The sequence below is a fragment of the Megalops cyprinoides genome, chromosome 14 (genome assembly GCF_013368585.1).
Source record: "Megalops cyprinoides isolate fMegCyp1 chromosome 14, fMegCyp1.pri, whole genome shotgun sequence".
NCBI classification, from domain to species: domain Eukaryota; kingdom Metazoa; phylum Chordata; class Actinopteri; order Elopiformes; family Megalopidae; genus Megalops; species Megalops cyprinoides.
The window spans coordinates 30200897-30271845 of record NC_050596.1 but is presented as its reverse complement, the minus strand read 5'-3'; the positions used below and the strand labels follow the sequence as shown (position 1 = coordinate 30271845).

At 44.4% G+C, this 70949-nt stretch overlaps 3 protein-coding genes across 6 annotated transcripts; 2 read left to right on the top strand and 1 right to left on the bottom strand.

The window, feature by feature from the left end:
• Positions 1-11154: 11154 nt before the first annotated feature.
• LOC118788746 (dual specificity protein phosphatase 19-like) lies at positions 11155-13341 on the bottom strand. The gene is made up of 4 exons (XM_036544780.1): positions 12995-13341; positions 12627-12673; positions 12380-12532; positions 11155-11373 (listed from the first exon to the last, which is right to left on the bottom strand). The coding sequence occupies exons 1-4, from the start codon at positions 13215-13217 to the stop codon at positions 11155-11157; spliced, it is 642 nt and encodes a 213-aa protein (XP_036400673.1). The 5' UTR covers positions 13218-13341.
• A 2304-nt stretch (positions 13342-15645) lies between these two features.
• On the top strand, positions 15646-55595 carry LOC118788799 (nck-associated protein 1-like). 4 transcript variants are annotated; one of them, XM_036544895.1, is made up of 32 exons: positions 15646-15948; positions 26211-26228; positions 28911-29021; positions 33205-33291; positions 33603-33659; positions 33783-33925; positions 34194-34284; positions 34388-34525; positions 34882-34930; positions 35578-35734; positions 36321-36377; positions 36487-36583; positions 36788-36894; positions 37132-37264; positions 37717-37798; positions 38476-38534; positions 41161-41306; positions 41846-41978; positions 44256-44375; positions 44774-44913; positions 45602-45733; positions 46668-46886; positions 47486-47616; positions 47771-47868; positions 48976-49069; positions 49421-49503; positions 49743-49823; positions 50099-50192; positions 51490-51606; positions 51784-51893; positions 53262-53351; positions 55204-55595. In XM_036544895.1, the coding sequence occupies exons 1-32, from the start codon at positions 15841-15843 to the stop codon at positions 55318-55320; spliced, it is 3399 nt and encodes a 1132-aa protein (XP_036400788.1). In that variant the 5' UTR covers positions 15646-15840; the 3' UTR covers positions 55321-55595. The 4 variants fall into 4 exon arrangements, with proteins under 4 accessions (XP_036400788.1, XP_036400787.1, XP_036400791.1 ...); XM_036544894.1 differs by having other exon boundaries at positions 33199-33291; XM_036544898.1 differs by lacking the exon at positions 26211-26228.
• Positions 55596-57893: 2298 nt separating this feature from the next.
• LOC118789021 (secreted frizzled-related protein 3-like) lies at positions 57894-63974 on the top strand. The gene is made up of 7 exons (XM_036545298.1): positions 57894-58496; positions 58823-58858; positions 59121-59180; positions 59559-59624; positions 59951-60155; positions 60296-60359; positions 61555-63974. Exons 1-7 carry the CDS (start codon positions 58043-58045, stop codon positions 61627-61629), a joined length of 960 nt encoding a protein of 319 aa, XP_036401191.1. The 5' UTR covers positions 57894-58042; the 3' UTR covers positions 61630-63974.
• The last annotated feature ends 6975 nt before the right edge of the window (positions 63975-70949 follow it).

Below are 70949 nucleotides of genomic sequence, written 5' to 3'. Positions count from 1 at the left end.
TGGTTTCCGAGATTTTCTCTCACAGCTTGGCTGACCTCCCCCACTTTCTGTCAGCCCATTTAAACTCCCCGACTGACCCAGAAAGGTCACCACCTTCAGCCCCTGTTGACAAACCGGCTGAGGTCATCAGGCAGGCGGACACAGAAAGTGTAGAGAACAAACGGCATCACTGGAAAACACTGTCGAATACCACACGTTTACGCTCAACCTGCAGCCTTTAATCTATATCTCATTCTCTTAAATACCCTTTCAATTCTGTACATCTGTACATTCTATTTGTCAGGGAAACATTTTGCCCTTAACTCTTATTGTTCATATATAAATATATAAATATACAGTATGTGGCTACTGCGGTACAAATCGTGTTCAAGTTTATACTGTGAGTGCATGTTTGTAATGTTACTTTGACGGCAAATTCACAGACAAACATCAGCTCTTTCTGTGCATAAACTATTCATGAAACAAATGTGTTTCCCTTCATCTTCTGTTCACTGCTCATGCCTCCCCAGGTGCAGTCAGGTTCCCTTTCAGATTGAATAATATTATCCTCTCCTTCTTAAAGTTCTCTCTCCCCTCACACGTAGGCAATGTTTATAGCTGAGCCGGCATGCAGTGGTGGAGCTTGCGTAATACAGCATTGTGTTGCTATGTCGTGGCAATGTGGAGTAGTGTGTTAGGGACGGGGTGGCCAAACTGAGGCTAACTCTGAAGTGAGTGTGAAGAAAAAAAACCCAATCTATCATGAAGGGTATAAAATGGTATGATTACAAATTTTATTGCTGGGGGCTCCCAAGAGGCTGAGCTATCAAAGGGCTCGTCTCGACTGTAGACAGAGCTACACAGCCTGGGTTCAATTCCAGCCATGTCATCAGCCAATGATGATGGAGACGTCACAGCGACAGAAGAAATTGGCTTTGTTCTGCTGGAAAACAGGAGGGGGTTGGCCAGCCAGGGCTGCCTCTTCACACCACTGACACCACCACTGAAGCTCATTTGGGTGCCTGGGAGTTCTGCAGATGACATCAGAAGTGCCTATCCTCTGAATGGTGCCTGCTCCCCAGTGCACTGTGGGATTTGCAGTGTCACATTAGCTTGCATGTTTATGGGAGGGTTGCAATAGGCCTGCCCTGGGCTCCCATGCAGGTGTGGATCTCATGGTGAGGCATAAAGGAAATCATGGGACATGTGAAAAAATTAAAACGTTATGACAGCATGAACAGAAACGAGGAGCCAGGAGTATTCAGATCGCTCTGGAGCCAAGGGTATCCAGATCATCCCCATAATCTCACCAGAGCCCCAAAAACCAGCAAAACTGAGAGGCAGCTGTTCCATAACTCCCCCCACCCCCCCCCCCCCCTCATTTCAACCCTATATCCCAGGAACTGCATTTAAAAATTATGACGGCCACTATCTTTAACAGAGGTAATATGCCTTTGAATTAAACATTCAAAGACATTAACAGATAATTTCTCAAATACCCAGCACAGAAATAGCCTCCAGATTGCAAAGGTCATTCATTCTTGATGAATTCAATCTTAATCAGGAGCCTGTTTAGTCTTTGACACACTCATGGATCCAGAGTGAATAATTGCCCCCTTCCAAACACGGGTCCAAGAATAAGGCTGCGACTACAGACTCACGTCATTAAGTTCATTATGCAAAGGTCTTCCAGGTTGCAAACAGGGATTTAAGGCATAAGGCGGGTTGCGTTTCTCACTGAATTTAACTTTAAAGATATTTAAATAGTTACATGTTTGATATGTAAATTGAGTTAGTGTGAGCGTAAACGTTGGTCTAAATATGTTAAGCTGAGGATCCTCGACTCAATGTTCATTAACCATCTTTCCAATAATTCAACTGTTCAATGAACTTCATCTGAAACTGGTTACTGTGGTCGTCAGTCATTGTCTGAGCGTGTGCAGGAAGGCCAGCTTTTGCAAAATGAGCCACACCTGTTCATTTGGCTTAAACTTGTGTGGTGGCTCAGAGCTCTGAGCTGACCTGAGTAGTTCAGCTGGCTGTGTTTTGCTGTGGCTCTGTTACTCCGGAGTTTTGTGAAATAAAACACTTGTTCTTTTTCGATCTACGTTTTTCTGCGCTGTGCATCAGCTAGCATGGAAATGCTCATGACATCACACTTTTGTTTCATGCAGTGTGCACACTAGTCTTGAGGCTGTTCCGACTCAACAAATTGTCATAGCAACAGGAGAAGCAAATCTTTGCCATCCGATTGGTCAGAGGGTCTTCACTGTTCGCTCTGGGGACTTGGTTGTATATCAGCTATATATCTTACTCTGTGGTTATTATGGCACTGTATTATCCTGCACATTGATATAACACACTATTTATTCAAAGGTATTACTGATGTTTTTATTATAATACACTAACGCATCGCTGGATAAAAGTGTGCCCCAGGGCTCCCAATTGGCTCAGTCAGTTAGGGGCTTGTTCCCAGGGCTACAAGCCAGGTTCAACAAATGGAGGCCAACAGCAATGGAACATATTGGTTTCACTCTGCTGGGTTAGTGGAGGTTGGTTGTCCAGGATGACCCTTGTCACACCACTCTCAACACCATGTGACCTGTTGGTGTGCCCATGAGATGCTCCTATGCTTCATTTAGAACCAGATTCCTGGTGCACGGTGGGAATTATTTATCGGTGGATTGCAGTCACTAAACCCTGCACCCATTCCACAACATTAGTAAACATAAATCCAAAAGAATGTAAATCTAGATGTAAACATGGACATTGACTGTTCTGTTTCGATGTCAAGCCAATTGCTAACGGCTTACCTCGCCGCATACAACAGTACTAAGTTTGCGCTCTAAATAAGTACAGGGCTCACTACAATAGAAAAGTAATAGTTTCTAAAGCTTCTAAAACAGTGGACCAGGATTCACTGGTTGACAGTGAAAATCACTTTTTTCTTCTCAGAACTAATGTGTAGATGCATTAAAAAAAAAAAAATCAATGAGTGGCTGAATGTAAAGTTGAATGGGAGGATGAATGTGAATTTAAAACGAATAAAAGGGGGCAAAAATTTAATTTAATTTCTGTGTTTACCCCTGTGTTTGAACTCCAACTGTTTGACATTTGTTTGTAATTCTCATTTTAAAAGAAGCTAAACAAAACAAGAAAGAACAAAAAAATCATTGCAAATTATATAAGAAGTTGAAACAGAGCCAGCCACCGCTGAACAGAACGCAGATGTCCTCCGTTAGAATTACTATGAGTGGCATGACTGGTATTCCACGCTCTGCACTCACAAAAGAATGTACCATTTTACACTAATTGTGGTGAGTGAGTGGCTTGTTGGCTTAATATTTGGGAACCTTCCTTCTAAAAGTCAGCAGACAAGAAAGGGTCAAAGGTCAGTGTTTGTGGGGTTTAAAAAAAGGACAGTTCACTTACGGCTAGTGAAACATCCACTGGCACAGGGTACTTCAAGTGCTTTAGAATTATGTAAAAAAAAACTTCAACTTTACATAACTGTTGCATAACAATTTGCAAATCCATCAAACTCGGAACAAACACAAAGTTTTGGAATGCAGTAAAATCTCCAGAGTAGAATGTTGATTGATTTCATTTGGGTTTTCACGTTTGAGCTGTACTCTCTGGGACATTTGCAAATAAACCCACAAGAGGCAAGCTCTTAACGACTGTCTAGTCTAATAGAATATAAGAGCCGATCAAGTGAACCCCTCATATGACAGTATACTGTCTACAGTTGGATTGAGTACTGTAGTTTCCCATCCTAAGAATGGTCCTTGCAGAAGTTTAGCACATAATAGGGTGCGCTCTCCATCCAAACGATGGGTCAAACCTATGACATCTCACTCCTATCAACTTAGATGGATGCACTTCACATATTACATCACATTAATTTCATTACATTACATATTAACAAGTGAAGACTGCGCTGGCAGTGTTGTCAGCCTGATCTGACACTGTTGCCCATTTAACTTGAACGGATACACTTATGTCCTATTGTGCTGGAAGTCGCTCTAGATAAGGGCGTCTGCTAAATGATTGTGATGTAACGTGATGCAGACCTTTGGTAAACTGAAGGCATGTGAGAGCTTTAAACATGTAATGAGCCCGCGAGCGTGGCCCTCCGCCTTAATCCCAGAAGTTGTGACAAATCTCACGTGGAGTCAGTCTTCCACGCCGTCAGATCACGGGACCTCCGCATCTCCCCCACGTGTTGACCGGCACAGGTGCTAATCCTTCCTGAGAAAACAGGAAGTCAATGCCTGAGCGGCAGCCATATTTCATTAGAGAAATAGAGGGCGGATTTAAATTGGGAGATTAAATTAAAGCCCATTCCCTTCCGCCAGGTGCGCACACTGATGACATCATCGTTTTCAGGCTCGGTCCCGGGGGGGGGGGGGTCGGAGTCGGCATCAACTGCGAGTCTGTAAACTGTCATTAGAAAGTGCACCAAACGTGTGGCTTAATCCTGTTTTTACGTCAAAAAAAGAAAGAAAAAACGTCCAAAGGTCGGCGTAATCCATCAGCACGTGGGCCTTTCTGCGTACATTCATGGTACGTTAATGAATGGATGGGTTATGAGGAGCAAGCCCCGGGTGAGAGCATAATCCACTCTGATTAAACAAGCCCAAATGTCAGACCTTTTGTATGGTAACACTCTGGACGAGTCATAGCGGCGCAGGCAGCGAAGGTCTCCACCCGCACCGCAAACAACACCCATCACAGCGCAGCCATCTTCACAAGCGGCTCTCGTGGAGAGCTTCACTCTGAGGTGCTTTCCCTACAAAACCTTATTTCCTTTCTGTTGCAGCCAGAAAAAATGCATTAATATGAATTAGCATTGCATAAGATACTGTACAATATTCATAAGCATATGACAGTTCACCCTCTATATGCGTGTGGGTGCACTCACATAATTAACGCTAGGCTTCCATTTTAGGATATCCTTTGACTACAACCAAAGTCACAGTGTGATACCAAAACAGCATGGGGTTGCCCTTTCAATGTAATCCAAATCACATTTTCAGTAAACATACTAAATGAGATGAATCATCTGACCCACATACTTTACAGCTCAAAAAAAGACATTTTTAAATGGTTAGACAATGTACTTTGGAACGTAGCACTTTACAGTACATTTACCAGAATTGACACACTGGCAGAACACTCTGGTCTGAGCTGAAGCATACATCCGCAGAGGGAATATATCAGTAATTCGACCGTAAAAACTGAGCACTGACTACACCAGAATAATTCCATAGATGAGGGAATGCTTGTGAAGTGTGGTTAATAACCTGGAAACAAACCCACACCTCCCTCGTCCGAACCAGGCGAGACGGATGCACTTTAAACAGTCTGAGGGAGCCCTCTGTTGGTGATGCTAGTGGCTCTACGTGAGTGACTTGGATTCAACAGCTGTTTTTATGCTTTCTAACAGAGACAGAAGCAGTGGACTGTATCTACACTTACTAAAACAGTGTGCTGAAATAATGTTCTCCCAAGGATCATACAGCAGTCTCCCATATCTATAACTGAGAAAACAGCAGTCACGTGTGTATATTGCTCTTATAAAAGAGCCAAAAGCTGTATTTATACTTTCTGGTCTATGTCTATACTACATCACTTTTGTACTTGTCACTTTAGACCCTGATTAAAAAAAAAAAAAAAAAAAAAAACACTAGTTACCACAACATTGTGCAGGACACATGTCTTCAATACATTGTATGGCTGGGAGGACAATTATGTAAGTCAGTCTTTGATGGATCACAGTTCATTGAACCTACCTGCTCAAAATAGTGCTTTTCCCAACAACAAAGGCAAGGGTGACTCATTCATTGCAAAAGCGAAACATTAATTAACATGATCTCATATTCATATCACGAAGAGGAAAAAGAATTCTGGATGAGTACCGGAAAGAGCCCAAAATGTTGAAACATGCTCACCGCCGTCCACCTGTCGGTGACCATCTCATGCCCTTGCGGTCGTGAGATCAGTGATCAAATATTGTAACTGCAACAGATAAGTCAGTAAGTCAGGAGATTGTTCCTTTCTGGGGGTTGTTTCCGAAGTCGAGGCAAAGAAAGTGCATGTTAGAAATGACACTGAAACAGACTTTTAAACCTTTCCAATACAATACACAGTTAACAGACTAGCAATAATTTGTGGTAATTACGTGGTAAAGTACCAGATGAGGCCGGCTACAGATTTTGTGAACTTGTGCACTGTGCACCGCAAAAGAGGATGCCGCTTAGTACTGGAACACAATTATCTCATCTATCATCTGAAAGGGCACTTCTTACCACAACAAGGGAATATCTGGTGCTCCTTATTCATATTTTAATCTGTTACCTCATTCAGACTTTGCTTATTATAATGAGGGTTTATAATTGGTTGCAATTTGCATCTCTGCAATAGAATCCTAAGCCGATCTGTCCTTTAAAATGATCCCTTGTCATTGATGTCGCGCGCACTTGTCAGGAGTGCGGAGGGTACAGCGACAGTGACGTCACACGAGTGCAAATGCCACGCTGCTCCTCTGCCTGGCTGGACGTACAGACTGAGATCTTAAATTCAATAGGCTACTTACCGGGGGTCGTTGGTACTTTTACACCCCCCCCCCCCCCCAAACTGTGAGGTAGACATAAAGTTCGTGTGATACAGGTCGCGATTGCACATGGTATTACAGGGCAGTGTTGCGGGTGGAAGTTGTTAGCCGGCTGGAACAACTCATTACCTCAAGGCGTTAAGGACTTAATGACAGCCTTTTAAGTATAGATTACTACATCTCTTAATGACATCGCTATGGAAACGCATGCACTAAACCATGCCGTCTCAAACAATGCGGCGTAAAATCGATTTCCGCTCACGCTCGTGACTCATTCGTTATTAGTAGGACTTATTTCCTTACCAGACAGCTCATCTAATGCCAGTTATATCGCATCTTTCATTTCATACATTCCATTTCATAATAGCATTCATACAGACGGGTATTTACCGTAGCTATGCCTATGTGCGTCAAATAGCTTGCTTAAGGGTGCATCAGCAGTGGCCCACCTGGGAAACGAACCGGCCACCTTTTTGTCACAAGCCCTGCTCCTTACCTCTACAGTATGGTTCTACATTTTTCTGCTATTTTGAGTGGCTTCTATGGGGTAATAAGTGGCAATGAACATACTGTTATCGTGTAACTGTACTTGCACTTTTAAATTGAACGATGAAGGAGGTCCCCCAGTGAAATTATTATTGAAACTGTCAACGTCATAAAACAACAACAACAACAACGCACCATTTCACAGCGACGAGAAGACCAATACTCTCCCCACACAAAAAAAATCTGCTCTACCGAGGTTTCTCCTCTCATGGGTAACCCTGGAAAAAAATAGTGCACATTGACCCCTGCAGCACTTCTGGTAATTTAATCTCTAACAGCTCTTCACTGTGATTGTGACATAAAGTGGCCGAGTTCGTTCCTCTTAATTACGGCTCATTTGGCTATAAGACAAATCTTTAATTGCTTTCCTCGCTGCCTTCCAAAAACAGAGCAGGCAGGCAACAGAGGACAATGCCACGCAAATGAAGCCTCGGCGTGCGACGCGCGGTCTACTGGCCAGAGAGTGCACATAATGAATTCCACGGTTTTGTTCTGCCCACTTGTCTCACCGTGCCCAGGATACTTGAAATAAAATAACAAGACTTCATCATTAAAATGCATTCTCCACAAAACATGCATATTGTGCCATCATAACAGGGTCTTACCGATGCGATATCCAGTTGCCATGACAAAGAGATCTGAAAAGAGCATTGACCCTGCGACTTCATATATTCAGCTCTATAATACATATATACGTTATTACACTCATGTACGGTATAAACAAAAGCCGTCTTTGTTCCTCAAGAGTACTTTTTACGCTGCAGTAGAGGTGATATATTCTACTCTATAAACTCATGCCAGAATGGATTAAAAGAAGCACAATGACCATGCTATGTTTTGAATAGTTATTAATCAAATTTCAGAAATGCATGGAGCTCGGTTCTCTCATAGGATTATCTTTTGGCCGAAGTTCACACCAGGAGCTGGCATCTTAAAAACCCTAAAGACTGTCGGTAGCCTATATGACTGACAGAAAAACAGAATTGTTAACAAATAGTGTAGACAGCGCTACCATTAGATAACATGGTAGCTCTCCTAGGACCACGTGTACCAATGGACTGCTGGAAAAGTAATGTTGACTGCATTGATGGCAGTCTGTAAAATACATAAATAAAATTTTAATTAATAAGCAGAATAAATAATTCTGCTCATTGGCAATATACTGCAGTGAAGAAATGTTTTGAAGACATCATAACTGCGATCTGTGAGACAAGGGGCGTCTCCCTTGAGGTCTGCAAAAGCGCTTAATTTTGCGTCGCGCCCTGGACGATTGTTTACCTCCCGTCTTCCGTGACACAGTTAACACAGACTGTTGCATCATGAGGAGTCACTACCGACACAAACAAAACCTTGTCGTTGCTTTTAACTAATTAGTAGTTAATAATGGGTACTCGTAATAGGAGTCTCCTGGCTGTTCTGTGCAGCCTAATTCTTCAGGATTTGCACGGAACATGAACACGGAGCCCAGTTACAGGCAAAAACAAGTAATGTATCTCGAGCAGAGATAACGGTCGCATGTAATGAACGCCCTGCTGTCTCACGCGTCTGCTAGAGTGACAACAGAGACAGTTGTGCCCTGGCAAACACACCGTACACCTGCTTCTTTCAGTATTTTTGATGTTGACAGTTCTTTCTCAAGGTCATTTAAATGTAGGATATTCGTGGACGGTAGCGTCTCTATGAGAAAACATTTTCTTAGAAATACTGAATCGTTTACTGGGTATAGACTACGTAGACAGTATTTATTGTCGGCATGAAAACTAATACCTGTCCGGAGTGATACAATGAATGCATTTTTGCAACAACGCAGCGTTGAGAGAGTGCAACAAAACTTTCACCACTTGCCTTCTTCGGAGATGACAGATACCTTTTGAACTTCTCTGCTGACCTCTTGAACGGCATTTTTAATGACTGCATTCTGGCCGATGTGCACGGTTAGGCTCGGTCTGTTGGAGGGTTCTCGTTCTTTGACTGAAACTGTTGCGGTTTTCCGTCTGGCGAGCGTGGATGAGACGGTTCCCATGTAGAAGACGGACTCTCCGAATCCCTGTCAATAACATGTGCAAAAACTGCCGTCGCAAATACTGGTGCAGATGCTGATAAAAACAAGCCAAGTTGAAGCAGCAGCCGCGCTCAGGGTGAAACCGTTCGCCTGTCTCCTGTAAAGTTAATCACATAGTAGCCTATGAAATCAAACCGGCGCGCGAATTCTGTTATGAACCGGTCTCGCGCGCTGAATCCTTCGTCCCCGCATTTTCTGCTCTCGGCTCGCTGTTGATGTCGACCAATAATTTGTAAACTGCAACGTGACTGAATCTCGGTTGGATGGCACCCTGTTCATAAATAATTGTCCCGCTCTTCGTGTGATGTGCGCATGCAATTAGCGTTTTGTTTATCGTTGCAATATCTCATCCTCACAGATGTTGGCAATCCAACAGAAGCTGAATAATTTGTTTTGAATCGATTGGTTTCACATTTAGACGACATTTCATCTCTGGCTCATTTAATCCGAACATCAACTATGTCATACGCTACTGCAAATTATGATGAAAAGGTGTAATGCTAGTAATTATAATTAAAAAAAAACGATGACGGTGATGATAATAATCACCATTTTCATCGTCGTAATTGCAATTTTTATGTAATATGGGAATAATTTTCAAAAGTTCGAAATGCCGTGTCAAATTGCAGTGCACTTTGTACACTACAGATCATTAAAAGGAAGAGATACTAATTTACTTAACTAATTACTTAAAACACTTCCAATTTAATTCCCAGTCCAAATCATTGACCCAAATGCTGATCCCTTTAAGGGCTGTTTGCCAGGAAAAAAATATAACGTAACATAAATGATAATAACGAACCCTTTGTGTAATGTCATTGAGTTTTCAATTAAAATCTAAGGTAGGAAATATACAGTTCAGTTGTTATAATGGCAAACAGGACATTGGCTTTTCCAAGAAGCAGAGCTTTCATTAATATTTTATTCAAACAAATTCAGAAGGCACACACTCATGCATTAATCAAACTCCAAAGAACAACTCCTGACCGGGAGAACGCGAATGAAACAAAATCCACGCGAGGCTACGGGACTTTAGGACACGAGGTGCCACTACTGGCTCCACGGGGAGAGGTGCGTTCATACAAAATAAATAAATGCTGTAAATAAATTATATATTTCACTGAGATACAGTCCTTCAGAACAGGTTTCAAATGAGCTGCCAACAATAGTAAAGAACAAAGAATAAAGTTTAAAATTTAAAAACAACAACAAAAAACTTAGCTACTACAGCTAGCTACAAGAATAAAAATATTAAAAATTCTACGTAAACTATAAAGCTTAAAACAACCATGAGATTACTGCATTCCGGTGTGATTTTTGTTGTTGTTTACATACCTCACATTCTTTAAATTGCACGTACTTTATGTATGATCTACATCAATTGATACAAATTGGTCCATGGCGTATCTAAAACTTGAGAAAAATACAATTATGTCCTTTGTGTCAGGCCACGTGACCACGGAAAGACACCTGTGGAATACGGAAACTTAAGGTACAAAAAATCTGAAAGTTGAGTGCAAAAAAAGCTTATGTATCACATGACACATATCACTTATTTCATGATGTGTGAACTGGGGCAAGTCTTTACACCAAAATACCTCCATTCAGCTTCATAATAATTAATTGCCAGCCATATATGTGTGTGCATTTTTTCAAGTGTTTAAACATAAATAATATGATAATGAAAACTCAGCGAATTATGCCAAAATCACAGTAAGGTAACGATATGAAAATCCGTCTGGAAATTTGCTCTGTGCAACTCTTTTGCTCACTTGCCCCAATTCCCCCTAAATGTTTTAATTTCAAAAGCCCACAGAAATGTTCATCTATAGAATAACACTAGGCTCCTGTGGTCACGCTACAATTCCGATACTCCAGTGTAACCTTCACATATGTAACAGTAAACATAATTGATGGAAAGCACTGGTACATGTGATACGCTTGATGATGCTCAAGTGTGGGTGACACCGTTGATCTGAACGTCCGCCTGCGGCTTGTAATTTTTCAACTGTTCCAGAAAGCCAGGGTTCGGACAAATGGCGGGCCTCGCCAGCTTCACGGCGGCGAAGGCGTCATCGAAAGCCCGCCCATCAGTGGACATCAGGTATCCAATGACTATCGCGGCGGAGCGGGAGACTCCTGAGTTACAGTGGACCAGCACAACTCCTTTCTGAAGGACAGAAGAGACAAACCAAATGTTACTTAAATTCGAACCGACATGATTCCAAATCCTAACTCTTTATTATATATGTGTATATGTATAAAATCGTCGATGACATGCGGTTTCCTTTTTCGACATCACTTGTGTTAAATTTAGCTCTTCTTTGGAAAAAAGATACTTTTTTCCAATATAAGATAAGACCTTCTACAATAACGGTAAATTCAGGAACAAACACTATACAATCAAACACAATGGCAATATATAGGCCTTATCGACAGAACGGTTTCAGGCGTTCGCCAAAGGCATCGTGGGTGAATTAATGAATGGTATCGAAGCTTCACCCCGTATCATGGATTACATAGGAAGAAAAGCGGGAGAAGTCCTCCATTACTCATTTTACAGCAGAGTGGAAACTTATTTCAAATAACTATTGTAACTGAAATCCCCTGTGAATTTGCATCATGCGGCAGTGTCAGGTTGTGGGTGACTAGCTCAGCGGTTTGGTAAAGAGGTTGTATGACAAACAATGGCCAGCCGTGATATGATCTTTCTACAACTTGCTGAATAATGCATCGTGAAAACTCGCCATTCATTATTTACCACGGCTATGCGGATACCCAGAATAAGGGAGGTTCTGCATCAGTTGACCGTCGAGTATCAGATAGGCAAAGGCACTAAAACTGAACACTCAGGAAATTACTTTGACAAGATAAAACATCCTTCCTATAATGGTGTCGAAGGGCGATTGATTTGGGGAGAATCCAGTGGAAAGCAGATGGCTTGTTCCAAGTTTTTTTTTTTTTTTTTTTTGCAGTTGTCCTTTTGCTCAGGTGGTACAACAATGCGTTATCTTTAGATGCCTTAGGTAGCCAAACGCTTGATAAGAAGTGAAAAGCTGCGTGGCCTAATTACACCGAGTGTCTCTCCGGGAGGTCTAACTTTATCTACATTATCGACTTATGTGACCGCCTGGGTGACAATACACAAATATGCGGAACACAAAACCGCAACTTACCTCTGCTTTGGCTTGCTCTATGAACTGGAAACACTCCTGGAAATATGAGGTGATGACCGTGTCCGGAAGATCCAGGATACTCAATGTTTTATAAATAAACAGCTCAGGAAAGGTGTTTTCTACACCGTATGCGACATTCAATATATGTGACACCTAAAAAGGAAAGAAAAGCTTCGTTTACAAAATCTTACAAAACAATCTCATGGTAAAAGAATAATAATGCCTTCAATTAAATCTACTCCGTTACCTTGTATTTCCTCAACGTGCCAAAGTCCTGAGCAGCATCTTGAGAGGCTTAAAGAGGAAACAGGACTTTCTTAATAGTGTGGCGCAGCTAGCTAGCAAAGTGACAGCTAGCCAGCTAAACACATTTTAATCAGATAAATGGTGCAGACTAAATTAAACAGTAAGTGTGCCTACATTTAAGAACGAAGGACAGATTAAAAATATAAAGGCTCAGTGTCTATTTTGGTGCAGCGTCGTTGACAAACTTTTCTTCTAGGTTAGACACCTAGCCAGCGAACTGCGCTCATCACGCTGGAGATGCCCATCTGTCATTTGTCATAATCATGTAGACGCTGGCTCCCAAACTCTAGCTTGACCAGTCAAACTCACCGAGCAGCAGATGCGGCTGGATAAGGCCAACTTGGAGATCCCAGGTGTTGTCCTGCACGTAACCACAGGCAGTCCCGGGCGGAACAGTGTCTTCGACTACGTGCACCGTGGAACCTTTCCATGTTTCTATGATCCTCCTGCCACTTAATGTGGTCACCCGGGTGCACTGCTTTCTCAAGTTAGTCTTGGAAAATGCCTTTATCTCCTGCGCAAGCGAATGCATCACATGTGTCGCAAATGAACAGTCCACGACAGGAAAGGTACTGTAAGATCCTCAGGCGAACGGCTTCCCTGCGCGGGTTGTTACTCTTGTTACCTCCTCGGCGGTGTGGCAGAACACCCGCATTTCTCTTAGCTAGTTACTGCTGTCAGCTGTAGTCTGAAAAGCGAGAACTACAATTCACCTCCGCGAAGTTTTCAGTACGTGACAGAAAAAAAACATTGCCATCTACAGGTTAGGAATGCAACATCAATCCTGAAGGATGTGCTTCTTTTGAGCCTTTTCAAGCTAAGACGTTAACAGACTTCAACGGTGCAACACCGCCACCCGCTACGATGGAGCGTGGTGATTTGAAGATGTATAGCTACAAAATTAAGATAATTTATGACTGCCTTATCTGCAAATCAAAACTGATATGAATGATGAGACACCTAAGCGCCACAGTGAAACAATGAGAAAAATGAATCTAATTCCTTAGGATACCGATGTAGTTTACCAAAATGTTCCTCTGTTCTAAAAGAGCATTATAATTTAGTCATAAGAGACTGTATACTCCTGTCCGTATAATCTGTTCCTGGTCGTAACAAGCTGGTCTATTTCCCAATGCAAAACAGCGAACTGCTACGCGCCATTTGCCAACTGAAGTCATTAGCTCGTTCCAGCATTCTCTGCCACCTCTCCTGGCTGAGGTCATTTTGAAACAAAATACTGTGCAAGGTAGAATCGTTTTTTTACTTTTTGTGTAAATGAGAATCAACAATGTCTTATCTGGATATAAATCATCTCATACCTCATTATAAAAAGTGTGAAGGTGACGACAAGTGGGTTAATGGGCCTACTCAGTGTTTCAAGGACGAGTTTACAATCGTAATTTTGCATTCAGTACTATAACTACAGTCCTACAGGTAATTAACAACTTCATTAGGATGCCTTCTTGATGTCAATAATTGAATTGTTATCAACTTCATCTTAAATAGTTCATATCATGAGTCTGGATCTCAGGCTAATCTCAGCAGCAACTGTAGGTTTATATACAATGAAGATGAGCATACACTACCATTCAAAATTTTGGGGTCACTTAGAAAGCTCCTTGTTTTCCATGAAAACATACATGAAATGAGTCTGAATAGGAAATTCTTGGCAATTTCTTGCATGGAATAGCCTTCATTTCTCAGAACAAGAATAGACTGACGAGTTTCAGAAGAAAGTTCTTTGTTTCTGGCCATTTTGAGCTTGTAATCGAACCCACAATTGCTGATGCTCCAGATACTCAACTAGCCTAAAGAAGGCCAGTTTTATTGCTTCTTTAATCAGCACAACAGTTTTCAGCTGTGCTAACATAATTTCAAAAGGGTTTTCTAATGATCAATTAGCCTTTAAAAATGATAAACTTGCATCAGCAAACACAACACAGCATTGTAACACAGGACTAATGGTTGCTGATAATGGATCTCTAGGGTTCTATATAGATATTCCATTAAAAATCAGTTGTTTCCAGCTACGATAGTCATTTACAACATTAACAATGTTTACACTGTATTTCTGATGAATGTGATGTTATTTTAATGGACAAAAAATTTGCTTTTCTTTCAAAAACAAGGAAATTTCTAAGTGACCCCAAACTTTTGAAGTGTAGTGTACATTTATGTACACCTTGGAAAAATATAACTACCTATATCAATATTGCTCCAAGTCCTTATTTGGCTACTGTAATGAAGCTTTGGCTAGCTAATCATCCTTCCATGTGACTACAGTTACTGTAGCTGGCCTTGAAATTCAACAATGTTATATTTTTAATTTCACTGACAGATTGTCTTTGGTGATGCATTCCTAGTATGTTCTGCATATTTATGTCTGACCGATTATCACTGTATGCACTTTATCCTTTTACTGATGTTTACAACTGTCCCCACTGTAACTTCAAGTTATTACTGAGTATTATCAGAAATGATCGATGTTACAAAGATTTCCTATCGACTCTTTTTTCTGATTACAAAGCTAAACTGCCAGATGCTGCATATTGCCACCCAATCCGATGTCATTACTACAAATATTTCCTAGTAACACTTCAGCTGTCATAAAGTATGATTTTCATAATATATCTAAAATATCAAATCACAGCAGCCGGCTCCTTCACCTTATACCTATTAGCCAGCTACAGGATTCTGACCGGTGCTTAAACAGACTCAATTCAGATGTCGGTCAGATCAGCTTAGCCTTTTTCCAGATGCTAATATTCGGATCTTTATATTCAGTATTTGGTTGTATTATCGTCATATTTACCGTTTGGTTTTCGTGCTCTAAACGTACGCTACGTTACAGCCGAATCCCACAATTTGCCAGCGACAAAACCTCGCACAAATGAGGAAATATCAGTGGAGGATGCGCGTCACGTGACGTGCTTCGGTGTTGCAGGAAACGGCCTCGTTCTGAGAGTGAGGGCAACACCTAGAGAAAACGGGGGGCACGGCGGAGGAAAAGCGTGGGGTTCAGCCTAGCTCTTCACCCGTACTATGGGCAAATCGTAACACTAAAACGCCCAGGTTACGCTATTTAATTAACAAACACTACACAAGGGGTGGTTCTACGGCTTGCGTGGTCTTGTGGAGACACTAAAGCAAGCAGCATGTCGCGGGGAGCGCTGCAGCCGAGCCAGCAGAAGCTGGCGGAGAAATTCACCATCCTAAATGACAGGGGAATCGGGATGCTGACCCGCATCTATAACATCAAAAAGGTAAGGTTATCCGTCCGTCGCAAACCGTGTTGTTCTGCGATACGGACTCTCAGCTGGAAAATGCCTGCCTGGTTCGGCATTTGTCGTGAATTTGGAAGCCATCGCCGACTGCCAGTGGATTTGAAACATGACTCTGCAGAGCACAGGAATGAGCAGGAATTCACCCAAGGCCCCGAATGGCATGTAACGATAGCTAGCTAGCTGCAAATGTTCTCCGTGATCCAGTTGAAATAGATGATCGTTGTTGGCATATTAGTGGCTCAACTCCCACGGTGATCGCAGTATGAGCGAAAACAGTAGCTGTTTTGTTGAGATATGATTATTGCACCAATAGCGTCGTATGGCACTTAGCAAGAATGAAATGATATTCGAACGAATGCATTAGCTAGCTAGTTATCGATCGCGTTAAGGTTGTTTGCTCACTGGTAAGCTAGGTAGTAACATATTTCTTTTATTTTGTTGAAGATAAATGTATTTGAGATGCTTCCCATTTTAATACGAAGAATCATCTAAGCTTGAATGGCTTGCTAACTACATGACATTGTTTTGTATTGTTTTACGCCTGACTGTGGCACAACTAGTTACCTGTAGTCTGTATCTGTAATTGATTTTAGCATGATTCGGCGTGTAACATTGACTAACGCTGATACTGAACTGAGGCTCGTCTGTGAATGGCAATTTTGTATTCTCAAATCACGGTGCCTGTGGAGAGATTTGGAGAGAGATTTCGAAAGCAGTTACAACCGCGAGCCACTTTATCGTTCCGTGGTGTGCTATGTACGATGATGATTTTAGTGTTATATATTGAAGGTTTCAGAAAAAAATAAACATACAGCAGGATTTCTAAAGCTTTTTTTGGGCCTGCTGTTATTTTGATGAGTTGTTGCTGTCCAGGTGCTTGAAGTACTGAAAATATGTCTGGGTTGTAACAGGGTGGGGATTCATTTTTGGAAATTTTGAGAGATCACAGAACACTTGTAACATCTTAAGCAGGCTGAACTGGATTGTTACACCCATAATAATCCATTATAAGAATAATCCAAAAAGAATTATTTGATGTCATGCTCTGTGTTGACATGTTGAGGTTGGGTTGAGACTGATATTAAGTTACCACCACTTTTAGGTTTTGATGCATTGTGGTCATAAAAAATGAAATAATGTACATTCATTAGTGATGCAAAGTAAAAACAACCAAAGCAATCCCACCAACACAATATATGTATGTTGCAACAACTATAATTTTGATAGGTCAGTATAGAACTAAAGTCATAATACATGGCATAATTTAAGGCCCAATTTACCCATCTGTCATCTGGTTGTCTCTTTGTTTTTTTTTTATGTGTGTGTCTTACTGCTGAAATTGTAACATTGTGGATAGTACCGTGTGTCAGGTTCTCTGGAGTTTGATCACATTTAGCTTCAGCATGCACTAGCAGAGCACCTCTGAGCTATGAGCAGATATCTGACATGGCAAAAAAAAAAACTTGCATTGTGTGTCTGGCTTTATAAACTGACCTTACCATAAGGGCGCCCAACAGCCAGTGAAAAGTGGCCATTCGACAGCCTAATGCAGTTACAGTACGGCAGCAGCTGTTTCCTGTCAAAAGAAAGCACTTGTTTTGTTTTGAAACCCAGTTATGCAAAATTACTGCCTGCCTTTTTTATCTTATCTTTTTCTAATCTAGGCATAGTGTGAGGAGTAGTTCAGATTGATGTAATATTAGCAGCAAGAAGCCATTCCCCGTGTTGGATGCCCAGGAGATGTGCAGCTTTACTTGGGTTGACTCTGGAAAGAGCATACATGTTTCTTTAACCAAATCAAGCAGCGTATCTATAGCTATGCTAGGGTGTAGTACATATACACTAGTACAGTACATATAGTAACACAGTAGTCCTTCTCCTGATTTCGAAACTCATGTAGCGTGTCAGGTACAGGTCCTATGATTCTGCTGTAAGAAAGTCACTGTGAGAGACATGGACTCTCTCAGAGTCAGGCTTGTTAGGTGGCTAGCCCCTCTATGACCCTCTGAATCGTTTGCAACTTCATTGACGAACAATCAAGAGACCTCTTCCACATGCAGCTGCAGGTTGGATGAAGTGCTTTTCAAAAACAAACTTCAGAAAATGAGAACCACACATTTCAGTGTTTTATGATTCGTTTCAGCATTTTGCTATCTTGCTAATTCAGAGCTCATAGTTATCATCAGAAAGACTGGTTACCTTTTTTGAAACTGACAGCCGTATAATGGTGTATCATGCTGTTAGTGTGGTTAATGCTTTGATTGCTGTGATTAAATGGTAGCTTGCTTTGATTTTGATGGAACATTGAATATCTGCCTTTAGCTTACTTAATTTAATATCTGGAACAGCTTCCTGTGTCATGTTTAAAGTGAATAGTCACTTTTAGTCATAAATCATGTTTTTGGAGAGCTGTGTCTAGCTCAATGAGAAACACATTATGATGTGTTTCACTGAAGCAATGTTTTCTGTGAGAGTGAGGTTGTCATGGAGAGTAATATAGTTTTCTTTTTCTGGTCAGGTAGGGGAACAGCGAAAAAATTGTCCAGCCATCGTCTCGTAGAGAGGAGTTTTGGCATTTAGCGTTTAACCAGCAGGTACAAGAGGTTGCTTTGGGGGAGGTAACAGGTCTGTGTTGTAGAGGGCTAGTTTAAGGTCATGTTGTGGCAGCCAGGTGGAGGTGCAGTGCATGCTGAGACCTGTGAGTGGTGGTTGGGGGGGGGGGGGGGGGCAGAGGTGTGTGGGGGGTGGGGTGGGGGGATGAGTGACGAAAAGACAGGCGGGAAGGAAGAGGGGAAGGAATCCAGAGAGTGTGTGTGACCGGTCTGTGAGACGGAGCAAGCGGGGAGGTATCTGTGAGTGTGGGAGGATAAGCCAGAGAGGGAGGAGAGAGCAGCAGTGCATGGTGGTGTGGCGAGGCTGCTAGGCTGGGTGCCCTGGGACTCAGCAGAGCCTGCACATGTCAGCAACTTTTCCATCTACGAGTGCTGCAAACTCCTCTGCAGAAGTACATGATTATGCCGCCACACCATGCTTCCTCATCAGAATGCGCAGTTAAAAAGCAGCTTCATTTGTTCGTTCATTTATTTATTTACAGGTCCACAATCTTAAAATGCTTGAGTTTACTGATTAGTAATTGATAATGGAGAGATCGGTAGGACTCAGTGGGAGTTCAAAAGGACTTGTGCCATTTTTCAAGGATACATTACATTACGTTATTATCGTTTAGCAGACGCTCTCATCCAGAGCGACTTACATAGGTAACAAGTTTAGATGTTACCCTTTTATACAGTAGGGTATTTACTGTTGCAAGGGTTCAGCAGCAGTTCCCGAACCAGCACCTTTTGGTTACAAGCCCTGCTCCTTACTCCACTACCCCACAGTGCTGCATTCCTTACTATTATGCTACACTACCGCCCACCAGGACAGTGCCCGTTAGTTTGCGGGTTGAAGTTTAGGATAGGCGTGATTGGCATGTTGCATGTTCAGACCAGATCTACACAGAACAGGCCGCATGGAGGCAGATGTGCCGGTGGGCCCCCGTGTATCAGGCAGATTAGGAAAATGGCAAGTGACAGAAGTCAAACCAAAACTGGCGGCTGTGCAGCAGGAAGTTGCATTGAGAACAGTGTTAACCACAGTGGATGCAACCTTTTTTTCTTCAAAGACAATCAGCTTTGGGCATGGGAGTGCCCAGTCACTGATGCAGTCTGCCTGCCCAGCAGACCAGTCTTTGAGAGCGGATGAAGAGTGGCTCTTTACAGGCTGTGGTTAACAAAACGCTTTGAAAGGCTCGCCTCTGTGTCCATTCCAACATGCTCCCTGAAAAGCATGTCCGCCATCAGTTCATATGTGTACTGGACTTTCCTCTTTTCTAGCTCCGTCTGTGGAGCTCTCCAAGGCTGTAAGTGAATAACTGTTGGAATTTGGTAGCTGTTTATTAGGGTTTTTGTAAGCTTAGTCATTGAGTGAGTCATCTGGCGATCATGATTTTCCTCACTGCAGTATGTGATTTGTGGGTGATTTTTTTTTTTTCTTTAGTATTGTGACAAACACACGCTCCAGTCTCTGCTCTTTCTGTTTGAATACCTCTCCTGAAATCTCTCGGATTTCCTCTCATCCTCACCAGGCCTGGCTTCGCTGCATGGATGAAAATACACTTCTAATGCATAGGGCTTTGAGCCATTCCTGGTTGTACTAGAAACAGGTGAGGGTGATGACTGGCAGCAGCCCTATGGCAGTATGCTAGACTGTTTCCAGTAAAATCTGGAGTGGCTCAAACTGCTGTGAATTGGGAGTGTATTTCAGACAGGACCTTTTCTACCAAAACAGCAGACGTGTTGAAGAGGACTTGTACCCGCTGGTGAATGAAGCCAGCATCCTCCTTTTCCCATTCTGAGAGCAGAATAGGGTGAAAAATAGTCCAACAGCAGCATCTGTCTGCAAAGACAAGCCATGAATGCTTCTCCTTGCCTCCTTCACTTTGACGTGCTGTGACTGACTTCTCAGTGTCCAGCAACACCATTAATGGAAATGCCCAATTTAATTTGCATAAATCAAAAGGAGTCTGATTTCCAGGGAGAGTGGTTCATGAAAAAGGAACTGCTGAAGCCACAGGCCGTGTAAATACTCGGATACTCCTGTTTTTCGTCTGATCAGTTTTTTAAAGGAGTCTTATCTAAGTTCACATTGTATTTAGCTGTTTCAGAGCTGTGCGGCTCTGTGGAAACATACCAGGACTTAAGTGGGAGTCGGGGGACCTCGGCTTCACCTTAGGCTGCAGGGCAGCCTCAGTCATGCTGTGCAAACAGGAATCCAGATTACAAAAGCTGGAGGGGTGCGGGGGGGGGGGGGCTGTCCTCAGAAATCGGTGTGGTCGTTGGAATTCACGGCACAGGCAGAGCGAAGCGTGCCGCAGCCCCCTCCCTCCCGAGGGCCAATAGGAGCTCTGCGGTCGCCGCGTTTCGGGGGAATCTTCCGCACCGGGATTAATGCACTCGTTGGGGAGGACGGGGGGGAGCTGTAGCGAGGCCCGGCGGTCTGCGCGGGGCCATGCAGAAGGCTGCCGGAGGCCTCTTCCGCGCCCACTGAGCGTGGCTGGAGGAAAGCCGTGCCGAGCTGGCTGTCCTTGTACAGCCTCCAGCAGAAACGAGACCCCATTCCTCAGGCTGACACCCCCTGCTGAAGCTCTGCTGCATGCCAGGCAGTGCTTTCCGCCTCCGGGACAAAGCATTCGCAGTTCCAGGTCTGCTCTCCAGAGTTGTTCAAGGTGTTTGGTGTGGCTCTTTCCACAACAGTGTTTGGGTTTCTTAGAAGTATGCCAAAGATGTTAGTAGCTTGACTCTGTTTCTTGAAATGCATATATATGTATGCTTGTTTATTTAAGGCCTTTCAGTGTGATGCATTGAAAGAGTACTATCAATTTGATTGTTTTGTCCCTATGATGTTTTTTTTTTTTTTTTTCCCTCCCATTGAATAGCAAGCGAAAACAATCTTTTTTTATACAGCATGGTAGGGCAATCAGTATTTCTTGGTGTATAGAAAACAAAGCTGTCCACCTCTGGCTAGGCATGCTCAGAAAAATGGAATTCGTTCACAAGATTTCATCCAGTATCACAGTGCATGTATTTAACCTTGTGACCTGCTACCCTCGACTTCATTCATATACTCCTTTTCTGTACCTCCATGGTCATTTCGGTTCTCGTATTCACAAGCTGCAGTGAAGTCTAAGTCAAGTGCTGTTTGTTTTCATAGCATTTTCAGCATGTTTAGCCTGATATAATTTAAGCAGGAACAGGTAGACTCTGCACTTGTGTTTAGCAGTTCTGTTGCTAGGCAACTGGCAGGCACTGACAGACTGAAGCCCTCAGAATCTGGAAGGCAATTTTGCAGTTCGTGAATTTGCTCGCAACAGTTTGGTAGTTTTCCTTTGCGAGAATATAAACACAGTTCAAATGAGAATCATCCGATTATTTTTCCTGAAATATTGCTGTATAATGTTGTTTGTTTGTGTGGTGTCCGCTCTCTTGAGTTTTCAGGATTAATACGATTGATCTGTAAAGATGTCACGGCAGTGGCGGTGTAATCTGGTTATGGAGCACTCCAGCACCTCAAGTAGAAAAACTTAGACTGAAGCCTGTGCCAACCTCATAAAATAATACTGCTTTCTGTGTAGAATAATATATTTTATCACACAAGTGGTAAATTGTCCACGTCAAACACTCTGTTCTGGTGTTTTAAAACTCCCCGACTGCATCATTCCTGAGCCTTGTTTTTCCTCTATGACATGCTGGATCTGCCAAGGCGTGCGTGAGGGTTATGCATGTGTCACATGAATGAGTAATGTAGAGCAGACTCATGCATGAGAGGATGCATGTAGCGGAGTACAGAGTTCGGCGTGAACGCCGGGAGAGCGTAGACTGCTTTTCAGGAACAACTTATCAACCCCGAGAATGAGATGTGTGCAGAGTCACGTTGGCGTTTCAGGAAAGGAAGTTGAAATGGCTTGTGTGTGACTTAGTGAAATGAAGGCAACTGCTGGTTCCACCAGGGCTGATTGTTTATGCAATATAAATATAATACCCCCTTAAACACAGCCTCTTATGCACTTGCATGTATTTCCTCAATTTAATGTCAGGTAACATTACAGACCAATTGCATAAATATAGCTGTGGAAGCAGGTACATTCTCATGAAGTAATCACTAGCTAGAATTTTCACACTTATAACAAAGGTAGGATCAGGGACCTCATTCCTTCACCTGTTCACAGCTTCTGTTTGTATTGTATTCATCAAATACCCTGTTGAAACACACTTTACACTCACTGGCATTACTGCAAGCCCAGCTCTATGGAATTAAATCTTTTGTTTGCTCCATTAAGAATTAATGGCGGCAGTGTAGCATAGTGGTTATGGAGCAGGACTCATCAATGAAAGGTTGCCGGTTTGATCCCCACTGGGCCACTGCTGCTGTACCCTTGGGCAAGGTACTTAACCGACAATTGCCTTAGTAAATATCCAGCTGTATAAATGGATAACATTGTAAAGAACTGTAACCTATGTAAGTCGCTTTGGATAAAAGCGTCTGCCAAATGAATAAATGTAAATGTAAATGTAAGTTTTGTCTTGAAAAGGTAAAATTGCAGATGTAACGTTTGTTGAAATTTAACAGCTAGTCTGAAAATGTGATTTGTTACATCCACCAATGTTTTTTTTTCTTTTTTGTTGGTTCCATCAGCCCTTCTTAAAAAATACCTGAGAGAAACATCTCCTCTGGATGTGAATCATTTTCTGGAAGGGGGGCATGTTTCTGATACCTTTCCCTGAAAATCTCAGCCGTGACAGTAAAGGGCAATTCGGGAAGTGAACTCCTATCATTGTCGTAGTCGAGTGGGAAATTCAAGGGAAGTGACTGCTCATGAGGGTATGAGAGGAAGTCAATTTTAGCATCGGGTTTCTTTCCCCACAAAATACATCTCCATTTACACAGCATGCCCCCAAAAGCCGGCACGTTTTCATCGGGATCTGAATTATTCTGCGTAATTAAACATTAAATGGCCTTTGGGGAACCGTGAGCAGGGCCGTCGTGGTGAGCGCTAATTAAAGCCAATGAGAGGGCTTGCCCTTTAGTCATGTGCTGCAGTCAGGGCTCAGGTGCAGGTCGTAGGGGAGGTCTCTCTGGAGGAAACCAGAAGCCGGCCCTGACCTTGAGCGGTGACTGGGTTCAGCTGTGTCTCTCCGCCTCCGCTGGACGCTCTGGGTGGATTTCTGGGGGGTGATGGCGTGGAAGACACGCTGTTAAAGAATAGAACAATCGCTAGAGCGTTAGGACCATGCAGCTCGATTCCTCGAAACATGCTTATGAAGTAGGTCAGAAAATGAACCTGATTTTTTTTAACCTGTGAAGAAATCCTCACTGTCAATAACTGGCACATACAAAGATCAGTGTGCTATGTGCTATTTTTTTTTTTTGCAAATTATCAAATTGTTTAGATTAGTAGGATTTAGGTTTAGATTATTAGTCTCCAAACTGATACCTGAAATTCAGGTGTCTGCTGTGTCATCAGCGAGAAGCATTATAAGCAAGTCACTTAATGAAACAGCTGAAACGGTTCAGCAGTTGAAGGTTTGTGGTGTTAGGTTGGCATGCTTCAGAATCTCCAGCCTTACGATGCACCACATGCAGGTGAAGCAGACAGAGAAACCATGAAATATTACAAAAGAGGCTGGGAAGCAAATATCTATATAAATCACTGAGTTTTTTCTCAAACAGCTTCTCACAATGAATGTTGTCTGGAGAATCTTATTTCCTGTGGGTTGCCAGATGACGTTACATTTATGGGTAAATGTGAATAGGTGGTAAGATGTGTCTTTTGCCCTGTGATATGAATATCTTGAATGAATATGTGAATGTATGAAGGGATGAATCTTTTTTCAACAATGTTATTTTGTTAGCGTTCAAGGTTTTCCAGTGGGTTGTTGTACCTGCTGTGTTGATGTGTTTAAAAATCAAGGTCACTGTGAATACACTGTGAATACACAGAAGCCAGTTTACAGTTTAAAACTGAGTTTTAAAGTTCTAAACTCAACTTCGTTTTTGTGCACAAAGTCCTACACAAAAAGGCACAAATGCATTATTGTGGAAAAAACTAATTTGCTTTTGTGCTTAATTGCATGAACCTACAGGGGTCTTTTTTGTGATGTAGCCATGTTAAAATGTTATCTCTTGGCATGACTGTAGCTACATAACCAGTTTTTCATATTTTTAGCCACAAGATTTTTATCATGAGAAACGATGTGTCAGGTCTCGTTTTCGGCACAGTTCCCGGCTACTAAACCTCAGACCGCGCTCAGGATGCTTGATACTTCAGTCTCGTCAGAGTTTAGTATCGGCTGTTTCTCTATGCATGGAAAACTGCTTTCTGTTGAAGATCCTGGCATATAAAACATGAACATGATAATTTGATTCTTAATAGCTGTTTCATTTCGCTGGATACCTTTAAACTTTCAAACTTTCAAAAAAATGTATTCGCTTGATGTACTAAACCATTAATTAAGCCTGACTCATTGCTCAATGGTCTGCAAAGAAATTTTTTAACATTGTTTGAGATTGTGAAGTCAGCCTATATATATCTTGAGTCCTTACTTATAAAATAATGTAAATAAATACAAGTCTATTTTATTTCAAAGGACACAGTATATGCTATTTCTTGTTAATTTTAATTAGCATCTTTTCCCCCAAACGACCCAACATTTTCACCTTCCAGTGCCCAAGCACCTCAGAGACTCGAGCTGCCTCTTCCTGACAGCCTGTAACCAAAGCGTATTGTTGGAGCAGCACGCCCTTGTTATGATTAAGAAATGGCTCGGGATGCAGGGTGTGTTGTTTGTTGGAGATGAGGGATTATGTACTTGTTACACAGCCCTGGCCCAATGGCGATGGTCAGTGTTGCTGGGTGGGTTAAGGGCCTGATGCTTTGTGTCCCTTTTTGTGGTGAGCCATACGTGGAGGCAGGAGAGGATTGCAACACGGTTGTCAGACGCAGACTGAAGTAGACTGCCGTGTATTTTTTTTTTTTTTTTTTTTTAAAGATTAAATTCACAGTTGGAACTGCTCTTGCAAAAAATCAAATCACGGTGGAGCAGCAGGATGAATAGGCTGGTAAATATCTGCTGGCACCGGTCGGTTTGCCTGCGGTGAGAGGGTTATGATGTATCTGAGCATTTTCTACATGACATTTTTTTTTTTTGGTTTGTTTTTTCCCCTCTCTTCTCCTTTTAGGTTTTTCAGAAACAAGTCAGCCCTGACCGAAAGGACTGTGTCTATTTTTTTTTTCCTTTTCTGTCTTACTTGCATGCTGCTGTTCCTTTCTTTGACTAATTGCACTCTTCCTGATCCTCTCTCTAAAGTGGACTGATATCCTATGTAGTTGCTGCACGCCCTTCCCCAAGAGGTGGGTGTATTAGCTGTGGGAACTACACTGTACTGTGTGGGCTGTGGTGCAGCCTGCACTGGAGGACTTTGATCGAAAACTTTTACACACGGTGAAGATCACTCTCTCCTAACGACATCTCGTTTAGGCATAACAGCAAAGATATCGAGCAGCTCTCTAATGTATATTCACTTACAAATTGACCCTGCAGTAGTTCCCAGAGCTAATTGTGCGGAGTAGACATGCATGTTAGATATTGGCGACCTGTATTTATGTGTGATTTTCTCTCTTTCTGTCACAATGCTTCCCCCAGCAAGGACAAGTATGGAAGGTTTGCACAGCTTTTCGCCTTCCCTAAATCTCAATCCTCCCCCACCCCCTCGCCCCCCCCCCCCCCCTCCCCTCCGCTCTCCGACCTGCCTCATGTTCCATGACCTCTCTGTACGTAATGTGAAAGGTCCAAGAGCTTCAGTGCAGCTTCAGAAGGTCAGGTCCTGTCCAAGCTAAGGGCGGGGGTGTGCGATTCTCTGAGCACAGGAGGCATTTCCATGGAAGGCCTCGATTTGTGCACTGCGAGTTAAAAAAATAAATAAATAAAAAATAAAATGATCTTTAAGTTACTAGTACCAGAGGAAGCAAAAGGTGCTGGTGCAGGGATGTGCAATTTTATCAGGCTTTTCTGATTTTTTTTTTTAATTGCAGTGTGCAAATGGCTGCCTTCCACCGAACGCTCCGCTTGCTATTCAATGCTGTAGCGCTGTCATAAGGAGAGATCGTTGGGGAGAAAAATGACAGGATCAGGGATTTAATCTTCTCTGTGAAAGCCGCCAGTAGATGACAGCCATTTGTTTTGTTGTTTCGGGGTTGTATTATTATGTTTCTCCTGTTTTTAGTAGCAGAGGTGTCCCAGTTTGGGAAGCGGAGCTCTTTGAATTAGCTGTGGGGTAACAACTTGCCATTCACATTATGTTTCCACGGAGATGTATCTCAGAAGCACACAGAAGTGACAGTCAGGACTGTAAGCTTCCGCTTTAGTTTTCCCTCTTCAGACGCTCTGTCTGACTTACAGCGATACTGTGCGGAGATCAATAGTCAAGTGTCACACTTTGCCAAAAAGAAAGTTCCTGAATGACTCGTAGCACCCTACAATGCTACTGAAGTGAGAGCAGATTGAGCTGAATCTCTCTGGGGAGGTTAGTGTTGGGAGAGCAGTGCTTTACCATTCCATAGCTTAGGTTAGGTTATGTTACAGTAGTATTAGATAAATGAGATTGAAGCCTTTGCTCAGTTAAACTGCATTGTGCTTTGTCTAACAGACGTAAGCGATCATTAGTTAATTATGTTCCAAAGGGGAAAATATAGAGAAATGGAAAAAAAAGCTTAAATATATTATTGTAAGTAAAACACAGCACAGTGTAGTTGTATTGAACTGAGGGCTAAAATAGCAGGAAGTGAACAGTGACTCAGGAAAAAATGTGGTCCGTCTGGGTGCGTGAACAGGACGCTCTTCATTTTGCATTCCCAAACTGTCCAGCACCATCGTGCAAAATGAAAGCGCTCACTGCATGGTGGCCATCCGGTGTGTCATACCCAGTGTTCCACATAAGCCTCGATCCCGAGAAGTCTTGCATTCGGCCAGCTCTGGCAGACCTGTATCAAGGTTATGTGCTGATATTCTGAGATGTTTGTCGGCAGGTTTTTCCCACTCAGTGTAAAAAAAAAAAAAGTGCGATAAGTAGTTCAGGCTCCAGAACCCTTTGCCGTGTGAATTATTTTGTTGTAATTATTACTGCTGTGATCTGGTTCTCTGAGGTGCGATCTGTGCATGCCAGGCATCATGTGAACCATATGACCATACACCGCCCTACCTCAAATGCACGTCTGCTTATTTTCCAGCTCCTAAAGTCTGTCAGACATCCACCATCCAAAGAATGCCATCCTACAGAAAGCAAACAGAATGTGTGTCACGATAAATGAAAACCCACCTTTTCTTCTTGTAGGAGTGAGTCTGTTCACGCACAGCTGTGTGCCACTAACTGCTTTGAAACTTCCCATACAGTTCCTTCTCCGTAGAGGAATTTCTGTTTACCTCTCTCTCTCTCTTCCTTCTCTCTCTCTCTCTCTCTCTCTCTCTCTTCCTTCTCTCTCTCTCTCTCTTCCTTCTCTCTCTCTTCTCTCACTCTCTCCCTTCCTTTCTGTCTCACTGTTCCTCACTATATTTTTCTCTCTTTCTGTGTCTCTCTTTCCTGTGTCTCCATTTCTCTTTCCTCTGTCTCTTTACCTCTCTGCCTGTCTCTCTCTCTACCTTGTCCCTCCTTTCTTCCTTATTTACCCTCTATTTCACTGTCTCTGTGTCTCTCTTTCCTTGCTCCTGTTTAATTTTCTCTCTCTATTCTGCCTCTCTCTTCCCATCTCTGTTTCCTGCCTCCCTTCTTTAGCTCTGTCTCTCTCCATCTCTCTACCTGTCTTGTTCATCTCGCTCATTCCCTGTCTCTAATTTCTTTCTCTCTTTCTCCCTGTCTTCCTCTATTTCTCTCTGTCTCTCTCCATCTCTCTACCTGTCTTGTTCTCTCCCTATCTCTCTCATTCCCTGTCTCTAATTTCTTTCTCTCTTTCTCTCTGTGTCTTCCTCTATGTCTCTCTGTCTCTCTCCATCTCTCTACCTGTTATTTCTCTCCCTTTCTCTGTCTTTCACTGTCTCTTATTTCTCTCTCTCCCTCTCTCTCTCTCTCTCTCTCTCTCTCCCTCTCTCTCTCTCTCTCTCTCTCTCTCTCTCTCTCCCTCTCTCTCCCCCTCTCTCTCTCTCTGTCTCTCTCTCCCTCTCTCTCTCTCATTGCATTTTCCAGCTGTGAACAAATCCCCCTGCACTCTGCCTCCTCATCCCCTCACCTGTCCACTGAAAGCAGCTTTGTGTTTGGCCTCTGCCTGTGGCTTTCACACACCTGTCTGCCATGCGGTCCTGACTGTAGCGTTTTTACCTGTCTCTGTTTGTCTTCTTCCATCTCTGCCACAGGCATGCGGGGACCCCAAAGCAAAGCCCTCTTACCTAATAGACAAAAACCTGGAGTCGGCCGTAAAGTTTATCGTCCGAAAATTCCCCGCCGTGGAAACCCGCAACAACAACGTAAGTGCTGTCAGACCAATAATAATACTGCTTTTTGCCGCATTATTATTTTAAATGTGATATATACTTCATGAGTAACTTCAAGGTTTTTTACAGCATCACAGATCTAAATAGAATGTTAATGACAGAAGTGGAATACTGAGATCTTTTCAGGTCTTCAACCCTTAAATGCTTCGGCAGTTCCAACGAGAGTCATCATTACTGTTTGAATTGCTGTATGAATGTCTGCCAGGTGATAGTTATGAATGCCATCCGTGCTCTCGCCCGGGGTGGGTTTAACATTCTTAAGCTCTTCCTGTACAAATGGGTTTAAAGAGTGACAGCAGAAATTGAATTCTGGGTAGAGAGAGAGAGACATGGCACAGAATAGATTGCGTTGGTAAAGTCAATGGCAGTATTGATTCCCGAGCTGTGAAAGCCCAACAGCTCGGTGTGGTAAACCTGGAGAAGAACGTCCTTGTGCTGATGTGTGACAGTGTGTCGCGCTGTGGCGAACGGCTCAAATACCGAGTCACAGATGTAGATGACTAAAGCTCGCCATTCTGTGACACACCCTGTGACATGAGACATACCCTGTAACATTTATTCCGGGGAGGAGGAGGGGAGAGTCACTTGTTCCAGTGTCATTTCAGAGCATGAGGCTCGGAGCGGCAGTGTAACAGGAAGGAAGAGCACCAGGAAACAGGAAATGTCTCTGTCCTCTCGAGATTTTCCTTTTGCGCAGGACTGGCTGCAGTTAGGCCATAAACAAATAAACAAACGACAAACTTTGTGTTTTTTTTCCCCCAGTTTTTCAAGCTTGCATGTGACTGTACAGGGAAGAAATTTTTTAATGAAAACTGATAAGCTGTCAGAGATTGTACAATGATTTTTAAAGATTGAAAGACTTGAATTGACCTTGCCTTGCTTCTAGCATCTGTCAACATGTTAGACATGTCACTAAAAACCTAATCTGATCTCCTTTCCCTACATTTCTGTTGGCTGTATCCAATGAAATGGAGACAATTCCAAGATTTGCTTGTACACTCTGCCTTAATCCTTTTTGTCTCAGTAGAAAGAATTTGTCCAAGAATATTCTTAAAGAAGTTCTTTAGTTAAAGCTTTATTGAAATAAAGGAGATGCTTATCTAGTGTTCTCATGAGCCATGGTGGTGTACTGCCTAGAGAAGCTGCCACCTGTCAATCACCCGGGGAGGGGAGGGGGGTGGATGATGTCATAGAGGACTGTGTTGAAACACTCTGGAATGTGGGCGTTGCCGTGTCACCCACCCAGCGTTCCAGCGCCTGACCAGAGAGCATTTCAGCTGTTCCCAGCTGTTTGCCAGTTGAATGCTTATGTTTTTATGCGCTTCAGTGATCCCCTGTCTAAAGTATGTCGCTGCGAATTCATATCGCATGGAAGGTCAAGCGTTATCTGCAGCTTGTTCTTGTAAACAGATTGCCTACCCTGTTAGCCAGTTTGTGTAACATACACAGAGCTGTTATAATTTTGTAATAAATTCCCAAATCACACTTTTCAAAGCATTCTCTCTGATAGAACATGTACACTGCAAAATTCATGATTCAGTTTTTGTTTTTATTTTTTTTAAATTTCGTGGTCACACATGCATTCTCATATCTCCAGTGCGATGTGTCTTTCTTTGTGTGGAGTGTTGCTCCGCTGCTCTAAGTAACTTTTTTGGCCTCGCTCGTTTCTCAAGTGTTTTGCTCTAAAGCTTTTTTAACATTCACTTTTTTTCCTTGCTGTGTTTGTGTTAAAGTTGTTTATAAGCTTCTTTAAGTGACCGTAGAGCTGCATTGTGTGTAACTTTGTCCAAGTATCTCTGAATATTGTGTTGTTTTATGCTTTTTCGTTGTGCGTTTTATTTTGCATGCTTAACTTGGCTTTTTCTGGATTGTTCTTTTGGTAAGTTTGGACTCCTCGTGGTCCTTTTTGCTTTGTTTAGCTTTCTTATTTATTTAGCTGAACTTTAGTTTTTCTCACCTGTATGTAGCCGACGTTCTCTTGAAGGACTGTGCTGAGGAATCTAAGAATATCTCAGTTTATGGGAAAAAAAAATCCTATGGCTAAATTATTTTGCAGCCGTTGTATTCTGAGCTGAAAGAGTTGACAGGTGCTGTTAAGTGCTCCAAATGTTTTTCTTAGATTCCTCAGTCTAATATTGCATGATACATCTATTCTAGCCATTAAATCATTCAATTGAACATCCCATCTACTTATCTCTCAAATAGATGGATACAGTAAGTTTCACTGAAAAATAGCACATTATGGAAAGGAAATGACAGTATTCTTCTTAATATTGTAAATAAATAAAGTCGAGGTAATTCACTGCCAGACTTGCTTACAGGCATTCTTCAGAACATAATAGGCATATTCTGGTCATTTTCTTTGTTATGAATGGTTCCTTCCCCTGCTATTTTTCTTTGAATAACTTAAAATCACTTAGTGTAGATCCTTCCACTTCTACTGATGTAGAACTATGGGTACAGTTACATCAGAACCATTTTTTTAAATCTTTAAAACAAAAAAATACTTTTTTACTTAGATTGCTGATATTGTCATGTCAGAATTCTGAGACCAAAAAATGTAAATATCAGGAAGAAAATATACAGAAATTTAAATAATTTAAAAATATATGGTGTTCATTTAGCGGAAAAAAAGAGTTCTGATATAACTTATTAAAAACTAGGGCTTTCTTCTTCAGAATGCTGACTGGAAGTCTATATTAACATGTAAGATAAAGAGCCTGGTTTTCAGTAATGTGTAGGGGGGATATCCAGGCATCTTAATAAACGGTAACTAACTTTTATCCCAGAGCAAATGTGCACTGTCAGACTGAACAGGGTTAAATAAAGTGGATTTTTTTCTGTTCTGCTCCTATTGTCCATAATGTGTCCCATTTATAAATGCCTCCCGTTCATGAGGTTTGTGAGACACGTGCAAGCTAAACTAAAATAACTAAAAATGGGCGGGCAGTTGATTTACACTGTGTGATCATAAGCAGAAACTGCCTGGTGTTTGTGGGATGATGCACCTTTTACTTTTGAGTTACGATACACAGGCTTGGAGTTGCAGCAAGTATGCAGCAGCATGGAGTATAAGACTGCCAACTCTTTCATATTATTCTGTAAAAACCCTTGTTCACAGGATGCAGTATCCAGAGAAAATCCCTCAGTGCACATTGGCCCTGTTGGTGATGAGAAGTGGTGGAAGTAAAACTGTATGAATGGTTTCAGCAAATTTACACTTGTTAAAACTCGATGCAGGGTTCATTTACTGCTGCTTGCTGCTCTGTCTGTAACAAAATTAGTTTTAAATTAAGTTCGTTTTTACATGAAAGGTTCAGGTATTGAAATATGGAGTTAGGCAGCACGGAGGAAAAACAATCTGACGTTGTGGAGGTGGTTTATTATGTACATAATGTAAGCTCTCCTCGGTGCAAAACCAACTTTTGCAGAAATCCACAGTAAGTCTTCACTTTGATAGTGGAAACTCATCTGTCGTTTCTGAGAGCCACATCCACGGAGGAGCAGACCGATATTCATCCCAGCGGGATTTTGTCCCGCTGAAACGCTCTGGGTTTAGAGAATATCTCGGGGTTTAAAGCTGTGCTTTGCATAATTCCTATCCACTTAAAATGAGCAGCATCCCTGTCTCTGAGGGGACGCTAGACTTCACTATGCCGCTACAGGGATTAAGGGGAGACACTCATACCACTAATCATCTGGAAGCCTGGATGTACTGGAGCTTTGCTGGCCTGTCTGTAATGGACTGGGACAGGGAGATCCAACTGGGCCATTATGTTCTGGAGGAAGAGATGTACTTTGCCGCTCTAACTCTGAGACCTGAATCTACTTACCATGCTGGACAGTAGGTTCAGACGGTTAATTAGGAGCATTAGGTGCTCTGTCCAGAAATGTAACCTTTCACAGGGGCTCTTTAGATTCATCTCCCCGCTCAGAATCATCGTGTATGTGGTGCAGGGCAATCTGGCTTTCCAAATACTTTTTGAGTTCAATTTCTGAAAAGGTGAGAAGGGACAGATAGTCTGGGAATATCTCTTAAGATAAACTGCGCAGCACTGATTGAACCTTGCTGAAAAGTTTGACATGACTGATGCCACATGCTACATTGTGTGTAGGATCTGACGCTGTGCTCTGGTCTGTCTCTCTACAGCAACAGCTTGCACAACTACAGAAAGAAAAGTCAGAAATTTTAAAGAATCTAGCTTTATATTACTTCACATTTGTCGATGTTATGGAATTTAAGGTAAGAACAGTTGTCCTCTGTGTACTTCATGACTTCATGACATAAGAATCTCCATAAATTCTTTTGGTTTGACTCTTAAACATCTGTAAATTAGTTAATCATGCTTAGTTATGCTCAGTACTTAATTTTCATACTCATTTATATTTAATGCTCATGATCTGAGCAGAGAATTTATATGAATTTATTTTAAAAATGAGTACAAGGGCATATGAAGCTGAAAGTTGAAAGTGTTTGTGTCAACGTAGTTTGCATTTTGGTCGTGAAACTTGCCTTGGGCACATGCAAACACATATACCCCCCCTCTCCTCCAGGATCATGTGTGTGAGCTGCTGAACACTGTCGATGCCTGCCAGGTTTTCTTTGATATTGTAAGTTTTCTGAGTGAAACCTTTCCATTTTAATCAAATGCAGATGGATGGTTAGTGATTTCTGAAGGATGTCCCTGCTTGTCAGATTTCATTCTGTTTTTTTTTTTCCTTTCTCCTTTACAGACAGTTAATTTCGATCTTACCAGGAACTACCTAGACTTAGTCGTGACCTACACTACGCTAATGATGCTGCTTTCTCGGATCGAAGAGCGAAAAGCGATTATAGGACTCTATAACTACGCCCATGAAATGACACACGGGTCAAGGTACCAGCAGGGTTCCTCAGTAAACCCTAATTCATTCTTTATCTCTGACTAACAAAGTAATCCTGAGATTGTTACTGTGTTCTTAATGTGGTAGAATATGTAGAACAACACCAGTTGTACGCATTGCAGTTTTCCTTTAGACCCAAGGAAAGAGACATCTTTCTGAGGAATTATCAATTCCTGGCCTGAAAGTCTGTCATTATGTACCTCGCAGAAACATCAGACCGTGTACAGTACTGACTGTTTTATGATGTCACACCCCCAACAGTGACAGAGAATACCCCAGGCTCGGACAAATGATTGTCGACTACGAGAATCCTCTGAAAAAGATGATGGAGGAGTTTGTTCCTCACGGAAAGGTGAACCCCCAAGTGTGGATATCGATGCTGAAAAGGACCACGTACCCGTTTAGAAATGCAGTAAACTCATTTACCCTTCTGTCCCTCCCTCCTCTCTGCGCAGTCCCTGTCGGATGCCCTGATCTCCCTTCAGATGGTGTACCCTCGACGGAACCTGTCAGCGGACCAGTGGAGGAACGCCCAGCTGCTCAGCCTCATCAGTGCACCCAGCACCATGCTAAACCCCGCCCAATCAGACACTGTGAGTTCCATAGCCCCGCCCCCTGCATCATGCTAAACCCCGCCCAATCAGACACTGTGAGTGCCATAGCCCCGCCCCCTGCACCATGCTAAACCCCACCCAATCAGACATTGTGAGTGTCATAGCCCCGCCCCCACCCCCGCTCCATTCATCCATCATCACAATATCTGCTTTCCAATTGGGCAAGTTTGCAAAATGCAAAGTGCAAAGCAGCACTTTTGTGAACAGTGGACAGTAAAGTGTAAGACATTGCTGTGCTTCCAGCATTTTCATTGAGCAAGCTGCAGCTGCTAAATCTGCAAACTGAGCTTAATGCTTGTGTGCTCCTCCTGATGAGCCTCTACCCACCATTTCAGATGCCCTGTGAGTACCTGTCCCTGGACACCATGGAGAAGTGGATAGTGTGTAAGTATATGGTGTAAAGTACTGTGCGAGTTGCTCACAGGTTTACTTTGTCTGCAGCTTGACTCTTCTTATCACTGACAGGCATAGTCCATGCTTAGAATCTCTCTGGCTTACCTACTGCCAGTGAGCAAGGAGTTAAAGGCCTAATTCTGCTCACCCTCCCAAAATAATTCTAGGAGTTCTGATGGAATGGGATTATAATTTTAGGCTTGGAATTTTTGGCAGTGGAATAGATATTCCCCTCTGCCCCAGGGTAGAAGGCCCAGTTTTTTATGGCTTTAATGCCTCACACAATGAGAATGGCTGACCACTTCATTTAAGACAACAAGCAACGTGTAGCATTGTTGGTGTATTTGACTATAGGTGAGTGCCTTTCTTGAGTTTTTAATAAAGCTGAGCCCCTGGTTGTGGTGGCAGTGTAGCATAGTGGTTAAGGAGCAGGACTTGTCAAAGAACGGTTGCCAGTTCGATTCCCCACAGGGGCACTGCTGCTGTACCCTTGGGCAAGGTACTTAACCCACAGTTGCCTTCAGCTATATACGTTGATAACATTGTAAAAACCTGTAATTGATGTAAGTCGCCCTGGATAAGAGCGTCTGCTAAATGCCAATAATGCAGTAATGTAATGTGATGCTTGTGTTGTGCAGTCGGCTTCGTCCTGTGCCACGCGGCTCTGAACAGCGACCCGGCGGCCCTCAGCCTGTGGAAGCTGGCCCTACAGAGCAGCTCCTGCCTCTGCCTCTTCCGGGACGAGGTCTTCCACATCCACAAGGCTGTGGAGGACCTGTTCGTCAACATCAGAGGGTGAGCTCCTCCGCGCGGGAACGTTGGAAGGCACTCCTGTGCCAAGCAGAAAAGAACATGTGTACACTCAGTGCATTACATTACATTACATTACATTACATTACATGGCATTTATTTAGCAGACGCTCTTATCCGGAGCAACTTCCAGCATAAGAGAACTGAAGTTAAATGAGCAAGAGTGTCAGACCAGGCTAACAACACTCCCAGACCAGTGAGTGTGAGCACAACACCATTCAAGCACTACCATAAGTTAACTCTGAAACTAGAAAGCCTAGGAAACCGGGGGGAGTCAAGTAAATAGACTGCTGTTTATCTCAGTGTCACTAGATCACAATATATGTACCGCATCACGATACTTGCCACTTATTTACTTGTAGTTATACAAGTGACAGGTGCTAGCGGGTCGGGATTGAAGTGGAACTGAGATGCAGTCTGAGGAGGTCGGTCTTCGCCCCGCAACAAAGCTGCTCCCTTTTGAACGTATCATCATTAATGTTAAAATGATTCCATGCTCCCTCTCTGTCCTGTGCATCTGTGCGCCTGAGCTGGCTAACAGGGGTTATGCTTTCTACTTCCTGCTTTCCAGCTACAACAAGCGGGTCAATGACGTCAGAGAGTGCAAAGAAGCTGCGCTGTCCTACGCGTGAGTGACCACACCTCTGATCCTGAGCGCCTCCGAGCTTCGAGAGCGTGTGACCAAAACCTCTCTCCCAGAATGCACCTCTGCTGAAGCTTAATGTTCACTCTTGCAGGGGCTCCATGCACAGAGAAAGGCGTAAGTTCCTGAGGTCTGCCCTTAAGGAGTTAGCTACAGTCCTGGCTGACCAGCCTGGACTACTGGGACCAAAGGTACAGTAGTAGAGATTGACAGAAATTTAGATAATGAGTGCATAGAAATTGATAAATACATGCATCTGTAATCCAATGTTAATTAATGATAAGCTTAGATGATAAGCTCTATGGTAAATGTTATGATAAGCTCTTTGTGCTGGTTAGCTCATCACAGCAGGGTGTGCTCTGAGCTGATCAAGACCGATCCTCCTCTCTCTTTAGGCGCTGTTTGTGTTCATGGCCCTGTCCTTCGCCCGGGATGAGATCATTTGGCTCCTGCGTCATGCCGACAACATTCAGAAGAAGAGCACAGACGACTTCATAGACAAGTAAGAGCAGCCTCAGCCGCGACACCCTGAATGTTGTCTGTGCATGGGCGCCCCCAGCTGTCTCACATCACTCTGTGCTTTTCTCTGTGCAATCCAACTCTGTGGATTGAGGGCGTGTGGAGGGGGGGTTGCGGGGGTGGGGAGGGGGGATTGCGGGCGTGGGGAGGGGGGGTTGCGGGCGTGGGGAGGGGGATGGTGCCCCCCCCCCCACTGCTCCTCACTCGTTGCTGTTCTCAGGCACATCGCGGAGCTGATCTTCTACATGGAGGAGCTGAGGGCTCACGTGCGCAAGTACGGCCCGGTCATGCAGCGGTACTACGTGCAGTACCTGTCCGGCTTCGACGCCGTGGTGCTCAACGAGCTGGTGCAGGTGAGGCCGGGCATGATTGCTTTCTGCATTGCACTGTTTTTTTTTCCTTTTCATTTAGTGGTATGTGTGATGCAAAAGAACCAGGTCCCAGCTGGGGTAGCTGTCATATTTGCTCTTTCACCACTAGATGGAGGCCAAGTGTTTCAGACGTTTTCGAGAGTGAAGCATAAACTCCATTGAGTTCACATTGGACCCACCAAAAAAAGACCACAGTCTCCCTACCCTTCTCTCTCCAAGCTGGGCCTCTCCTCTGGAAGGGGTGTTGAGCACTCTGCCTCTAAACCTGGGTTTAATTCTGTCTTGGACATTGTATAAATCTGTATAAATTGTATAAAACGGTTCAACTTTGCCTTAAAACTGTGTTTAACGGTGAACCTGTGCTGCCTCTTTGGCTGTTAAGCTGTGCAACCACCCTGTCTGAAACAGCATTAAACTCTGTGCCTCTGTCCTAGAACCTGTCAGTCTGCCCTGAGGATGAATCCATCATCATGTCATCTTTCGTGAACACCATGACCTCTCTCAGCGTAAAGCAAGGTAACTAGCACTGCTACCCCTGGTCCACAAGTTAGCATAGCAACGGGTTAGTGTATTTACAGGCAAAAGTTCATTAGGGAACCGAGGAAGATATATTTCAGTTGCTTTTATTACATTGTATATTACATTACGTCATTTCCCAGAGCGACTTCCAAATAAGTGCATCACAATGCTAAGAGTAGTTATTGAAAAGTACTACACGAGGTCAGTAAAATACTGAGTTAAGAGCTAGACTAGGGTAGAGTGCTTTTTTTTTCCTTGAATAGAAAATAGGGATAGATAGGATAGATAGACAGGAAGGTAGCCTAGAGATGAAGCTTGAAGAAATGAGTTTTCAGCTTTTCAGCTTTTCAGCTCTTGAAGGCACCCAGGGAGTTTTTATCTCCATCTTCAGCAGTCTGTATGCAAATGTAGCCGTAGCTGAAATAAGCCCCTGGCGCAGTGCAGAGTCTCATTACAGCAGGAGTTGCCGTTCGTTTTTCCTGACGAGGTCAGAGTGCACCTGTGGCTCCCCGCCCACTCGTTCAGGCAGACTGGAAGGCGACACCGGGCCCCGCCCACAGGGCCAGTATGTGCTGGCTCTGAGAGAGCAGGGGGTTGTGGGAGGCGGGTGGCGAGGGTGGCGAGGGCGATCCCGTTGTCTGAGCGACGTGTGTCTGTGTGTTGCCCTGTTGCAGTGGAAGACGGGGACGTGTTCGATTTCAGAGGCATGCGCCTGGACTGGTTCAGATTGCAGGTAAGCCATCAGGGAGATGTGGGGGGGGGGGGGGGGGGGTTGTTGGTGTAAACGGGCGCAGAGGGATCGACTTCCAGCGTGCCTCATCAGGGGTAATTAGCACACTGCTGGTAATGAGGCGGAGACACTTAGCATCACGCCCATCTCGTCAGGTGTCCTGCGCTACCGTCTCCACGGGCGCCCGTTGTCAGGGCTACGGAGGCCACACTACTGGAAAGACCTCTTCTGCGTCCGCAATGCCTGAAATGCATCAGTCCTGTCATTGGATTTGATGGATGTTTATGAAATGGAATTTGGCTTTCTGCATACCCTAAAGCAAACAGTGGCAAAAGTGCACACACAAGCATTTTCATACGCTAGAAGAATGAGCCATTGATTCAGTGTTTCTCAGTCCTACTCCTGGAGCTCCCCTGTCCTGCATATCTTCTATCTATCTTTGCTCCAAACACACCTGATTGAAATGACTAACATGCTCTTGATTAAATCAGGTGTGCACAGCTAATCAAAAGTGCCACTGATGAGTTCAGTCAGGTAGGTTGAGCAGGGACAGATGGAAAAACATGCAGAGCGGGGGGGAGAATCAGTGATCTAGATGATTGGTTAACACCTCCCCCCCCCCCCCAAGACTCATTGAGATGAATGATGAGTAATACTGTTCTCTGAAGACCCAGGTAAGTGAGAATGCCGTGGTGCTTTTGTTCAGACTTGGAGGAATGCAGTATAATTTTCCAGGGCAGTTCAGCCCTCTCCACCCTGATGTACAATCACCCCACCCGGTTCAGTTCAGCTGCCGGGTCGGAAACGCCCGCCCCCGTCCCGGTTATCGGTTTAGGGCGAGGCAGCCATCCTGGCCCTGTCCGAAATGACTTTTCATCGGCCGCCTGGTCCCGCTGATTGCGTCTGGGCCTCCGCTCTGGGCGAGGCCCTGAAACGCTCCAGAAGGTTAACTCCGAAAAGCTGTCCGTTTAGCTTTGCGGTTTTTGCACAACTGAACAACTATTTTCTCAAGGCTGGGGTTTTCAAATCGGCACACATTTCACGGCCAGCCTCTGCTCCTTTACAACATTACACAAACACAGCTCCGCGGAAAAGCATAAGCAGCGGACCGTGTGTTTGGACTGCTCTGTGTTTGCCAGGGCAAAGAGCCAGTCAAGGAAGCCAGCAATACAACAGCTGACACATCTGTGTGTGTGTGTGTGTGTGTGTATATTCAAAGTTATATATATACCATGTCATTTTTTTTTCCCTCTGTCCCTAAAAATGGTTTGTGAAGTAAATGTCCATACACTGTCATTGTCACAGTATGTCGGGGTTGTGGCCGAAATAGTTCTCCTGTTATACTAATAAATATATTGGGTTAGAGTGTTTTTTTTTTCAGTTTTGCCTGGATGCCGTAGCCATGAAGGCTGTTTAAGTTATTATAGTGGCAAGCCTTTGAAGAAGCGGAGTATCTTTTCTCAAAATGTGGGGAGGGTAAATGCAGCCTTCCCTGCTTCCTACCCTTGCTCCTTGCCCTCCACACACTGAGCTGCCCCTGGTGTCTGACCTGACGAGGATGCACTCCCGTGGAATCATGGGAAGGCTCTGAGGTCTGGAGTGTGCAGGTTCATTAGGTGTAGTTCACATCTGTTTTTGCGGTGCTCTCCTTCTATGGTCTTCTCACAGGCTAGTCATGGCAGTCACGCTCCCGATGACAGACCTTTAAAATGAGCCTAAAAATATGGGCACGGTTTAGGTTTTTCCAAGTTCCTTTTACATACTTTGTGGTATATTTATACACCTGATTTAAGATCCATGAAACATTGTGTGTTTATTTGTTTTATTTTTTTAAACCCGTTTTGAGTTCAGCACCTGCTACATGTCGTCATGTCTTACTACCTTGGCACAGAGTGGACTTTCAGCTGGCAAAAAATTAAGAAGGGAAAGTAGCGTTTTGAGGCATTTAAGCAGTGTTTGAACTGCATTTGAACAGTGTTTGAACTCCGTTTGAGCGGCGGCTGAACTGCATTTGAACAGCGTTTGAACAGTGTATGAACAGTTTTATAACGGCATTTGAACAGCATTTTCATGTTGTCACTCGGGCCTTCCAAAAGCACGCTTTACTTGTGAAAAGAGACAGCTTCAGCATTTCGCTGGCGGGACCGCGTCCGGGCCTCCACAGATAAAACCACGGCGCTGACGCACTTAGATTATCCCGGCATCAAAGCAGCGCAGCCCACTGAAACTCCAGAGAATCCGTTTCTCAGGCCCGTGTTTTTTTTTTATCTCGCACACTGCACTTCAGAGGGCGCGCAGTCCGGTCGGCCGTCATCGCTCGGTCACTGTCATCAACCGTATCAAGTTAACACGAATGTTTACCCAGAACCCCCCCCAGATGCTAATGACATGTTAAAGCAACAAACTACATTTTTTTTCACTCATCCTGGGTCAAATTTCAAACCGATTTTTGCTTTTATTTATTCAATTATTTGTTTTTCTTGGGATTTTTTGAAATGGAAATTGGTCTAATGAAAAATTCAGCTGAAGTCTTCTGGCTTGAAAGAGAAAGACAAAGCATAAGGCGTGTGCTAATGAGTGAGGCCTGGTTTGAGCTGAGAGCGTGACAGCCTGTGTTCCTTCCAAACAGGCCTACACCAGCGTGTCCAAGGCCTCTCTGGGAATCGCAGACCACAAGGAGCTGGGCAAGATGATGAACACTATCATTTTTCACACCAAAATGGTCGACTCCCTGGTGGAAATGCTGGTGGAAACCTCAGATCTCTCCATATTCTGGTAAGAGACAGACCCCATTTTCCCTCACATGCAAATGCAGCTACACTTTACAGTGGATGGAAATGGCTCTCCAAGTGCATATTAGTTTGAGCCGTTCCAGGTTCGTAAAGTGGAAGCTCCCTGTCTCACTTAGTACTCGCCGGCCTTTAGTAAAACCTGGACAGGATCAAACCGCTGTGCATTGGGAATGCTCCTTCCAGCACGGCTTTAGAAATGGTAAAAGCCATGATTAGTCTGTAAGATGCAGGTGTTCAGTCTGCATACATCGCTGGCACGTCGTTATTCTGAAGCTTCCAGCATCTCATCCGTGTTTTTCAGGAACTCAAACTTATATTTATTGCAGAGTCAGTAAGAAAGACAGCAATCAGGAAGGAACATGGTCTCGCTAGCTTTTTTTGTTTTTTTTTTTCCTCTGTCCCGCTGCCTTCGCACCAGGTCAGGGAAGGACAGCCAGTTCAGAGCCCGTTAGATATGAGTCCACCAGATGCAGGGCCTGGCTGTGCCAGTTCTCCCTCTCTGTGTCTTTTTTGCTCTGATAGCTTTTACAGCCGGGCGTTTGAGAAGATGTTCCAGCAGTGCCTGGAGCTGCCCTCCCAGTCCCGATACTCCATCTCCTTCCCCCTGCTCTGCACCCACTTCATGAGCTGCACCCACGAGCTCTGTCCTGAGGAGGTAAGAGATGCAGCCTGTGCTTCACCCTGCTCCACACACACGCCCACGCGCACGCGCACACACACACACACACACACCATGAGCTGCACCCACGAGCTCTGTCCCGAGGAGGTAAGAGATGCAGCCTGTGCTTCACCCTGCTCCACACACACGCACACACACACACACACACACACGCACACACACACACACACACGCACACGCGCACGCACGCACGCACGCACACACACACACACACACACACACACACACACACACACACACACCATGAGCTGCACCCACGAGCACTGTCCCGAGTAGGTAAGACATTCAGCCTCTGCCTCACACACACCCGCACACTCTCACACACACACACACACACACACACACTGTGAGCTGCATCCACGAGCTGTGCCCCGAAGAGGTCAGAGACACACACAGGCCCGAGGCCTCATTCAGTGTTTAACTCACCAGGTCGTCTCACGTTCAACCTTTCCTTTCAGTTTCACATTACCTTACATTACAGTATTGTCATTTACCACTCGTATCCAGAGCCACTTACATAGATTACAGTTATTACATGTTATCCGTTTATACAGCTGAACATTTACTGAGGCGTTTATGGGTTACGTACCTTGCCCAAGGCTACAGCAGTGCCCCAACAGGGAATTGAACCAGCAACCTCTAAGTTACGAGCACTGCTTGTTACTGCTGTGCTACACCGCCATTTTACTGCCATTGTATTCGATTGCCTGGCCAGGACATTTCTTTTGCAGTGCATTGCATGTATGCACAGTAGACGCCCTTACCCGGGGCGGTAAACATATCTTACATTTTTACATATGAGCCCTTTCCGCAGCCGGATATGGAGTGAAGCAGCTCAGCTTAAGTGGCTCTCTCAGGGGTACAGCAGCAGCACCCCTCCGGCAGGAAGTGGTCCATGTAGCGGGGGCGCCCGCTCCGAAACGGAAAAGCTGAAAAGCGTGATTTATTAAACGCGTAATTGAACGGTACACCCGGGGGCAGCCACCGCCACTCTCGTCAGGGGTACGGAAACCCAAAACACGCGCCACGCACAACGGCTTCTTGTTTCCCCGCGAGCCGAGGCACGCCGGCCACGCTCGCCGAGTGTTTGTTCCTGCAAAACACGCTGCTCTCCAATGTCTATGTAGCCCGGTAAATAACATCTGTTGATGTTTCTAATTGGTTGGCCAACGCTGCCAGCAGGATTGGTACAATGAGGGATCTTATCTGGGTTAGCGAGTAGTAAAAGGAGAACTTTTTCCAAAAAAAAAAACTGATCTGAAAACACTTAGAGGAATAAAAGAGATTTATTGAGCCATAGAAGGCTTGGATTTCCCTTATTCAAACATGAAACTCCCTCTCTCAGCATGTCTCTGAAATAATGTTCTCCCTAAGTCCACTCCACGCAAGCTTTAGACAGCTGCAGACCGTGTTTATGTTGGAAAAGCTCAAATAGTTTCCAGGAGCATTTCCATTTCTGACCTGCACAGAAAAATTCCTTCAGCACAGTTTATAGTAACGGTAAAAGATTGTGCAGTCACAGCAAAGGTCTCGCTCGCGTCCAGGTTAAATCACCGTAGATGTGCCTTTTTTTCATACCCAGGTTCACAGAAAAAAAGTGAGGTTTTCATGCAATTGCCTTGTCTATACTGTAACTGAAATCCAGTGCGTCTGAGTGCCCTCAATTATAGGTCAATCAGCCATGTGCAAATGATTGTCTTTGAAAGAAGGTTGCATGACAGAGTAATTGGCCACCTTCGTTCATCTGTTACATCAGATAGTGTGTTGTGTCTGTTTGATTTTCCAGCAGCTCAAGATGAGGTGAAAGGTCTTTTTCCCCCGAAACACCTGTAAATTGCGTTCTTCCCCCCCACCTGCGTTCCAGAACAATGTCAGCGTCTGTTTGAGGGCAGGAGAGTAATTTAGCTGAAGGGCTGTGCGTGACATGAAGGCTCGTTTGGCTGCTTGGCTGTGTGAGGAGTCTGCAGCTCTCCGTGAAGTTCAGCAACACTCAGGGGCCCTTCTTTTTTGGATAAAATCTTTATTGGTTTAACAACAACCAACACGCTTTGACATAATCTGTCATCGGGGTTGTATGAGGAAAGCGGTAACGGTTACGACGGCCCCCTGCTGACCTCATCTCCCTTTCAGTCTACAGGAAGTGACACACGGGCTTCCTTTCCTGAGGTCGCCGTGCCACCCTGACGTTGTGTGGTAGTAACCCCCGTTGTCCTGTCCCGTTTCCCTCCCTGCCGACCCCCCCCCCCCTTTCAGAGGCACCACATCGGAGACCGCAGCCTGTCCTTGTGCAACATGTTCCTGGACGAAATGGCCAAGCAGGCGCGCAACCTCATCACGGACATCTGCACCGAGCAGTGCACCCTGAGCGACCAGGTGAGGGGTCGTCGCCACAGAGACCGGCCCGCCGAGGGTCGGTGGGGTGGGGCGGGGGATGTGGGGCGCGCGTGTTCTCCTGGGGTGTCGTTCCCTGAACTCCCGCCAGAACGCAATTAATATGATTTCGGGGAAAGCACATGAAGAGGAGGTCAGGGCTCACGAGCGGCAGGGTAGCGCTGTGCTTCGCAGGAGCTTTTCAGCCGAGACGGCCTCCGGGATTGCAGCGGTTTTACGGCGGTTTCTCAATGCTGCCACGCTCATGCAGAGACCACAGACGGCTCCCCTCCGCAACGACCCCTCCTGCTGCACCGTGTAACCCCTCCTGCTCGCCGGTTCACGGGCGTTTAAAAAAAAATTGAGATAAAAAAACGTTTTCCTGTTTCTGTGTGACACAGCTGCTGCCCAAGCACTGCGCCAAGACCATCAGCCAGGCGGTGAACAAGAAGTCGAAAAAGCAGACAGGGAAGAAGGGCGAGCCGGAGAGGGAGAAGCCGGGGGTGGAGAGCATGAGGAAGAACAGGCTTCTGGTTACCAAGTAAGTGCCGTCGGCTCCTCTTACATGCGGGGGGTCACGGGGGCAGATCGGGTTCCCCCCACGGGTCAGGTTACGCCCAGTGCTGAATAACGTGGCCCAGTCTCACTGACTGACCCGGCACTGTTAAAAACCACGTCCCCGGTCCCATGATGTCCCCCACCCCTCTCGTACAGGGGTACACGAATACCACGTGGGTTACCACAGGGACCAGCAGCCAGTGTGGATGCTCAAAAGGGACGGGAGCAAAAAGACAAAGACAATGATGACTGTCCTTCATTTACATTACATTAACATTAAAGATGTTTCCATCTAAAATAACACCTTCATTCTCAGAGCATGGGAGCAGGTTAGCAACCAATTGCTTACGTTTGCACAGGTCACTGCGCACTTAAGCGTTACATTACATTATTGTCATTCAGCAGGCGGTGTTATCCAGAACAACTTACATAGCCTACAGCCGTTACATGTTACCCATTTATACAGCTGGATATTTACTGAGGCAGCTCTGGGTTAAGTGCTTTGCCCAAGGGTACAACAGCAGTGCCCCAGCAGGGAATAGAACCTCCAACCTTTCGGTTACAAGCCTTGCTCCTTACCGCTATGCTACACTGCCACCCCACTGGCTCGACCGACTTCCCCAGGATAACGAGTGTCTAACGCCGCCTGTGTCTGCCGTGTTTTTTCCCAGCCTGGACAAGCTGCACACGGCGCTCTCAGAGCTGTGCTTCTCCATCAACTACGTGCCCAACATGGTGGTCTGGGAGCACACCTTCACCCCCCGAGAGTATCTCACGTCCCACCTGGAGATCCGCTTCACCAAGTGAGTTAGTCCGGCCTGCATCACAACCAGGGTGCCTCATTTATTCAAACACAGCAGGGTCTGGCAGTGAAGGCAGTCACAGACCCTGATCCAGCCCCCAGACTCAGGACCATTGGAAATTCAGCACAGATTCCTCATTTTATTCCGCATTGTGTTGCTGTTCCCTTCAGTTATGCTTATTGTAAATTTTACCTGCCCTGCTGAAAGTGACTGCTTGATGATAGCTTTCAACGTGGATGTATTTTCGTGTTTGCTGCCAAGGGAAATTATTGTCTAATTCTTCCCGTGAGGCCGTTCAATCCGTCAGTGAGCCGAAAAGCAAAAAAAATGCCCTCTTAGTTAAGGGTTTGATTCGAGTGATTTATTGGAACAGCGGAGCGGGCTTTTGGGCCGCGGTGAGTTTTGATCGGGCTCCAGAACCAGGCCTCTCCAACTAAATAAACACGGAGTGAGGAGCCACAGGGATTTTCCACTGTGGGGTTCAAGGCTGTGACGTGGGTACCTTGGCCAGCTCCCCCATCTCTGGCTGAGAACCCCCCGAAAACCTGCCCTGTTCCACTGCGATGGGGGCCTATTAGCGCCATTAACTGGTCGGGCCTCGCTCTGCTCCTCCAGATCAGCGGGGGATCGGCCCTTTTACAGGCCCCGGAGGGGGCGGCCGGCGTTTGGAGGGATACGCACGTCTCGCTGTTTGTAAACGGCGCAGCGGCCGAGCAGAGTGTGAGAACCGTTTCGGCTCTCGGCGTGCCAAGGTCATAATGTAGCCACAGCCGTAGCACCGGTCCAGCCGCCGTATGCCGCGGCCGGGCCACCTGCCGGAGGGGAAAGTGCGAACGCAGCAGTAATTTCTGCTCCGCCCCGCCCGTCGCCCTCCCCTCCCACTGCCCCTGGCCTCTGTGTGATTGACAGGTTTTTGTTTTCGGTTTCCCCTCAGGTCCATCGTGGGGATGACCATGTACAACCAGGCCACGCAGGAGATCGCCAAGCCGTCGGAGCTGCTGACCAGCGTGCGCGCCTACATGACCGTGCTGCAGTCCATCGAGAACTACGTGCAGATCGACATCACCAGGGTCTTCAACAACGTGCTGCTCCAGCAGACCCAGCACCTGGACAGCCACGGGGAGCCCACCATCACCAGCCTCTACACCAACTGGTGCGTGCTGCACTCTGCTCTGACACTGAGGCGCTGACTCAGTGCGTCTCCCTCATGGTCTCTCTCTCTCTTTCTTTGTCTTTCTGTCTCTTTTTCTGTTTTTCTCTTCCAACCTCTCTCTCTCTCTTTTCTCTTCCTATCGCTCTCTCTCTCTCTTTCTTTTTTTCTCTATCTCTCTCCTTCTTTATTGCTCTCTCTCCCTCTTTCTTTTTTTGTCTATCTCTCTCCTTCTTTATCTCTCTCCCGCTCTCAGAATCACAGCAGCAGGGCAACACTGCCTGTGTTACACTCATGATATCAATGATCAGATCTCTGATAAAACTGGAATATGTGTTCTACAAAATCTTTTCACAGCAGTTTTGTTGATGCAAGCATTGAAATAAAGGGTTTTAACATCTCAAAGTCTCTCTCCCTTCCTCTCTCTCTCCCTCTTTCTCTCTCTGGTGCCTGACTCAAACCCGTGACATTGACCTGTCATTAGAAATGTTGATTCGGTGTAAGTGGATGGTCACATTGATGTGTAAATGGACAATCCCCTCTTTCTCCCCCACTCTCTCTCTTCCTCTCCCTCTCTCTCCCTCTCCCTCCCCACCCCACAGGTATCTGGAGACCCTGCTGAGGCAGGTGAGTAATGGCCACATTGCGTATTTTCCCGCCATGAAAGCCTTCGTCAATCTCCCCACGGAAAACGAGCTCACCTTCAACGCCGAGGAGTACTCTGACATTTCAGGTGAGACGGCAGGATATGGCCACCAATCATCTGCTTCTGCTCCTTAGTTACTCCCAAATCACCCCCCCCCCCCCCCCCGCCACTGGTGTTCTGAGTCTGCCAGTGACCCTGAAAAGGTGTCACCAGTGACATCACTGCGCTTGTCTCCCCGCAGAGATGAGGTCGCTCTCCGAGCTCCTGGGACCCTACGGCATGAAGTTCCTCAGCGAGAGCCTCATGTGGCACATCTCCTCCCAGGTGGCTGAGCTCAAGGTGAGGTCAAGGGGGTGGGCAGAAGAAGCCTTGCTGGCACAGGGTCAGCAGTGTGGTGTGGGGCAGTGTGGTGCAGTGGGAAGGAGCAGGGCTTATAAGCAAAGGTTGCCAGTTCGGTTCCCCGGTGGGTTGCTGTGGTTATGCCCTTGGACAAGGTGCTTAACTGAAATTCCCTCAGTAAATATCCATATCTGGTTTTTAGTAGAATGACAGGGAAGAAATACAGAGTGCTTTTGTTCATGAATCTGATCAAAGCACAACTTGAACTCTCACATGTTTAAACAATACTTTACTCATACCAAGTCAGAATTTTTCAGTGATGGAATTTTGCTCTTCAAAACTGAAAATAGTATTAGGCTTATTGCTTTTTTTCTTCTCAGAAATGTCATTTATGCATAAACGGAGGTTTCAATAGCTGAAACCTAATTTGAAAAATGGTAAAAGAATTATGAACATATTTCGCATTGCATTCTTGATTGCAGTTGGTGGTTAAATCCCAGGGGCCAGCTTAAGCGTGTGAAAGCAGCTTTGGCAAGAATTTATTACACTCTAACATGCAAACCTTTCCATCCCCATCTGAAAGCAGTTTGGATAAGAAAATACATTTCATATCTGATCGAAGTTGTTATACGTTCAAACATCACGGTTTTTAGCATGTGTAAGCCAACAATAAGCTGCCTTCTAAAAGTGCAAATAGTACTCTGTCAGTAAAAAGGAGGTACATAAAGTGTCTGTTTGCCTGTCTGTCTATCAAATAGGTCCAGTAATATAGTTTCTGTCTGTCTGTCTGTCTGTATCAACCTAAGTCTAATAATATAGTTTTTTATATCTATCTATCTGTCTGTTTATTTTTCTGTCTGTCTGCCTGTGTATATATTTCTCCCACTCTCTCTTCCTCTCTCGCTGCATGCATACATACATACATACATACATACATACATTCCTTTATACATACATACAAGGCAATTGACAGTTGAAGATTTAGACGCGTGAATGGCTGAGAGCCCCTGGAGCAGTGGGAGCATGTGGTCTGCCTCGCCGCTGCTTCCTGTTTCCTGAGGGGGTCTGGTCCCGTCCGTGACCACTTCCTCCCTCCTCCCTCTGCAGAAACTGGTGGTGGAGAATGTGGAGGTTCTGACCCAAATGAGGACCAGCTTCGACAAGCCCGAGCAGATGGCGGCGCTCTTCAAGAAGCTCACGTGTGGGTGCTCCTCTGGGCCCGGCAGAACCAGAACCCAGGCAGCTGCTCTGCCAGGACCCAAACCAGCCACAGACTGCCTTTATAGAGCAGTAACATTGCCTCCTTTGATATCCGCGTCTGTTCAGTTTTATGCCCCGTCATGGTGGCCTTCCTCCCTTTTGCTCTTAGTTATTCGGTCATTATTTCTGCTCGGCGGTTGCATTGCGGGCTGACGGCCCTTTGTTAACATGTGGCTCAGATAATGTTTTAATATTGTTCGGCGAGATTTAAGCACATATTTGTGGTCGGTGTTTTTGACCGCGTGTGTTCGCTGCGAGGCTGACTTTTTTTTTATTTGCGGTGGTCTTGCAGCAGTCGACAGCGTGCTGAAACGGATGACAATCATCGGGGTCATTCTGTCATTCCGATCGCTGGCCCAGGAGGCTCTCAGAGACGTGAGTTTGGTCTTTTTAGTCCTTCTGTCTGTGCCCCATGTTTCACTGATATTAGCAATGGCACACTATTGTCCTGAACATCAACTGTGTGTGTCAGCTGCATCTGGAATGCAGCACGTTGAATAGCCAGCCAGCAATGTAACCATCCCAGATGCATGGAAGGCATGGTGATTGAGGTGAACAATGGCTGTATAATTGCTCCAGAGCTGTTCTGATGCATGACTTCCACCCCTCCTCAGGTGCTCTCCTGTCACATTCCCTTCCTGGTGAGCTCCGTGGAAGATTTCAAGGACCACATTCCCAGAGAAACTGACATGAAGGTAGGGAGCCTGAGGACAGCTGGGAGTTCGGGACGTTGGTTTAGAACACTGGCAGGACGCTTACTTGACCTGACCTTGGCTCTCTAGAATTGATTGGCTCTTAGGCGAGAGTGTCATGCTTGGGGTGAAGACTGATTGGCTCACAAATGGCCTGATTATGTTTGGGGACAGACTGGCTCTTACCTGACCTGACTACACTCAGGGTGAAAACTGATTAGTGCTTAGCTGACCTGATCATTTCTCTGGGCGAGAACTGACTGGCTCCTTCCTCCCAGGTGGCGATGAATGTGTACGAGCTCTCCTCAGCTGCGGGACTGCCCTGCGAGATCGACCCCGCCCTGGTGGTGGCTCTCTCCTCACAGAAGTCAGGTGAGGACAACACTCCAACGAACACATGAAAGAAAATATCATGAAATCGACACACGTTTCCCGACATGTGGCTCTTTGAGAAAAGCAGCGGTAGGAAGAAAACATATTTCTGCCGCAGTCGGCCTCTTAAAGGGTGGACTTCGTCTTTTACGTGATGGGGTCTGCCAAATGATTTACTGGAAATGAACTTTGTGCTGCGCACCTCACGCAATTACATCTGTTTTGTTAAGAGACCACAGAACAACAAATATGAGATGTTCGGTCACGGTGCTGAAACGTTAAGTGCTCTCACATGTTCGATATCCGATGCAGTGTACCCATCTGCCAATCTGGCAGTTCTGCGGGAGGATGACTCACGGTTTAAAACAAGTTTAAAGTAATTAAATGATAATAGCAGAGAGTGTGCCGAAGCGCAGACAAATCAAAGACAATGAAATGCAGGAACGGTGAACGGGAGGATCAAGATGGGGGCAGCACGCTTTGTCGTGAGTTACTGTACAATTAAGGTGCGTCTCATCGCTATCTGTGTTTAAGCTACGGAGGAATCCGCTTCGCAGGGCTTTTTGGTAACGCACAGACCTGTGTGTTATCTTGTCGGTATGCAGGCTTACTGGATAAGTGCTGTGAGCACATTCCATTTTCTGATTTCCTCTTGTTTTTCAACCTGTTCCCCAGTCTGCTCTCCATGTCCCAGACCCGCTTCTTAAAAGAAATGTGTAGGCAACAGGAAGGGCGGAATGTGAAGGAAAGGCGGCTGTAACGGGATCGTGTCGGACGTACCGCTGGCACAGAGTCCTCCCTGCTCTTTGGTCATCGTCAGGTCACTCGCTTTCAGCCGCAGTGAAGCTTTGAAAGTGAGGAGGAACCTCGTAATGCACAGTGTCCCTAGGCTGTGAGTGCTGGCTGGGGAGCAGATGAGAGGTGGAATACAGACACCCCCCAGCTCCCCCAGTGCCTCTTGGAGCATTTGGGATTCGGGGCCAAGTCTCTGGTGTCAGCAGACGTTTTTATTATTGGCACCAGCTGTTGAAAGCAAACCTCATGTCATGTTACATACCCAGATTGGTCCTATTGAGTCATTACAGTTAATTACCATGCCGTACCACTCTTTGTCTTGGCTCTTTATACTAGTCTCAGTGTTACATCAGTAACGGTGGACAAGGGAGAGCAAGCAGCGCCCTGGTGTACTTTTTTCTCTCACTTTATTCCTTTTTAAACCAGGCTTAGGGTGTGTTTGACTGTATTATTATCCGCTGTAATGCAATCACTCATCAGCCTCCTTTGCACTCGTAACCAGAGAACATCAGTCCTGAGGAGGAGTACAAGATCGCCTGCCTGCTCATGGTGTTTGTGGCGGTTTCCCTGCCGACCTTGGCCAGCAACGTCATGTCACAGTACAGCCCTGCGATTGAAGGTAACCGCTGCTCGACCTTTCAGCGCCGAGGCAAAGGCGACCAAACCTCAGCCCACAGAGTCCTTTCTGGGAAACTGTTCAGTTCGCGGGTGTCCGCTAAATCAAATGGTCCATCTTGGTGGGCAGTGCATTATGGTTAATGACAGTGTTTGTACTAACACTCTGATCTCTTTTAAGGGCATTGCAACAACATTCATTGTCTGGCAAAGGCTATAAACCAGATAGCAGCAGCCCTGTTCACCATTCACAAGGGCAGCATTGAGGACCGTCTGAAAGAATTCCTGGCGGTAAGCGCGGCTCTCGAAAACGAGATGCAATTTACTATAAACTGTTCATTTGTAGCACTTACAGCAGAAGCAGTTGCTTCAGATGTTTGTTTAATCGTTCGCTGTGCTGGGAGTTTTTTGTTCTGAAGCATTTTACACACACTGAGCTTTTCATGGAACTGCTTATAACAGCTCCATTACAGTTTTTTTTTTTTTTGGGGGGGGGGGGGGGGGTAATGAATGATTTAGTTATGCGTGTTTTCTTAACCCGAATAGTTTAACATTAATTTTCCACAACAGGCCGTGATTGGAAATCATTCATTGTGTCTGAAAGGCATTCTCCTGGCAGAGAATTTCTCTCTTTCAGTGGGATCATTTTAACTCCGCTCTAGTTTATAGTTCCTACACTGAAAGGGTTTGGAGCCTCTCAAAATGTATTCCTGCATGCTTGCTGAAATATTATTTCTGTTTTTACCCCTTAAATGCCATATACTTACACCATGGCTTAAAGTATTTAGTTATGTTCCAAAAAATGTGCTTAGAGGCAGCAGTGGAGCATAGTGGTAAGTGGTAGGGCTCATAACCGAAAGGTTGCTGGTTCAATTCCCTACTGGGGCACTGCTGCTGTACCCTTGGGTAAGGTACCTAACCCTGAAATACTGTATCCCACTAAATATCCAGCTGTATAAATGGATAACATGTAAAAAAAAAAAAAAAAATCAAAAACCAAGGTAAGTTGCTCTCGATAAGACCGTCTGCTGAATGACAATAATGGAATGCAATGTAAGGCTTAATCGCTCACAGTCATCCGTGCAAGCGTAAGCAGTCAGTTGCTAACTTGCCACCCCGTGCTCTGAGAGTGAAGGTGTTATTTCAGCAGGCAGCATCTTTAATTGCCATCACTCCATGTTAAAATGTAACAACTGTTGCTGTATATAAATGTGATATGATATTTGTAAGCTCTGGGAAAGAAAGAGATTTAACACTGAGTTTATTTATGTGGTGTGCATGATATCCGTCTTGCTACATGTCGCAGGGCAGGCTGTTTGACTGTGGAGAAGCGGGTCTCTGCTTTCTGAGCTAACGCTGGAGGTGCTGTGCTGCAGCAGCCAGTCGGGCGCGTCCGGGTTGCGCAAGCGACTTGGCACGAGCGGCGCGCACGGTTTAAGACAACATGTCCTTGACATCACGCGTATCGAATGTTCTGTGACCGCAGTTTTCGCCAGCGGGACCGTTATCCTCGCAGACGAAGTTAGAGCTGTTCAGGGGAGGAAGGAGAGTGACTGACGCGGGGGATCGTTTGCCTCTCACCAAACGCAGTGCACCGTGCAGAACGCAAACGTCCTTTCTCCCCGTAAACCCCCGCTGCTGCTGTGTCCTGTGTTACAGCTCGCCTCGTCCAGCCTGCTGAAGATCGGCCAGGAGACGGACAAAACGACAACGCGGAACAGGGAATCTGTGTACTTGCTCCTCGACATGGTGAGTCAGTCGCCCCAGGGGAGAGCACAGCCAGGGGGCCAGAGGAGGTCCTTCCAAAAAAACATCCCCCTCGTCGGAAGCCCGTTGTTACTCATTGTTTTTGCATATGTATCTTGTTGCTTAATATTCCACAGTCAAACCCATTACGGAGTCACAGTGTCAAAACAATTCTGATATGACAGAGGGAGAAAATGGCAGTTCATTAAGTCTCAGCAGTGAAAGCCTTGAGGCTGCTTTAAGAAACAAGAAAACATTCCTTTTAAATGTTGCAATGCTTTGGCATCAGCTTAAGCTGTACCATACGTATTGATTCATTCCTCCACTGCAAAGTAAAGATGCAAAAACTTACTTCGAAAGGGCATGGTGGGCAGTCTGAAAATTGGTGCTGTAGTGAGATGTCCCACATCCTTATTAATACCCCGCTTTTATATGTTGATGGATTGCTTGTAGATCAAGTAGTCTTAAGTCACATGCCTTTCAGCTGTCAGCCATTTAGGAAAGGACTTTCTACCTGATACAGGCTAGATGGTTCGTGTTATTACCTCGTATGTATTGAGGTCATAAAGGCCCACAGTCATTACAGTCAATTGCTATAGAATGCAAAGGGTTTTCATCTCATAAAAAAACATTTTCATTGTTAAAGATAAAAAATAGTTCTTTACACAAATAGTACATGCAAACAACTTGAGTTGGGGAAAGGGGCTGCACATCTGTGTCTCTGTGATCTGTCCATTGCAAATGAACAGGATTTTGCTGGTATTGCACTGGACATTTGAGTATTCACCAGATGGGAAGGCTCCTGTGTCAGAGCACAACTTCTTACGTGTCCCACCCAAAGTAGCCGTGTGTTTGCAGTCTGACCACAGCAGCACTTCGAAAAGGACCACGCTGTGGAGGCCCAATCAGAAGGCAAAATCCAAAACAAAACACACACACACCCACAAACAGACATGGAGTAATATTATGAAGGAAATGTGCCATATCAAATTAAGTTTCTCACAGGCATACATGCAACCTATATTAGTGCAATGGAATCAAATTACAAGTAGTCTACTAGTAATATATTCTTCCATTTATCAGCTCTAAAGCACAATGCTGTTTTTTACTGCTGTGCCATACCACAGATAATGAAGTTACAGCAGCGCGTGATCTGCTTGTACAGCACTTATTGTCTATTTGGGCAGTTTTAGTCACAGAAGTTCTGTTATGACCAGATATTCAACTTCACCGTTCCTTCCATCCTAGAACTAGGAGGTTCTGACGCTGTCTGCATTCCTGTGCAATTCCTGTGGATATTCTGTTTGAGATCACGCCTCTTAAAGAATGTCCGTAACGAGCCAGAAAATCAGAACGCTTGTAGCTTCAGTAATGGCAGAGACAGAATTTTGAGTGAGACGCACCCTGTGCTGTCTGCCTGGTCCTTTAGGAATCTTGATATTAAGAATCTATGGTTTATTCAGCCTTAGCAGTAATGTTCTTACTGTTGAGGCATAACTGTTCAACTGAGTCTAACTGTTGGTTAGACCTACAGTCCTATCCAAGTGCAAATTTTTAGAGAGTAAACCAAACCTACTCAGGCTACTCAGCCTCCGCCCTGCAGGGTTACAGTCTGGCATATTCTCCAGCTCATTAATGACCAACCAACACTTTCTGAACTAGAAATGGAGGCAGAATGGATCCGGTTAAGTTGAAATAAGTAGTTAAACACCCCGTTGGAACACAAGCCCACTGAAACCATAGAAACACAAGAGAAAAAAGATGAGCAGCAAGATGCTGATCTGAATCATGGGCCTGTGTTCTCTCAGTGAGTCACGATAAGCTCTTGGCTTCTCTTGCCATGTTTCTGTTCCAGATTGTGCAAGAATCCCCCTTCCTTACCATGGACCTTCTGGAGTCTTGCTTCCCCTACGTCCTGCTGAGAAACGCCTATCATGCTGTCTACAAGCAGAGCGTCACCGCTTCAGCATAGAAGACACTCACCTGGGGCCAGGATGTGCATAGATGAAAACGTGGGTCTTGGTGACACAGACCACCATGGGCTTGTTTTACATGATAGTCTTAAGAAAAGAGCGATGACTTTTTTGTGGGATCAGACCTTTTTTTTTTTTTCTTCAAAAAATTGTTTTAAAGATGAGTTGTTTCCTATAACACTTACAGTAACCTATAAGCTTGGTTGATGAGAGCTAGTGACACTACTAAATTAAATTTTTTGAAGAGCATCTGTGTTTCAGAACTGAAAGACAAAATGACATGAAAAATAAACAGAAACACTAAGGAAGGGGTGGGGGGGTAGGGGGCGGGGTGAGTTTTAAGTATCTACAATCATCCAGAGTATTTTGCTCGTTTATTGACCAATGCTTCGATGATACTCAGTGATTCTTTTTAGAATGTTGTTCTAGATTTCATCCGTGAGAGTTACGTGCATTTTTTTCTGTGGACTTGCATTTTTTTACACTTTTTTTTTTTGTTTTCTTAAATATTTGCCAAATTATTGACACTTATAGCATCTCATTTGGTTTGGAACTGAGGAGAGTTGTTGGTAACTACATAATAATATAGACAACAGAAGGCGTTGTTTGTACAAAGCATAGTCTAATTTTTTTAAACTAACCGCCATGATGCCGTGTCGGCATTAACACTTCCATTGTACCTGTGCGTATGGTATGATAAACATTCTTACATATTTATTGAATGTTTATAAATTGTTCTCCCTTAACCACTTTTTGTATGTTTTCAATTTTTGGAAATTCCAGTGTATCTTCCATAACATGAATAAACATTAGTTATGTCTGCATCGTGTCTGTGCAGATCTGAATGGGGCTTTTGTCATTTGACCCTCTTTTACTTGTTGATTCGCATGTATCGCATGAGTCATCCCCAGTGAAATATGAAAGAACAAATACATCAAGCAAGCAATCAAAATATTATAGTTATATACTGCACTTCTGAAAGATTTTGAATTACCACAATGTATGTGGTACATGCATTTATGTACCACATAAATGTGGTATGTAGGCGGCAGTGTAGCATAGTGGTTAGGAGCGGGGCTCGTAACCGTAAGGTTGCTGGTTTGATTCCCTGCTGGGGCACAGCTACTGTACCCTTGGGAAAGGTACTTCACCCACTATTACCTCAGTAAATACCTGTAGCTGTATAAATGGATAATGTAAAAATTGTAACCTACGTAACTCGCTCTGGACAAGAGTGTCTGCTAAATGCCAATAATGTAAAGTAATGTAATGTATACTGAAACAGAAAATGGCCACTGGTTTTAAATTAACCACAGATGAAGAGGAGTTTCTTGACAGAGGTGCACATTGACTATTGGGAGCACTAACCTGATTCTTTTCCTCTTGACAAAGCCCAGCTTCCATGTTCAGGTGCACTTACAGCAATATGAGCTGCAGGTGTATTCCGCTCTGTGACCTGTGTCACACAGGTATGTCCTGTTACATGTTCCAAAGTGCTCATTATTACCTGACCACTTAAACCTACGTGTTCAAAGTTGTAGATAGCATGTTCGTGCAGCATACAACACACCTGACCTTAAGCAGGTCATGTTTCTGGGTTATATTACGGTTGAAAAAGTGGGAATATCATTACTACAGGGATATAATTACCTACATAGGTTGACTTTGGTAATAGGATGATCCTTTGTTTGATTGTAAGTCTGCATGATTTCCACAGTTTCATGTGAGAATAAAGCAAAGCACATTTACAGCTTCGGCTGTCAGTAAAAAAAAAAAATGTTTTCGTGACCTCATTTTGCCACACTGGAACGGATGCGGGATAGTTTCTTTCTGATTGGTTTGCATACATGTAGTACTCTATCTGGATGGGGCGATTCTTAAAATTTGAATACATCAGCAGTGTTGTTCATATGAATATTCTTTTAATTTTTTTATTGTGATCCGTTGGTGTAAAAGTAATTAACACTAACAATCTCCATAGACTGGGATTTGTTCCGAAGAACAGGCACCTGTCTATTTCAGTTTATTCAGTGTTTGCAAGCAAGATTAACTCATCATGTTAAAATAATTTTACTGAATTAATGCTCCTCGTATCTTGTTGATGTTTGAACCTGTCCCCGTTGTCAGGTCTGAAAGTTAGGTTTGTGCGTGAACTGTATCAAACCACGAATCCGCCCTTCAAATGTACATTTTATAAACGGGGATTTTTTAAATATAAATAGATACCTTACGTATAGGGTTTGGAAGGTGAGAAACGGTGAATAACAGCTTTTTTGAGAGCGTTATAAGAGGAGGGTCGGGCTTGGTAGGGGCGATGTGCAGGCTAAAAAGAGCTCGTCCTGTGAGGCTCGGTCAGTGACGGCGCGCGCCAGCTGCATGCGCTCGCAATCACAGCGAACGCGCATCACGAGCCGACTCGCCATGAGCGCAGCGGACTGAGGCTGTCCGCTCCTCGCCAGGGGACTCCTGCCTTCTCTCAACCTGGGGATGACTCTCTGCAGCTCTGCTTAACGCAGCCCTGCATGCGTTTCCTTAGTTAGTTTCAGTTCTTTTTTGCGGTTTGCTACAGGTTTACAAATGTTCTGACTGCTATAACTTTTGAATCAGTTTATAAATATATGTGCATATGCATTTATCCTTTTAAACCTTAACGAACCAAAGCGTTTACATTTTAGATATTTATTTTTTACGCCATATTATTCAGCGCTAACTGAACGCAGTATGTTTTCATACGAGATGTACGTGAGTTTCCTCGCTCTGTCATGCCTCGCTGGGATACCCCGGTCCACGGCCGCGGCGTGCGAGCCTGTCCGCATCCCTATGTGCAAGTCGATGCCGTGGAACATGACGAAGATGCCGAACCATCTTCACCACAGCACGCAGGCGAACGCGGTGCTGGCCATCGAGCAGTTCGAGGGTCTGCTGGGTACCCAGTGCAGCCCGGACCTGCTGTTCTTCCTCTGCGCGATGTACGCACCGATCTGCACTATAGATTTCCAGCATGACCCGATAAAGCCCTGCAAGTCGGTGTGCGAGCGGGCGAAGTGCGGCTGCGAGCCCGTTATGAAGAAATACAACCACACATGGCCGGAAAGTCTCGCCTGCGAAGAGCTGCCTGTGTATGACAGAGGGGTCTGCATCTCCCCGGAGGCTATAGTCAAAGCTGAAGGACCTGGTAAATAATGTAGTTCACTGACTATACCGATTATGAAAACGCCAGCTAAGATATTATATGCCATTATAAATGTGAATATAAAATCTAACAATATCGAGTTACTTTTGTAACCATGTTTGATTGTGCATTTTATAGTGTTTATAAAACTATTATTATTATTATTATTGCGTAAGTTAAATGATCATTATAATGATGTAATTGGTTCCCCATTGCTTGCATGCTGTCTCCAATTTATTATTGAAATTCACATGATGTGGTAGCAAATATTAGCTATTTTTCAAAACTGACATACTTAATATAGCTATGTTTATCTTGCTCTTTCTAAGATCCATACAATCAAGACTTCTCGAAATGCCCACCAGGTAAGAGAACAATTAATAAATATAGAAAACAAACAGAAGCCCAACCATTCAGAACTGAATGCCATCAGTGTCATTTACTGTTGAAAAGAGGTGCATAGTTGTCCTGTAAAGGTTCACTGTTTGTTATAATAAAAGAGAATCCACCACTTTATATACGTTATAGTTTAAGAACTGACAGGCAAGGGTCTTTGGAACTGCTTGATACAATGAAGGCTGTGTGTTTCAGTTTTAGTCAAAACTAAACCTCTATCATTTCATATAGAGTCAACACCAGACTTTCCAATGGATTCCCACAATGTTAACTGCAAAGGCTCAAACAGTGGTATGTTGCTTTTTGTTTCATTCAAAATGAACAATGTGAGTGTACACAAGTTTTCAAATATGTTGCTGTTGGACATAAAGGATATGAAGTTATTGATATGTATGCTATCATAGTTTTCACTTAATCAATTTACCTTTTCAATGTGGTCTAAAAGAAGAGGTAGCATTAAACTGGATTGAAAATAATAAATAATAAATAATAATAAATAATCAACCGAATATTAAAAAGGCATTTAAACACATTGCAATTTATTGTATGGATTTCCACATAAGTCTTCTGTATGAAAATTGATATGACTCATAGTAATGAGCCATATAAATTAAATGTTGTTAGTTGTTCTGTGTTTTGCAGTACTAATATGTTGTTTCTATGCCCTAGAACGATGCAAGTGTAAGACAGTTAGACTTGCTCAGAGGACATATTTAAGGAATAACTACAATTACGGTGAGTTTTTACTGCTGGTGTATGGTTCCATGTCAGCTGAACGCAACCAAAAAGTATCATAATGCACAAGACATGAATGAATAAGTAAATAAACATATATTACAGTGCATTACACTCGGAGATTATGAAGTAAATCTGCAAATGGTACGCTTGTGTTCTGTCTCAGTGCCATATTTGAAGCTTAATAGCTTAATAATTAAATGGGCATTTTTACGTGTGTGGAGGTGGAACCACATAATTCAGTATTATTCATTATTTTAGTATATTTATTTTTACATGAGCAAACCAGAGTGTACATTTTTTTCTCTATCTCTGTGTCTCCTCAGTAATTCGAGCACGAGTTAAAGAAATTAGAAGCCGGAATCACGACCTGAGTGCGGTGGTTGAAGTCAAGGACGTCCTGAAATCGTCCCTGGTCAACATCCCCCGTGACACCTTGACGCTCTATTACAATTCGGGGTGTCTGTGCCCTCCCCTCTCTGCCAACGAAGAGTACATCATCATGGGCTACGAGAATGAGGAGCGGTCCAGGTGCTTCTCAGCTACCTGCACCTCCCTTTTTCAACCAAAATCATTGCATACAACAGTTTAGTAAGGACATCGGGGCTGCTGTTGGAATTGGTATTGGGTCATTTTTTAACACATCATGTATGGTGATTGCTGTCTTCCAGGTTGCTGCTCATTGAGGGATCCATTGCTCAAAAGTGGAAGGACCGTGTGGGAAGGAAAGTTAAGGTACCGATCATTGCATTACATTACAGTAAATTACGTTACATTCATTTAGCAGACAGTCTTGTACAGAGAGACTTCCAGCAGCACAATAGAATTTAAGTGTAGCACAGTGAAATGTAAGTGTAACTGTTACCACATGATGTAAAGTGTATGAAACAGACTGCTTATAAAAATACACACGCACACACACACGCAGACATACAGACACACGCACATATGCTGCAGAGTTCACTGAGACATTTCTGTCATGAGCTGACCCCACTTTTGAAATGTTTTATGCAATATGTGGCATTTGGAAAAAGAAATCATGAAAAAAAGTGTCAGGGGGCCCTCAAACGGAGTTCAGTGAACCAACATTTGGTTTAAAACAGCACTGGCACACTCTGAAGCACCAAGTATGTGTCTGAGACTTTTTCTTTAGTTAAGATCCTCCTAGATACTAGCATAACGCTTGTTCAGTTTTTTAAAGTTGGCACACAGTGTAGATGGGATATATTTGACAGCTGAGGAGAAACAGACACCATCAAGAGAAATCAGGGTCAGCTTAGTGTGTGTGTTTTAGGGGGGTGCTTAGGAGGGGGAGAGAGCTGGGGACATGGAGGAAAGAGAGGTCTCTAGTTATATGTTTGCTCATGACTTACTGGAAACACTGAAAAAAAAAAGATTTATTTTTGGATCTTTAACCGGTGCAAGCAGCCATTTTTAGATGGCTTGAATTAGTAAGCGCAGGCCTAACAGAACCAGAAGCTCTGCTTCGGCTTCACACTGAGGAACTGTGTCTCGTCTACGACTTAAACTTTTCTCATCTTAAATTGTGTCCAAGGAGTAAGGAGTGTGCCAATATAAGTGAAGGGAAACATTTACATTACATTCACATTTATTCATTTATCCAAAACGACAAGTAAGGTAGAGTACAACACAAGCAAAACACCATGTGGAGTAAACAATAACAGAAGTGCTGCATGACCAGGTTTCAATAGTTGACCAGACAAGGTACAAGCTAGCTAGTAGACCTAGTGTTATACCATTAGATTATATTTTTTATATAGTTTAGTTGGAAACAGTTTTGAGACATGAGAAAACAATTATCTTGCCCTTTGTTACATTTCCTGTGATGCTGTGTTTTTTGAAGAAAACGTTTCAAAGAATTACGTGTGATGGAAACATCTCAAGGCCGCGCTGTTGTGTCGTTTTTTAGCGTTGGGACCAGGCAATGCGCGAACAAAGCCGGGGAGGTGCGGGGAAGAGCAGCGGGAGGAGGAGCCGTCACTGAGGCGGAGACGCGTGCAGCCGCGGGAGGGCGGAGCTAGCGAGACGTGGAGCCAAGAATAACCAAGTGAAAAATTGCACTATTGCACGTTCTTTTTTGTAACGACACGTTAACTGAAGTTTAGTCGAATGTAGGCTGTTTTTGTTTTTGTTTTTGATTTATCATTAGTTGTAAGTATTGGTTTGCTTCTCTTTGCTTCCCTTGCCATGAGAGTAGCATTTATTTAACAGCACTGTGTTGGATGTCAGAAGCCCTTGGCTTTGGACTTGGTTGAGGGATGGACTTTTTCTGTGAGCGAGTGCAACGAAAGTTATCCGAAGAACAAGAGCGGGACATTTGTTTGACGGCCACATGCTGGCTGAAGTGGACGTTTTTGTGACACCAAAGTGCTCAGATACGCCGCAGTGTTCAGCTTAATCCTTCTAACACAAAGATAAACAGAACTCAAACAAGCAGCCTGGTTGTGGCTATCATTTGCACAGCCCCAAAGGAGACTGAACACTCTTCAGAGGAGCCCTGAGGATTGAAAAGAACCTCATATTTTTTTTGGCAAGAGTCTGACAGGCGTGTCTGGATGATCCAAGAGTTGGAAAAAAATGGTATCGGGGCAAAACAATGTGACATGCCTATTGAAAAATGTCCACTTTAAAGGAGCTTTATACACAATGTTTTTGAATACCTGTTATCTGTTAGTTTTAAACATGTCATTGGTTTCCTTTTTCCTCCATTTGCATTCCTTGGAACTTACATAACATGACATATTAACTGTCTGGCAACTGTCTTTGGTCAGCTTGTTTTTTTTTTTTTCTCTACTGAACTTTCCATTCCTCTTTTTTTTCATTTGAGCTGCCCTGGTTCCCAGCCACTCCAAAGATGCATGTAGAAAACCGGGTGGATGTGGATCCTGTTTGTAAACCAGATCAGCTTCATCCTCTCGTCACATCTTGTGTCTCAGCCAAAGCGTGCAAAACCAAGACTCAAAAAATACACCAGATCCAGAAAAAAAAGGGATCAGCACTCACACAGTGTGCTCCAGTTAACATGAGGAAGCATAACGCATAGGAGACACATTAGAAATAATTACATTCTGAGTATATTGTTGCACAGTGCTGCAATGCAAACACGACCAATCAAAGGAGAGCTTTACTCATGAATCATAATCTCATATGTTGTTCCTTATCTTTAAAAGGAATATATTGAGTTACTACCAATGTAATCAATAGTTACCAATGGTTAATCTGTATAGGAGTTATTGCAAATTAGGACAAATAGTAATAAAATACTCCCACCCTTCCTGTTTCAAACCTGACATTTGAAACCAAAGCACATTCCCAGCATGTTCAAAGGAACTGAGAGAAAAAAAAAAGATGCACAGCTTGACTGAACTTTACATGATCCATTTGACTTCTGTGCTCAAGTGACATACTGTTGATATTTTTGGTTTAGATTCTGGATTACTGGGTTGCATTAACACTGCGAGTATCAAATGGTGATTTTTCAGTGACACCCACCCGTGTGAAATCGTGACCCAGTCAGCTATGAACCCCTGGGGGTCTGCAGCGGACAAACACAGCACACCCATCAAACGCGGCGGGATTAGCGGCCCCAGCGCTGCTTCCTGTGGAGTTGCTTAGCTCTGCACTGGACACAGTCCCAGCGCTATGAATGCACTGTTCCACGGAAGGGGAGCCAGTACAGACTGTGAAAGCGCTTGGGTTTGATGTGAGCTGATACCCTGTGTTGACAGAGGGCCTCCTTCTACGAACAGGGAAAACTTGTGCAGTGAGGTAGTTCGGGAGAGCATTGTCGCCGTAGTCTAAGGCTTCTCGTTGTCCTTATAAACAATGACAAAATTTTCAGTCTTCGATGACACCGGCTTTGTGACCTTCTCAGGCACATCGGATGGAGTGGCACTGGGCTGGATGAGGGTATTTCTTCAGTGGGACTCATTTGAGGAAGGCTGCTGAAATGGTATCGATAAGCTGTGTTGTCCGCTAATCCAACTCAAAGCCAAGAAGTCAATACGGGAAATGCTGTCCTTAGGATGAGGCCGAGGCTGATCTTTCTTGACAAGTGCGCTACACTTGCATGCGTGTCTGCTGTGCAAAGCTTCATCGAGATATTCACAAGTTCGCAACACCATTAAGTCAACAGGACACGCCTTTGGCGTAATAAAGTGACCCTTCGGACAACGGTGAGAATGTTGCCTCACCTGGTGCCACCAAAATCACATCTGTGTAACAATATTACAGAGTCTGCTAAATAAAAATTGTAGTAATTGTAAATTATAGTGGCTCAGAACAAGCTGTTATGCTATGCAAATACATCACATTAAAAAATTCAATGTATCACCAAGAAGAGTGTGTATTTGTATTAGTCACAAGGACTGTAATGTGACATAATCTGATTCCATGTAGGTTTTTAAATTGACTCCATAACTGTAGCAGCACTGTATCCTCAATCAAAGATGGCCGCCTCCCTCTGTGGTCACAGGTCCCAACCATGTCCCGATACATAGTCATACTCAACCATCCTTACAGTATATCTGCAATGAGAGAGTGGAACAGTGGAAGTTTGTGGGAGAAATGGGGCTAGTCATTACAACATCAGTGAACTTGTCTTGCTGATGGTCTCTTCGCTCATCCACCCTGACCCCATAAGCGTTCCACAGTGCCCTGAGTCAGAGAATTCAGAGAATTCAGAGAATAAAGTTCCCCCCGCAGTCAGAGCTGACCATAAACAGGGCCTTCTGCATAGCCCTCACATTTACACTCGGCTACTGGAATTCCACACCATGTGGGAACCATCAAACACAGAGATGTGGAGTTTGTTTTTCCTAATCTCTTTTGGTATGAGCTTAAAAATGGCCCATTGTTCTGCTTAATCAGGACCTGGCCCAGCAACATAAGAGGGGTCAGGCATTTCAAAACGTGTCACCAATCATATCATATCAACCCAGGGTATCTCTCTCACTGTCTATAACTACCTCTCTCTCTCTCTCTCTCTCTCTCTCTCTCTCAATTCAAATCAGCTGTAGTGGTTATTGGCATGACAAATGTGGGGTGTGCATTGCCAGAGCATATGAATAATGAAAACGCAATCAATAAATAATCTCTCCCTCCCTCGTTCTCTCTCTGTCCTACAGCCAATTCTGACAACATTGAGTGAAACAAGGTCAGCGAGCCAATGCAAGAATGAATGGCCCTGTAAATGTTGATGTGTGTCACTTTCTTTATGATAGATCAACTATGATGCAGAAGCAACAGGGGTTTCATATAACTGATAAAACATAACCACTGAAAGCTGTATCCAAAATGGACTGCTGACCGATGGCTGCCTGGTCTCTCGCATGCGGACCCTGGTTTGAACTCAGGAGCTGAGGTATGAGTTTGCATGGTTTTTGATGCCGAGCTCCCCTGAACGGCCATTAATATTATCCTGATAGGGATAAGTTCACAGGGAATTTCACGTTCCGAAATGCGTTTGTCCCGGCATAAAGGGACCTGTCGCGTCTGCACCTCTCTCCGAAACCGCTGACAAGGTTAACCGCCCTCGAAATCGAGCCCTGACGGACCGCCAGCTCCGCGGTCAACAGCGGTCAGAAAGTGCCAGAAAGAATAGCAGAGCCCGATATTTCACACCAACGAGGAACTGCTGACAAGACAAACTGTCGTTCTGGGTCTCTTTCCCTTTCTGTTCATTTCCTGTGACACCAGGGTAGGCTTTCATGAATCTGTCGACTGATCGGAAACACATGTTTGAAGCCGTTCGAAAAAAACCTCAGAATGTGTTTCCAATTTTATGCTTACAGTGGAGCCAAAGCTGTCGTTAATTGCTTGACGATTATGTTTCAGGTGAACCCTAATTGGCACACAGCAGGAAACGGGGGAAAATACAAAAGTAACCTACATTCGTTTAAAAAGCGCAAAATAGGTCAAGGAGCATGCTCAATGAATCATCACTAAGCTGGCCCGGGCAGCATTAATATTCGTGACATCTTTACAGCGCAATCTGAAATGAATGCAATAAAGAGAAACTGTTCCTAAGGAGGCCATCTGGAATTCTTCTGCTTTGAAGTGACAGACTCAAGCTTGGCCTTTTCCTGAAAATTTGCAAAGCAACAGCAACTAGTCCCAAGTCACATCTTTTTACTACTCGATCTGAAAGTTTCTCTGGATGCCTGTCTAAGACCTCCGTCCGTCAGAGTGAGCATTAAGTTTATTCTTCTTTCAGTTCCACTTTTTTGGCATTTGCTCAAAACTTTTGGGTTGTTCTGCTTAGCGCTTAAGAAATCTGGTGCTTTAGTGTGTCTAACTAAATGTACGGATATTCCAAGAAATGCTAATTAAGGCTTGCACGCAAGGGGCTGTTCCAATCCAGAATAAGGCCAAAAGTCAATTACCAGGAACTTCTCCTTTAAAAGTTAAAATCTGATTTTTCCATCGTGGCAACTATTACACAGAAGTGAGTGCAAACATCATTAACGTTATAGGTCTGTAACTCACTGGATCTGGGGATGCCTTAAACAAACATTTATCCGAAAAGTGCGCTGTCATCCTGTTGGTACTGGCTTGCGATGCAAGCATATTCCTTTGCTTTAGCAGGAAATGGTACAAAATACTATTCTGTGTAATAGCTTTGTACTGGTTCCAGTGCAAACATAGTATATCACGTACATGACATACGATAAACTGTTTTTCACTGGAATCATTGCAGAGGCTTTGTTCAGCACAGCTGTGTGGAGCAGTGCTTGTAGAACTCTTACCATTTTAAAGCAAATGGAACATGAACAGTTCCTTGGGGGAAGGTACCTAACCCCTTTTAAACATCCAGCTGTGTGAATGGATCACATTTAAAGATGGTAAGTCATGTAAGTTGCTCTGGGTATGAGTGTTTGCTATGCAGCTGTGTGGCATAGTGGTAAACAGCTGGATTTGGACCCAAAAGGTTGCTGGTTTGATTCCCTGCTGGGGCACTGCTGTTATACCCTTGGGCAAGATACTTAACCCAGAACTGCCGCAGTCAATATAGAGATATATAAATGAGTAACATGTAAAAAAATTGTAACCTATGTAAATTGCTCTGGCTAAGAGTGTCTGCTAAATGCCAATAATGTAATGTAATGTAATGTTTCAGTGGCTGTGTGTCTTCTGTGTCATATGGTGATAGCCAATTCTGTTGCAAGAGGATACAGTAAATTGCACTTCAGTGCTATACAAAGAGTCTCTAATAGTTCACGAGCCTGAGTGCCTTGTCAAGGAGGCCTGAATGAGATTATCACTGTGCACCACACCAACGACAGAACCACTAAATCTGGACCAGAGGACCGCGGTGCATGGAAGTGGCTTTGATTTAAAGCACCATAAACTATTTATAGATAACCAATTAGGATCTTTTTTTCATGTGTGTCCAGAGCCATGCAGAACAATGTAACTCCTGCCCATAGGCTGACGACCGCGGTCAGGAATTTGTTCCGGTCACAAAGGCCGCATTGTGGCAGTTACAATGAATTTGGGGTTTGCCCAGATGGTGGAGAAGCAATTGGGGCACAGTGGCTAAATCCTCTGATCGCTCTGGGCAACAGTCAGTGAAATTCCTCTTACTGAACATTCATTCCTGACACATGGTTTTTAAATATGAATACACTGGCACGCGGAAATGTTCTATGAATGAATGGATGTTCTGGATCTGATCATTGTAAAGGGCTGCCTTCCTCCGCAGGTGCATTTTGGACTCAGGGACCTGCACAGTTCTGTACATAGAGCAAAAGCTATTCACAGATGCATGCTGTAGTTGAGGTCCGCTTGTGTTTGCCCCAGACAGAGTGTTGAACCAGCCACCTTAATGAGTGCTTTTCTCGCACCGCGCCTCAGAGAAACAACATGGCTCTTTAATGAGGTGAAAGACAAGTTGAGCTTTCCTGTGCTCCATGTGTGTAGACCATTCACGACGGCCGCGTTCAAAGGAGCCAGGGCACGACCGCCTCCTCGTTTATGTAACCAGGAAGCAATTAGCATGAGAAGGGGGGAAGGGGGGTGTCCCGCGGGGGAGGTCAGGTGTACTGCTGCTCTTTACAGATAAATAAGAGTTAATCTAGGTGCTGAATGCCAAGTAAGGAGTTTTGAGGGTGGTGAGGGGGGGATGGGGGTGGCGGGTAACAGGAACCAGAGGAAGCCGAGCGATCTGGCACGCAGTTTCTTCACTAAAGGATTCGCCACGGTCCCTCTCAAAAAGGGATTCATCACGGTTCCCCCAGAAAACCCTGCTTAACCTCGGCCCCTGCAGCAGGGGTGGGCATTCTGCCCTCAGGGGTTTCGTCCCACATTTTCAACCCCCTGACTGCCCCCGATTGTTTGCCCCCTCCCCCCAAACGCTGATTTTCTGCATGCTAATTTATCAATCAAAGGAGTACAAGAGCACCCTGCCCTTTGACCTCTGGTGGCTAATTGCCTTGGGCAAAGCGAAAGTGACACTCTGGGTCCTGCGTGTGTGTGTGTCTGTGTGTGTGTGCGTGTGTCTGTGTGTGTGTGTGTGTGTGTGTGTGTATGTGTGTGTGTGTGTGTCTGTGTGTATGTGTGTGTCTGTGTGTCTGCGAGGCTGTCTGGAGGAGAGCTGTGTGTAACAATAAGTCCTGGAATAAGCTCTATCGCCGGCCGCATGCCTGAGGAGATTCTGCAATGTCATTCAGAGAACAGTGTGGCCATTGTCTGCTGTTAGACAGAAGCTGATTTGTGCAGATGGCTTTTATTATATCGTATTATACAGAGGTGATGATCATAATTATGGGATGTGGAAGAGAAAACATTCATTCAGTTTTCATTTATCGTGGCTGTTGTACATTCTCTGTGCTTGGCACTTTATAATGAGTATCTGTGATTCCCAAATGCTTCACACATTGGTTTTATTTCAGTCCAAGTGCAAATGTTACTGAGTGCAGAGGGGTCAAACACAAAGTTACCCCTTAGAGTTGTGATTCAGCTGTCCCTATTCACTCTGCAGTAATTATGTATATCATCATTATGGTGTGACCACACTGTAAAACACTAATGGATCCCTTCGTTTCTTCACTGTTGTGTCATGCAGTTTTACTCACTTTAGTTTTATCTTTTTTCCTCTGAAACTGTCTGATGTTCACACACGCAGTATCTCTCCAGAGACTGTGATGCAGTGACACGGTTAAAGTGTGATTTCTAGTCGAGAACCTGATGTAGAAAAGTCATTAAGTTTAATGGAAGCCCTCCTCCTGAGGTGTAGCTAACTGCTGAAACACATTAACAGATAGAATGGGTCATGTGTGACACATAAAACTCCTTTCTCAGAGAAACCCCCCTCCTGACTTGCAGTGTGAACACTACTAAAGGAAAATGAGCGGCAATTGAAAAATGAAAATTAAAAGCTATTGCTGTTAGATTTTTTTGCGCGGTGGTTAAGCAAATTATAAAACTTTAAATGCACGATAAAATGTAACCTTTATTTTTCATTGTAATTTGAAATGACGTATGCATTTACAGAATACTGTGTGTTATCGGTGAACCCCAGTGTTCCCCTAATAAACCACACTTGAGTTACAAGGTGTTGCAACGCACTGACGCCAGAAGTAACGGACCTGCTGCCAGCTCGAACCCGAGCCAAAGGACTGGCGTGGGATTTTCCACCCTGGAGCAGGAGAGAACCGCTCCACAGAGCTTCCCTACAGTGAGAAATCACCAACCCAGCAAAAGGTCAGAGCTGGAGATCTGTGCTCCCCGCTGGCAGCAATGGACAGGACCTGGTCTTTTTCTGTAGGTGTTACTGCCACACCAGGTACAAGGCTTCAGAAACACCCTGATCTATACAGTACATTGAGTCCGATTATGTTATGTCTGGCACAAGTAAGTAAGGACATGACACAACTGTGGTATCTGTGTGTCTCTATCTATCTATCTATCTATCTATATCTACCAATAGATGCTGGGCTTTATGGTATTCCCCTACCATTACAATAAATCTGTTGACAGTTGCCCCCTGGGAGGCCATGATACCAGAAGACAATTTGCAGTATTTTGTAATGATGAGGGGCTTTGCCCTTCAGCGATCTGTGTCCCAGCCTGCGAGGGCTGCTGTGATGTCGTGTCCGGTGTCAGCAGCAGCGTATCCACGGCGATGGCGCGGGTGCGGGTGCGGGGGCAGGGCCGCTCTCCCTGTTCCGCTGCCTTCGCCAGGACACACACCGCGTGCTCGCAGGAGGAAGCGGTTTGAAGTGCTGCCACGGCGCTCGCGTCCTGGGACGTTTCATCCCCCCCTGTCTTCCCCTGACGCGCGTGATCGGATCAGCCAGCGGAGGCTTTGAACCGCCCCTTCCCTTCCAGAACACAGGAAGCGTGGAAGCTCGCCCGGGCTGGGAAAACGGCCGGAGACGCTCCACCGCATCACCCCCCAGGGAAGGGAATGAGGGAGAGCGGGGACGGCAGGACAGGAGAGAGAGGACAGCCGACTGCGCAGGCGATAGGAGGAAGGAGGGGGCAGAAACAGGGGGAAACTGTCCCACTTGAGTGTGTCAGGAAGGCTTAAACCTTGTCTTTAGCCGCATTCAACTTTGTGTGCGTGCTCAGAGAAAAATTTGCTTGCTCTTTGCTGCCACCTGGTGGCAGAAACATAACAAGGAACGCTGTGTTCGAATTGGGCGTTTATTGACCAGTTTGTTTAATTTACTTGGCCTGTTGCCTCCCGCAGCCACCTGCATATGTTGCAAAACCAGTGAAATGAACACACGGAAACATCCTGAAACATCTGTTACATAGCCTTCACTATGATACATGCTATGCTCTTTCTTTATTTTAAGAAACAAAACCCTGTATGTAATTACATGTGATTTATACTTTTTGAACTCCTAAATGAAAGAAATGAGGGTTGAATGCTAATGTTTGAGAGCACATTATATTTATACGTCCCTTGCAAGAGCTTGTCTCCAGGATGAAGCTGAAATATTTTCAATGGTAACATTAAATGTTACATTCTATAAGAAAAAAACAAATATTTTCCTTCCTTTTAAAAAAAAATCCTCTGCAACTGCACTGCTAAAATTGGTTGAAATTGATGCAATTAAAGTAAGAGCAGTTTCTCTGAATTGCACCAATACAGCCCTTGGTGAGACTCTGGTGAGTACAAGTGAACCTGCCTGGATTTCTGAGGGAAAAATGCATTCAACATGTGGATACAGTCAGAGAGAATGCCTCCGATATCTCAGTGCATATACATGAACTGGTCCTCTGAACCCTGAAATTTTCCCATTTTCTTCGAGAGCTGCGTGTTGATGAGGTGATTTTTTTAGGGAAGATGTTTGC

Bases quoted from the DNA above. Each gene is read 5' to 3' on its own strand.
- LOC118789021 (XM_036545298.1), top strand. From the start codon at position 58,043: ATGTTTTCATACGAGATGTACGTGAGTTTCCTCGCTCTGTCATGCCTC. The intron at 58,497-58,822 runs GTAAATAATGTA...GCTCTTTCTAAG, and splicing joins AGTCAAAGCTGAAGGACCTG to ATCCATACAATCAAGACTTC. The intron at 60,360-61,554 runs GTACCGATCATT...GTCGTTTTTTAG, and splicing joins GTGTGGGAAGGAAAGTTAAG to CGTTGGGACCAGGCAATGCG.
- LOC118788799 (XM_036544894.1), top strand. From the start codon at position 15,841: ATGTCGCGGGGAGCGCTGCAGCCGAGCCAGCAGAAGCTGGCGGAGAAA. The intron at 34,285-34,387 runs GTGAACCCCCAA...CTCTCTGCGCAG, and splicing joins AGTTTGTTCCTCACGGAAAG to TCCCTGTCGGATGCCCTGAT. The intron at 45,734-46,667 runs GTGAGTTAGTCC...GTTTCCCCTCAG, and splicing joins CTGGAGATCCGCTTCACCAA to GTCCATCGTGGGGATGACCA.
- LOC118788746 (XM_036544780.1), bottom strand. From the start codon at position 13,217: ATGCATTCGCTTGCGCAGGAGATAAAGGCATTTTCCAAGACTAACTTG. The intron at 12,674-12,994 runs GTGAGTTTGACT...TTCCTCTTTAAG, and splicing joins CCAGCCGCATCTGCTGCTCG to CCTCTCAAGATGCTGCTCAG. The intron at 12,533-12,626 runs GTAACGGAGTAG...TTTCCTTTTTAG, and splicing joins GCACGTTGAGGAAATACAAG to GTGTCACATATATTGAATGT.